Source organism: Eubalaena glacialis, chromosome 18, assembly GCF_028564815.1.
Source record: "Eubalaena glacialis isolate mEubGla1 chromosome 18, mEubGla1.1.hap2.+ XY, whole genome shotgun sequence".
In the NCBI taxonomy this organism is placed as follows: Eukaryota; Metazoa; Chordata; class Mammalia; order Artiodactyla; family Balaenidae; genus Eubalaena; species Eubalaena glacialis.
The window spans coordinates 37,461,169-37,533,257 of NC_083733.1; the positions used below are offsets into that span (position 1 = coordinate 37,461,169).

At 39.9% G+C, this 72,089-nt stretch overlaps 2 protein-coding genes and 1 pseudogene across 2 annotated transcripts; 1 reads left to right on the forward strand and 2 right to left on the reverse strand.

Moving 5' to 3' along the window:
* Positions 1-7,119: 7,119 nt before the first annotated feature.
* Positions 7,120-14,615, reverse strand: ORC6 (origin recognition complex subunit 6). The gene is made up of 7 exons (XM_061173292.1): positions 14,177-14,615; positions 12,191-12,320; positions 10,782-10,945; positions 10,478-10,567; positions 9,167-9,279; positions 8,651-8,719; positions 7,120-7,609 (listed from the first exon to the last, which is right to left on the reverse strand). The coding sequence occupies exons 1-7, from the start codon at positions 14,341-14,343 to the stop codon at positions 7,482-7,484; spliced, it is 861 nt and encodes a 286-aa protein (XP_061029275.1). The 5' UTR covers positions 14,344-14,615; the 3' UTR covers positions 7,120-7,481.
* A 118-nt stretch (positions 14,616-14,733) lies between these two features.
* Positions 14,734-48,397, forward strand: VPS35 (VPS35 retromer complex component). The gene is made up of 17 exons (XM_061172290.1): positions 14,734-14,793; positions 22,940-23,038; positions 24,357-24,453; positions 25,570-25,693; positions 26,188-26,370; positions 27,737-27,950; positions 29,265-29,348; positions 35,944-36,053; positions 38,274-38,370; positions 38,477-38,625; positions 40,074-40,281; positions 40,694-40,849; positions 42,726-42,848; positions 45,236-45,415; positions 45,925-46,164; positions 46,651-46,794; positions 47,440-48,397. The coding sequence occupies exons 1-17, from the start codon at positions 14,791-14,793 to the stop codon at positions 47,617-47,619; spliced, it is 2,391 nt and encodes a 796-aa protein (XP_061028273.1). The 5' UTR covers positions 14,734-14,790; the 3' UTR covers positions 47,620-48,397.
* A 1,611-nt stretch (positions 48,398-50,008) lies between these two features.
* LOC133077646 (histamine H3 receptor-like) lies at positions 50,009-56,919 on the reverse strand (annotated as a pseudogene).
* Between the last annotated feature and the right edge of the window lie 15,170 nt (positions 56,920-72,089).

A 72,089-nucleotide genomic window follows, 5' to 3' on the forward strand; every position in this document is an offset into this window, starting at 1 on the left:
CAGTGCAAAGAATTCCCAGCATTTTGACTTGCTCAAGTGTGAGCTGACATTTTGTACTACATTTGTTGCTCTAGTGTGAAGCAATGTGGATTTAGGGCAGAGATCCTCAAACTTGTTTTAACTTGTACTCCCTTTTGAGAATCAAAACATGCATCCTTTAATATTCTTTGAAATTTCAAAATGTACTGACTGTCATGGCTATATCAGAGCAATGATAGTTTTGAATATGCTTTTAAAATCTGTACATACCTCTACCCTCTCTTATTCTGCCCTGTCCTGACATTGGCAGTCTCCCTCCTGATCTCGCTTCCACAGTTATGAATCTATGGTCTAGTAAGTCTGGGAACTGATATGTAATATGTGAAAGAGAGATAAGAATGTAATGATGTTCAGCTTTCTGAGAGAAACACAGAAATGATGCATCAAGAGAAAACAAATGAAAACTGCTCTCCTACTGTTTTATCAGGTATATACCCATCACTTAACTAACTTCAAGAAATGATTAACAAGGAGTACTTTATTATTCAAAAGGAAACAATCCTTTTAATTTCCTTAGCTGTAAGGAAGTTTTTGTGCTGTTCTCATGACCTTCTTGGGTCAGAAGTTTTTAGTTACTTTTAATTTTTAATTAGCCATGCAACAGTTTCACAGCCTTTCAGGACTTTTGTCCCATAATAGACTTTTTTTATTGTGGGGAGAGAGGCAGAAGATGGGGAGATATTAATCCTCCTGCTGCATTTCTTCGGTTATAGCTTTTCTCTGGAACACTAACCCCTGTTGGGAAGCTAAGATTTTCAGTATCAGCACATCTAGGCCCGCTCCAAGCTTGTCGGCTTGTGGATGAATATCAGAAGAGATGGCTGCTGGAAACCTCCCTTTCATGGGCCAGTAACAGTGATTTGGTAAAATGCTTTATTTTTAAGGTGTTTTGAAGGCAGCCTCCAGAAGGAGCTACAGAGGATATCTATAGTTCTATCTATAGTATCGTGATTCTTCCCTTCCATGGGACTTCACATTCTTGGGGGAATGCTATGAATCTCTCCCCAGAAAAATGTACAGTTAATTATCCTGATCTAGAGCACCACTCCCTCATAGAAATATAATATGAGCCATATACAGTTTAAAATTTTCTGATAGCTTCTCTAAAAAAACCCGGTAAAATTAATTTTAATAATTTATTTAACATATCAAAACCTATTTCAATATAAAAATTATTGATTTTTTTTCATACTAGGTCTCCAAAATCTGGTGTGTATTTTACACTTAAAATACATGCCAGTTCAGATTCTAGGTTTTTATCAGACATACAATTTGTATTTAGATTTCATAAAATTTACTGTGGAAAAATATAGTCACATATTCAAGTTGTTCAAGCATCTTAAATATTTTCTAGTATTTTTACGTTTAATTAAAATGAAATAAAATTAGAAATACAGTTCTACTGTTGCATTAGCCACATTTTAAGTGCTTAATAGCCACATATGGTTAGTGGCTTCTATATAAGACAGGGCAGATCCAGAGAAAATCCGATAGCTATCAAATTTTAATTTTTCCCCCTATATGCTGTTATTCTCTACCTAGAGAAACTTTTCAACAAAGTTCCTTTGAGGGATTTGTTTAGGCCAGGCCCACACAAGTGAGAGGTACTGCATAAGTTAGCCTCCCTTATTTGAAAGGCGAGGGAGCTTTTATGAAACTTTAATTTGCTGGATATTTTTAGTTCTCTGCTGGTGTGTACTTGAAAATTTTTTAGATTGCAACTTTGCTAGTATTAACTATTTCAAATGGGACTTTTTAATTTGAATGAACAGTCATTGAAAACTTCTGGGAAATCAACGATACTCCAATATAAAATAAAAATTAAATTTAAAAAAATGAAAGAAAACTGCTGGGCAGAGGAACTCTGAAAGGTAGTCAGGACCCACTTTTTTCACCTATCAGATTTGGTGAGGGTGTGGGGAAAATGGAATTTTTCACTTTTGATGAATATGTATCCAAATAAAAGTCATGCCCATACTTTCACCCGGCAATTCCATTTCTAGAAATTTATCCCTCAGCAATACTTGAACAAGCGGGCAGAGGTGTATGCAAAATGACCTTTACTGTAGCAAAATGGCCCATATAGGTTGAAAACAACCTATATGTGCCTATTAGCAAGGGTTTAAATTTTGCCACATACATATGGGAGGTTACCTTGTAGCCAGTAAAGATAGATCTTGATGTACTGATTTTTATTATGAAAAAAATTATAGAACATATATATAGTATTATCCCATTTATGGAGAGACATGCTTATATGTGCATTAAAATTTTCTAGGTTATGCAAGAAAGTTAACAGTGCGGTGTAGAAAGTGGGTGATGGGGAGAGAGGGAATTCTACTTTTCACTTTATTACTTTCTAAATCATTTGAATTCTTTTTTTTTTTTAACAATGAGCATGTATTGCTTTTAAAATTAAAAATTAGCAACCCACTGTCAAGTGTGGACCTTGTCTTGACCCTGATTTGAGCAAATAAACAATAAAAAGATATTTCAGAGACATCCAGGGAAATTTAATTCTAAATTGCATATTTGGGCTTCTTTGGTGGTGCAGTGGTTAAGAATCTGCCTGACAATGCAGGGGACACGGGTTCGAGCCCTGGTCTGGGAAGATCCCACATGCCGCGGAGCAACTAAGCCCGTGCACCACAACTAACTGAGCCTGTGCTCTAGAGCCCGCGAGCCACAACTACTGAAGCCCGTGTGCCTAGAGCCCGTGCTCCGCAGCAAGAGAAGCCACCGCAATGAGAAGCCCGCGCACCGCAATGACGAGCAGCCCCCGCTTGCCACAACTAGAGAAAGCCCGCGCGCAGCAACAAAGACCCGATGCAGCCAAAAATAAATAAATAAAAATTTTAAAAAATTGCATATTTGATGATAGAATTTCTATTAATATTGTGACGTATGATAATGGTAATGTGGCTATAATGTGGGTTAAATGACTTCAAGAAAAAGGGAGATACAGTTAAGCACGTGTGGCAAAATCTTAACTGTTGGGCTTGGGTAGTCAGTATGGGGTATCATAATATTGTCCTCTAGTAAAGAGGTATATATTTGTTGTATACATTTGAAAACTTTCATGATAAAACATTTTTTAATCAGTTAAATAAGCCAAGAGGAGCTGTTAAAGAAATGAGCTTCCGAAAAGTCCTTACAACAGTACTGAAATATATGGACCCAGTAAGTAGTAAGCTTCCATCGCTGGGGTATGAATGTGTTGGAAAATTGTGAAAGATTCCTGACCTAGGAGGGCATTTGGACAAGATTGCTTTAAGGTAATTCCCCTACCCCACAACTAGTTTAAAAAAATAATGAAGTACCTACTACATTCCAGATAATCAAAATATATTACCATCACCTGCTTTCAGGGCATAGAAGACGAAGTCACAAACAGTACTTATATTTATTCTCATGAAATCAACAGTGAAAAGGCAACCTTAGGAATGGGAGAAAATATTTGCAATCATTTTTTAATAGGGGGTTAATAGTTACACTATATAAAGAACTTAACAACAAAAAACCTATTCAAAAATGGGTGAAGGACTTGAACAGACATTTCCCCAAATAGCCAACAAGCATATGAAAAAGTGCTCACTAATCATTAGATGAATGCAAATCAAAACCACAATGAGCTACCACCTCACACCCATTTAGGATGGCTACTAACAAAAAAAATATAAAATAAGTGTTGGCCAGGATGTGGAGAAATTGGAACCCTTGTGCACTGTTGGTGGGAATGTAATATGATGCAGTTATTATCGAAAACAGTATGGTGGTTCCTCAAAATTTAAAAACAGAATTATCAAATGTCACTTCCAGGTAAATGCCCTAAAGAATAGAAAGCAGGATCTCCAAGAGACACATAACTATACACGTCTATAGCAGCACTATTCACAACAGCCAAGAGGTAAAAGCAACCTAAATGTTCATTGACAGATGAATGGATAAAGTGTGGTATATCCACACAATGGAAAATTATTCAGACTTAAAAAGGAAAGAAATTCTGACACATGCCACAATATAGATGAACCTCAAGGACATTATGCTAAGTGAAAAAAAGTCAAAAAAAATACCATATGATTCCACTTAGATGAAGTATCTAGCTAGAATAGTTAAAATTCAGACAGAGGTAGAATGGTGGTTGCCAGAGGCTGGGGGAGGGAGGAATGGGAGTTGTTTAATGGGTTTCATGGGTAGAGTCAGCTTTGCGAGATGAAGAGTTCTGGAGATCACATAACAATGTGGATGTACTTAACACTACTGAACTGTACTCTTAAAAATTGTTAAGATAGTAAATTTTATATTTATTTTACCACAATTTTAAAAAAAAAGTGAATGTGCTTTAATTTTACCTGGTGATGAATAGATTGCTTTTGACCCAAAGCTAGAATCTAAATCTTGGTACCAAAATCAAATTATATACCTTCTTAAAATAAATGAGGAAAAGACTCACATCCATTTTAGATCAAAGTAATAATAGAAGCACTATTTAGTGAATGCCTTCTAAGTGTCACACACTTTACAAATATTACCTTTAATTCTCACAAGGTAGATAATATTTCCATTTTATAAACAAGGAAACTGAAGCTCATTAAGGTCGTAATATTTTCTCAGGGTATAAGTGGCAGAGCCAGAATTTAAATGCAAGTGCATGTGGTTTCAAATCTCACGTTCATTCCCCTCTACCACATGGCTGTGGGACATTATGCCTGTGTGGGATCATTTGATTACAGCATTTCTCTAACCTTAGCTTGCTAAGTGTCTAGAATTAAAAGGGGCAGGGAAAGAAAATCACTCCCTTAGTCATTCCTGTTCTATGCAGCAGGTATTATACCTTATTTACAGCAGATAGAAGGCAACCACTATCATTATTGATACCATTCTGATTAGGCTTTAAAAATTTGGATGCAATCAATCACTTTATTGCATTCTTCATGGAAATATTTAATTAGATCATGTATTCTTTTTTTTTGAAAGTTAATAAACTTTATTTTTTAGAGCAGTTTTTAGGTTCATAGCAAAATTCAGCAGGAAGGACAGAGATTTCCGCTATGCCCTCTGTACCTGCCCATACTGCCCCATCCACAACCTCTTCCACTATTGACATCACCCGCTACAGTGGGTGTATTTACTCCAGTTGATGAACCTACAATGACACATTGTTACCACCCAAAGTCCATTGCTAACATTAGGGTTCACTCTTGGTATTGCACATTCTGTGGGTTTTGATGAATGTATAATGATATATATCCACCATTGTAATGTCATACAGAATAGTTTCACTGCCCTAAAAATCCTTTATGCTCTGCCTATTCATCTCTGCCCCCACCCCAATCCCTGGTGACCACTGATCTTTTTACTGTCTCCACAGTTTTTTCCTTTTTCAGTGTCATATACTTGGAGCCATAAGGCCTTTTCATATTGGCTTCTTTCCCTTAGAAGTACACATTTAAATGTCCTCCATGTCTTTTCATGATATGATAGCTCATTTCCTTTTAGTGCTGAATAATATTCCATGGTCTGGATGTACTACAGTTTATGCATTCACCTACTGAAAGACATCTTGGTTGCTTCTAAATTTTGGCAACTATGAATAAAGGTGCAATAAATATCAATGTGTAGGTTTTTGCAGATGTAAGTTTTCAACTCATTTAAGCAAGTACCAAGGAGCATGATTACTGGATTACATGGTAAGAGTATGTTTAGTTTCGTAAGAAGCTCCCAAACCGTCTTCCAAGTAGCTGTAACATCATGCCTTCCCACGAGCAATGAATGAGAGTTCCTGTTGTTCCACATCCTCGCCAGCATTGTTCTTCTTCAATATTGAATTGTTGGTCTGGGTCTTTTAATTTTCATATAAACTTTTAGTCTGTTGATGTCCACAAAATGCTGGGACTTTGACTGGAATTGTGTTGAATCTATAGATCAAGTTGGGAAGAACTAACATCTCGACAATATTGAGCCTTTCTATCCATGAATGTGCAATCTCTCCATGCATTTTATTCTCCTTAGATATGTTGATATTTTATTGGAGTTTTGAAGTTTGCTTCATAGTAGATCATCTATTCTTAATTTTGGTTAAAATCATGGCTGGCATGATGCCTCAGAGCCCCTAGCAACATATCTTTCCAGGCCCTTTTCCACAGTTTTAAAGTAAGTATTTAGTAAGGTTACATTTTTCAGTATGTGGATAGCAAAGAAAATAAACCTTGGTCTCTCTTTTTTAAAGTATAATTGACTTACACTATTATATAAGTTTCAGGTGTACAATATAGTGATTTGATATTTCTCACATTATGAAATGATCACCAGTTATCATGTCATCATACAGTGATTACATACTATTGACCATATTCCCTATGCTGTACATTACATCCCCATGACATTTATTTTATAACTGGTAGTTTGTACTCCTTAATTTCCCTCACCTATTTCACTCATCCCCTCTACCCACCTCCCCTCTGGCAACCACCAATTTGTTCTCTGTATGTCTTGTCTATTCATGTTTTGTTTTTAGATTCCACATGTGAGATCATACAGTATTTGTATTTCTGTCTGACTTATTTCACTTAGCATAATACCCTCTAGGTCTATCCATGTTGTCGCACTTTAGTGTTTAATTTTTTAATATGATGCTAATAATATAACTAATTATGTGAGACCTCTATATGTGTTTCTTTCTGTATTTTAATACTTACTAAATACTTATGCCAGGAGCTGTACTAAATGCTTTACATGTATTAGCTCAGATACTCCTCCAAATTATTCTATGAGGTAGACATTATTTTTATTCCTACTTATTGATTTGGCATAAAGAAGATAATTAATTTGCTCAAGGTTTCACAGGTTGTAAACGGCTGAGCAGTGTTTTAAACCCAGAAAGTCTGATTCAAGAGTTTGTGCTCTGGGGAGCAGTATGGTTCAGTGTTCAGCAACATGGGCTTTTTTCCTGCTAGAGTAGACGGCTTTTGGCATACCACAGATTCTCCCAAACTGATAACAACTGCACCTTGAATGCATATAAAAATAATATTTATTAACTTAGGTTGTACTATATATTGATTTAGTCAAACCAAGAGATTAACACAAAAACTTAAGTAAAATCTTTAGACTCCATTCAGCTTGAATTTCATATTCTGGATAGGACAGGAGACTGTCTTTTGCTTAAAACAAAACAAGAAAGCAAAATAGCTTCAATGACATTTTGTAGGAGAGTGCAGACCTGTGGGGAGCCAAGACTGAGCCAACCAGGCACTGTGGCTAATCTAATGAATTTGCTGCCCATGTGAGAGCCACCCTGCTCAGCCCCAATGCTGGTTTCTTTGCTATTAAGGATAGGATCCTTGTTATAAAAGTTCAAACAAATTTCCAAAGCCCTCACATCTTCCTTGAGGTGGCAGATGCACTGCTGGTTTGCAGTACAGGTAGTCTGGAAGCTGAAATCACTCTGTTGTAGCCTTTTGTGCTTTGGCAGCATTTTCCAAAATTTTCCTTTTCCACTGTTCATAATCCTGTGTCAGATCTTCATCTTTTTGCGGTGTATGTGGGATCTCTACTACATTCTCTATTTCTGTGAGAGAAAAAAAATTTTTAATGTTTCAAAATCCTTATGTTTACAAATGAGTAAGAAAGAAGTAAGCTTGTTTACTTTAAAACATCTATCTTAATTAAGGTAATAGGGAATAAGATACCAAAATGAGAAGTGGGAACAGTAGTTAACACATCAGTTTTTCACTCTCCCTTACACTCCAAGCATTCCAAGACATCTTGATGATAGCTAACATTTATCAAGCCCTGAACCCAGCACTTTTAATTGTATTATCTCATTCAACCCTCACCACAATAATGTGAAATGGGTGCTAATATTAATCACATTTTATAGATTAGGAAATGGAGGCTCACAGAAATTGTCACTTTCCTAAAATCACATAGCCACGCGGTGGTAAAGCAGGATTTGAACCTAAGCAGTTTGCCTTCAGACGTATTCTTAATTACATGATACTTCTGTAAACTACTGCTTGGAAAACTGGTCTTATCAAATGATTAACTTCCAGGATTTAGTTAAAATCTGACTTTTTTTTTTTTAATTGAAGTATAGTTGATTTACAATGTCGTGTTAGTTTCTGGTGTACAGCAAAGTGATTCAGTTATACATATATATATTCTTTTTCATATTCTTTTCCATTATGGTTTATCACAGGATACTGAATAGTTCCCTGTGCTATACAGTAGGACCTTGTTGTTTATCCTTCGTATATATAATAGTTTGTGTCTGATAGTCCCAAACTCCCAATCGAACCCTCCTCCTTGGCAACCACAAGTCTGTTCTCTATGTCTGTGAGTCTGTTTCTGTTTCGTAGATAAGTTCATTTGTGTCATATTTTAGATTCCACATACAAGTGATATCACATGGCATTTGCCTTTCTCTTTCTGACTTATTTCACTTAGTATGATAATCTCTAGATCCATCCATGTTGCTGCAAATATAAAATCTGACTCTTGTCAAGGCAAGCTGCTAAAGCAGCAAAGGGCCGTTCACTGCGTTAAACCCACTGTATACTAATCCCATTGTACTAATTTCAATGTTTATCCGGTGTTAATAATGCTTCACCCTTTGCTGGAGGTTCAACTACTGTCTTCTTTTTCTTCCGTGGTGGAGTAGCTGAATCTCCAGGCTCTCCTTTAGGGGGAAAAAAAAAGTATTATCACAGTTAATTTTTCTCCTATTTTCAATTTTAGTTTTGGAGCATATTTTGGATCACAAATAAAAACCGGATACCTTGATTGACCAAATACTAGGATAAGGAGAAGGCAAATGATCTTGCCCTTCTCTTTTCTTTGGCTTTTCCTGTCAGACTTCAGAACAGAGAATCTATTTTCTAGGCATGAATTTACGGAATCACAGGGTTGGTTTTTTTTGTTTTTGTTTTTTAGTTATTAAGCTATTTTATTTGAAAAATAGAAAAGAACAGTAATTTTCTCAGTAAAAACCGATCTTGTCTACAGATAGACAAGAATATGTAATTCAGAAAGCAGCTAGTTTGCAAGTTTGAAAACACCTAACTTTTACCAGCAGGTTTACATTTTCAAATGACACGTTCCTGCAAAACATGGAATGAACACTCACTGTCAGTCTGCTGCCCAATCTTCTCTAACTGTTTACAGAGTCGATCAAACATGGCTTTTTTTACACCGGATGTGGCTGCCATTTTATTTTTGTCCACCTTTAGCTTTAGAATCCTAGAAAAGAATTTGATAAATTGCTGTTCTTAAGATCAGTATTGTTATTTTCTTTGGCCAACCAGTTATCAACTTATTTCCTTTCCACTCAGGCTTTATGAAGAGCCCCCAGCTGTTTAATTTTCCCTTTATTTCAAACATATATCATTAGCTAAAACCATGCAAACTTACCTTTTAAAGCTATTTATTTAGTTATTTAGTGTACTGTGAGAGTTAAAATGCACACGGGGTCTGTTACGTAACAAATGGGGCACATAAAAGACATCTGCTATGGTACTTCATGCTTTATAGAACTCTTTCTTATACATCTCAGATGTTAACTAACTTGCTAAATGACAATTACAGCATTTAAAAGTGTTTAACTCACTTTAAACACTTATGATGCTCATATTTATACGACTACAAGAATATAAACCACCCTCCCCTCCAAAAACCCCCTCCCTAATAACACTTCACAACCACCACTAATGAAAAATACAAAACAAACTTATTTAAAATAACAGATCCATTCAAACCTTTCTTTGTTCAGTGAAATGTGCTTTCAAAAGTGAGGTTGCCAATGTTGTTTTCTACCATAACAGCCATACTCCCTCCACACATACATATACCTTTATTGAAATAAAGGGACTATTTCTATTCACTAATAGTAGCTAATGGAGCCAAACACACCAAAATTAGTGGTTAAATAGTAAGAAACCTATTCTTCAAGCACCAGCTACAATTTGTTTTCTAAGGAGTTTTCCAGCAAGATAAAACAAGACAACTTTAGACAAAGATAACAATTACTAATATTTCCAGGGTAAAATTTCAGTATACACATAGATAACCCCAAAGATTCAAATTAAGAATTTATCATTGAAAAGTTTTATAAATGACTCGAAAAAGAGTTGCAATCAGTACTTAAAAAAAACGTGACTGGAGAATCACAACTAAGCACTGTTTTAATGATAGATCTCATGACTTAGCATACATGTACATATATGTGGCTGCCACTTGGCAAGTGGACTTCGGGCAACACTAGTTCCTAGTTGTCAGGTCCACTGTGGGATAAACTGAGAATCGGGTCACTTGGCCACTATTAAGGTCATTTAGGAAAATATGCTCTGAGTTGAAATCAACTAAATCAGAAGTATTCTTTGGCAACGAGAAATTTACTTATAAATTGTAGACTTTTCTGAATGTTAAGAGGAACACTTACTTGCATGCTGAAAGTAGTGCAGCAGTGGTGAAAAGCGGCCTGGATAAGTCAAGATCCACTTGCTGTGTTTGTGGAAGACTGGACTCATAGCTAAGTGAAAGCAGTGTTTGCAGAGTTATTTGTTAGAAAATATTATTTCAAAGAAACTGAAAATGCAAATCAGAACTTACCAACTATTTAAATGTATAAGATATGCATTCTGTCACTTCAGCATATTAGTTATTTTTTAAGACGGAAAATTACCAGGACATTGGATACTTCTGCTTTATGTATCAGTATCGATTTTCAATTATATGTCTCATACCTTTGCAGTATCTTTGAAGCCATGTTCACTGCTTCTGTACAGCTAAACTGTACAGCTAGGTCTCTTATTCCAATATTCGAGTTCAGGCCCAGTAAACACTCAAAAGATTTAAGACAACTCTGATACATCTTCTTGTTCAAACCAGAAAGTTTAATTAAATAAGCCTTTGAAAGGAAAAATAGATGAATCATGAAAATCATAAGTGCTGTATATTAGTGCCTTTAACACTTGTTTAATAAGTCAACTTTTCAAGATTAATTAATTCTGTGGCAAGTCACTCTACCTAAAGGTTTAGCTTCGTTTAGTCAAAAATCAGTACTCATGTCAGGCAAGTTAAGTACCGCTGGAAAGAAGCTCATACTATAGAAAGGCAGTCATGCATGTGTGCAGATAATTTTAAATACAACATAGTGTTACCACAGCCAAGCTGTGAATTAAAAAACATAGGAGATGGCATATATGGTTATTTACTTTAACAAAGGTGCCAATGTGCAATTCATTGGAAAAACAAAGGAGGGAAGTAGTGGGAGTGAGGTGGGGAGGGTGAGTGTGTGTGAAAGGGAGATAAGAGGGAAACTGGGAGAGAAACAGGAGGATCAGCAACTGAGGGATACCAACTCTGCTTGGGAAAGGAAAGCTTAATAAAGGATGTAACAGCAAGGCAGGGTCATTTTAAGACAAACAGGAGCTTGCTAGAAAAGCATTCCAGGTTAAAAAAAAAAAACCATTGCATTTACAAAGTCAGTCATTAAGGTGCATGGTCTGTTAAGTGAACAGTGTAGCTTGAGGTTAGTAGGGTTCAAGAAGGGCTGGAGAGTTTGATGGTAATGGGGAGCCAACCCATGGGAAGCCTATGGTGTTTTTAATGCCACCATTTTTATCAGTGTACCATTATGTGACAGGCACTGTGTTAAGAGTGTTACATATAGTACATTGTTTTCTCCTTACAATTATCCAGTGAAATGGATACCTTTACCCCCACTTGATGGATGAGGAAACTAGAGACCCACAGAGTTAGTAACCGGTGGTGTTGAGATTTGGTCTCAACATGTGAGTCTTGCCATAGCTTGGCTCTCAACCACTGTGACATTGGAAGAAAAATAATACATGGGTTTTAAAGTATGTGATTTAGGAGAATGATGCTAGTGGCAGTGTGGAAGACAGCCTTGCGTAAAGAAAGAGGTGCTCAGGAAAACTGGGTAGTAAAGAGTAAAGAGAATGTTGCAAAAAATATTTTTTCTCAAACTCTACAAAATGGTTCTAAAGTTCATCTAGAATAACACGTGAGAACAGCCAGGAAAATTCTAAAACACGGAGTTTTGATGGGGGCTAGTCCAACCAGAGATGAAAACATGATTAAACTTCAGTGTTGCACTGGATTATTCAGACATTCAGTGGGACCTACTTACCCTGTCCAAGGGGCACTTCATGCAGGAAGCTGCAAGGTCCAGGCACATGACTGCATTGCTGGTTTCTGTGGTTCGTGCAGACAGGCCACTACACTTCACATGGGACAGTCGCAAGTACTCCTCTGCTTTCCTGAGCAACACATTCACTAAAACTCTTTTCCAGAAGTTTGCCCAATACTTTGGTAAACAATGAATTCAGCCTGGCGGACTTCACTCCGACCCTAACTCCTATGCAAGTTTATTTGGGGCTGGGAATGAAACTCACATCTTTTGGGGGAGGACAGGGTTCTACAAAACAGAACAAACCCTCTGACTCCAGACATCACTGTGCTCAAGTACTTTCAAGCAAAGGTAAATTCCTGAAATCCTCCCAAAAAGGCCAACCCTTCTTTCAGCCTTCCATTACTGGAACAAGCATGAACTGTGACAGAGGCAGGCAAATGAGACGAGGGTTCCTCCTTCCTCTAAATCTGTGGTTCTCGGGACTTCCCTGGTGGCGCAGTGGTTAAGAATCCGCCTGCCAATGCAGGGTACACGGGTCCGATATGTGGTCCAGGAAGATCCCACATGCCGTGGAGCGACTAAGCCCCTGCGTCACAGCTACTGAGCCTGCGGTCTAGAGCCCAGGCGCCGAGAGGCCATGCTCTGCAACAAGAGAAGCCACTGCAATGAGAAGCCCGCGCACTGCAACTAAGAGTAGCCCCCGATCGCCGAAACTAGAGAAAGCCTGCGCACAGCAACGAAGACCCAACGCAGCCATACGTACATATATACATACGTACATACATAAATAAAAATAAATCTGTGGTTCTCAAACTTTAGTGTACATGACAGTCACTTTGGGGCTTGTGAAAAGATTGCTGGTCCCAGCCCGAGTTTCTGATCAGTAGGCCTATAGTGGGGCCCCAAAATGTGCATTTCTACCAAGTTCCAAGAAGATACTGATACTGCTGGTCCAGGCACCACACTTTGAGAACCACTGTTCTAAATGATTACGAGTCCAGGAGGTGTTCCTTTCCTTCCCTTCCCTCACCTAACTGACAGTCCAGGCACCCAGGCTAGCCCTGCCCTCCGAGTTTAACTACAATACTTTCTTTTTTTTTTTTTTTTTACATTTATTTATTTATCGGCTGTGCTGGGTCTTCGTTGCTGCGTGCGGGCTTTCTCTAGTTGCGACGAGCTGGGGCTACTCTTTGCGGTGCGCGGGCTTCTCATTGCGGTGGCTTCTCTTTGTTGCGGAGCACAGGCTCTAGGCACACGGGCTTCAGTAGTTGTGGCACGCGGGCTCTGTAGTTGTGGCTCATGGGCTCTAGAGTGCAGGCTCAGTAATTGCGGTGCACAGGCTTAGTTGCTCCGCGGCATGTGGGATCTTCCCGGACCAGGGCTCGACCTGTGTCGCCTGCATTGGCAGGCGGATTCTTCACCACTGCGCCACCAGAGAAGCCCCAATACTTTATTTCTAATCCTGGATCATGCAAAAGTCCTTCCCATCTCCGGGCTTTTGCACAGGTTGCTGTCCCTGCTTGGGCCCTCTTCGCACATCTTCCCGTGGCTGGCACCTTCTATAAATCCGGTCTCAGCGCCAATGGCACCCCCGCTGCGAGGCTTTCTCGCAAGTTTTTTTTTTTAATTAAAGGCTGCAGCCAGTCTGCGCTCCGCCCCATCCCCAGCGGCTCCGCACACCGCCCCATTCCGTTTCCTGCGTAGTCGTTGCCACCACAGACACTGCCCTCCATGAGGTCTCTTCCCCGTCTATCTGCCTCCGCCGTAAACGCAGTCAATAAGTTTCAGAGAAACGACGCAAGCTCTCCGCCTCTCGCCCTTTCCCACCACCGTGCATCCCACAGTGCTAGCTGTTCCCAGGGGCGTCTACACTCGCCCCTCCGGCCTGCTCACTAAGCCCACTGTCGGGAGGTTTTTCTTGAGGTAGGGCCTAAATCCCTTCTGAGGGCGCAGGGCCGCTGGGGTGCGCCCGACCGTACTCACCTCAGCACCTCCGGCTCGGCGATGCCCAGGCGCGGGGCTAAACGCCGGATCAGGCCAGGCTCCATGGCGCGGACAAAGACTACACCCGCAAACAGCTGCAACGCGACGAAACCCGCGGGCGGACGTCGCGCCCGCCAGTGAGGGCCGGGACCCACCCCCCGCTGCATCTGGATTGGTTGGGACAAGAAGTTGCGACTGCCCCGTAAACCAATCCTGGTCTTCCTTCTGAGCGTGCGCGCTGCGAGTACACGCGCCAAGGCAGAAAGTGAATGTGCGCCGGCAGCTCCCACTCCTTTTATTCCTCCCTTCTAGGCAGACTCAAATGCTCCTTAGGCTCCTGCTGTCTCCTTCCTGCCGCCGAGAGATTTCCCCCTACTCCACACTGTCCCGCCACACACTGTGGAGAGATTGGCTGGCGCCTAGGTTCTTCAGTCCAGCGTGAAGTGACAAGGACCAATAAATACGCGAGACTTGGGGGGCCAATCGAGGAGCTGCCTACGGGGTCCGAAGGCGGAGCTAGAGGGGGCGGGGCTTGGAGGGGCCGCAGAATCACCTGACCGCGGGAGGCTCAGCGAGGGGTGGGTTCTGCTTGCTGCAGGCTTAGGGGAGTCGCCATGGTGAGTGCTGAGGGGCCGCGGGCCCCGGGTCGACCCTTCTCCTAGCACCTGCTCACTCCCACCGCCTTGGAGCCTTGCAGGAGGAGTCGGGGCCCCGCAGCCGGGTCGGGGCTAATACCAGCCCGGCTTGGCCTGCGGGGTGGGCGACAGGCCGGGGAAGGCCGCAGGCGGGGCGATCCGGGCTCGGGTGGGCGGGGGTGCTTGGCCGCGGCCGTTACTCTTTGAGGAGGTGTCTCCGCTCATTAGCTCTGGGGGTCCGTCAGGGCCTGCGGCCCCTCTGAGTGGAGTCGGCCACCGCCCGCCTTGATGGGATCCCGAGTGCCGGCTCTGGGCGTCTGGCTGGAACGGGTGCGTGCGGAGGGCCTGAGGCTCAGAGGTGGCGTTGGGATCCGCCCAGAGGCTGCTCCCTTGCTGGCGGTTCCACCTTTGTGCCTGGTAGTGCTTTCTTGTCCCTTCCTTGTGCAAGAAATACCTTCCGGAGGGGCCTTAATGGTGCCCGGGCCTTCTTCGGCCTCATAGCCCCCTTCGATTGCAGTGTGTGTCAGAATTCTAGGGAATCGCTTACGTGAATTTCCTGGAAGGACTCATGCTCTCTGATATGTACTAATTCTGAGAGACGGAAAGGAGACTGCTTGTTTTCTTTAACACTTGTTCGTTGGGCGTCCTGGCTCTCTTACTGATCTCCCCATTGATGAAATCCAAGTGTTTTACTTCCTGGAAGTAGGCATACTCCTTAGCGCCTCTCCGTGCTGGCAGCAAATCGTGGTGTGGCTGTTGGCTGGTGAACTTGAACTTCCTCAAAATGTGAATCCTTGTGTCTAGTTTCCACAAAGGCAAGTTGTCACTTGCATTTTATTAGCGTTTGACATAGTCTGCACTGTATGAATAATGTTTTTGGATGTTGGTGTACAGTATGTCAGTTTTATCTCACTATTCACTTTACATAGACAGGCTTCTGAAAACCTGTAAGCCTGGAAACAGGGGTCGCTTTAAATGTGTTAATGCCAGAAAGCAGAATGTTTGACATATATTACTTTCATATAATATGCCATACAAGGTGATTTTGCTTATTTCTCAGAATTTTTAGTTGGGAATTGATATAAGAACGGTGCAAAAATTAAACTAGGATTTCTCTGTTTCTCAACATTTATGGATTGACATTTATAGTGTTTTGTAATCAAAGCAGTTACTTGAGGATCTACTATACATCCAGATTCTGTGCTTGATGAACCAATTTGGAGCAGTGAGCCAGGCACACAGTCCTGTCCTCATGAATTTTATTGGGAAAGAAAACTTGAGTAGCAGTCTTGTCACAGCCACTGTCTCTGTGACTTGGGCGAGTCACTCAATCTTCTTTGAGTCTCCTTTTTGCATCTGAAAACAAATGTTGCCTCTTTGGCCCTTCCCAATCCTAAAATTCTAGGATCCAATTCAATTCATCATGCATCTTGTGTGCCTTCTATGTCATGGACTTTGCTGGGCACTGGGAACATAGTCCTTGCTTTCAAAGAACTTAAGGGTCTATCAGGGAAGACGTGCTTGTGGAACTTAATGGAATACAGTCTGAGGACCGCTTTGCTAGCACTGTCAACTCAGTGTTGTGGGGCCCTGGAGGGAGAGACAGTTCTGCCTGGGGAGCTTGGGAAAGACTACAGGAAGTAACATGTTAACTGAGATTCTGAGGAAGGTGAGCAGAAATTCCCCAGGTGGAGAAGAAAGCATATTGCTAGTAGATAAAGCTGGGAGAAGTGAATGCTCATGGTGTGTGCCATCATAGGATTCCTGGGGAAATTTATTGGTAAATTAAGGTGGAGACACTTTGGTATTAAAATACATGTTGGGACGTTCCCATCCCTTCATCATCCTTAGTTCTCCCTACTTCAATTGCTATTTTGTGCCTTATCATCATTTTTTAAAATAGTACTTTCATTAACATAATGAAATTCTGTATCTTTGTGAGACTAGTTTTTTTCATTTTACAGTTGCTTTGCATTGCGTTGTTAGATTACATCTGTAGCGTGAGTGGAGAGATTGACAAATAAGTTTCTAGGATCGTTGGAGATAATTGCTGGATTCTAAGGGGGATATAATAATAATGGTAACACTTAGGTGAAGTGCTTATTACTAAGTGCTAAGCACTTTTCAGGCTTTATCTGTGTCACTTATTACTCATAACGGTGATGTAAGTACTCTTATTAACCTTGTTTGCTATAAGAGGAAGCGAAAGCACATTGTTTGAATGGAGAATAGTTTTATAAGTGATATGTTCGTAGTGACCTTTGTTTTCTCTGCACCTTTTTTAAAAAAAATAAATTTATTTATTTATTTTTGGCTGCGTTGGGTCTTCATTGCTGCACGCGGGCTTTTTCTAGTTGCAGTGAGCGGAGGCTACCCTTTGTTGTGGTGCACGGGCTTCTCGTTACGGTGGCTTCTCTTGTTGCAGAGCATGGGCTCTAGGCGCGCGGGCTTCAGTAGTTGTGGCGCATGGGCTTAGTTGCTCCGCGGCACGTGGGATCTTCCCGGACCAGGGCTCGAACCCGTCTCCCCTGCATTGGCAGGCAGCTTCTTAACCACTGTGCCACCTCTCTGCACCTTTTAACTGTGTAGACTTGGGAGGGCTGTTCGGCTTGAGTCTCAAGCTAAAATGGGCCTGATCACAAATGTTAATTTGATCTTGACTCTGTAGTGTTTGCATTTTTCTCTGATGCATGTAGCTGCTATGTACAGAGTCATTTGTAAACGGAGAACCACTTTCATGAGTGAGGAATCATTGTACCTGGCTTGTGTTTAATGAGAGCGTGTTCACATTATACCTGACACTACTCTCAATGTGACACTTCCCAGGAAGGGCATCGAGATGCTCCTTTAGAATAGCCATTTGGGGACTTCTCTGGTGGTGCAGTGGTGAAGAATCTGCCTGCCAATGCAGGGGACACGGGTTCAAGCCCTGGTCTGGGAAGATCCCACATGCTGCAGAGCAACTAAGCCCGTGTGCCACAACTACTGAGCCCACGTGCCACAACTACTGAAACCTGCGCACCTAGAGCCCGTGCTCCGCAACAAGAGAAGCCACCGCAATGAGAAGCCCGCGCACTGCAACGAAGAGTAGCCCCTGCTCGTCACAACTAGAGAAAGCCCGCGCACAGCAATGAAGACCCAACGCAGCCAAATAAATAAATAAATAAGTAGAATAGAATAGCCGTTTGTATAATAACTACATTGTCTTACAAGTAATGTGTAAAAATACATTAATATAGCTTTATCTCTTCATTTGTAGCCTACTGATAAGTCTGTAATTTTCTACATTGTGTGTATATATATATGTTTCTATTCATTTTAAACCCCATTGATACAAAATAGAAAAATTTTGCCAATTTGTTTACAGATTACTGAATCTGCTCATTTCTATACAAATATTTTTGAATTGCTTGTAATCTCTTTATAACCACAGTTTTATTTGCTATATAATTATACACAATAGCCAAAAGGTAGAAGCAACCCAAATATCTATCAACAGACGAACGGATAAACAGAATGGTATATACACATGATGAAGTATTATTTAGCCTTAAAAAGAAGGAAATTTTGACATATGCTACAGCATGGATGAGCCTTGAAGATATTATGCCAAGTGAAATAAGCTGGACACAGAAGGGCAAATATTGTATGATTCCACTTATATGAGGTCAGACTCCTAGAGAGAAGTCAAACTCCTAGAGAAAAAAAAGTAAAGTGGTGGTTGCCTGGAGTGCAAGTCGGGGGATGGGGAGTTACTGGTTAATGGGCACAGAATTTCCTTTTGGAAAGGTGAAAAAGTTCTGGAGATAGATGGTGGCAATGGCTGTAAAACGATGTAAATGTGCTTAATGCTACCGAACCGCACACTTAAAAATGGTTAAAATGGCAAATTTTATGTTATGTATGTTTTACCACACTAAAAATTATAAAAATTTTCTGATGTATCACTACTTATCTCTAAGTTGGCCATCTGAACCTAGTGAAATCCATTGATTCTAATAATTGTTAAATCTATTGCATCCAGAGTTAAGAGCCAAAAAACCCAAACCATAGCTTGGTCTCCCTGAAGTTTTCAGATGGCTAGACCGTGATGAACAGTGAATTTCATTAAGTCAGAATCCTTAAATGCTCATGTTCTCCTTGCCAACATTTTACACTAATAGTTCTGTTGTATAAATTAGTGTTCAGTTTAAAAGATACGTAACTTTTTCTTTGAAATTTATTTATGCTTATGAAGAAGTATGGTCATAGGGAAACTCAGTTTACTAGAGTTTGCCACAGGAAAAGATAGAAAGATGCTTGGCATTGCTTATTATTCAATTAATTTTTTGCTCTTTCCAAAATTAGACCAAGAAAGTATTCTATCTTTATAAATGATTCTAGTTCAGAAGTGGGTTTTATGTGCTTTTCGTTAATCTCGAAATTAAGTGTTATTTTGATTGTCTTTGATAATGGAGCAGACCAGATTTAACTTTCGTGTTTATAAGTAAGTGCTTGCCTTCCAGCTTCCTAGTTCATTGTGTAAGAGGCATTCTATCTCTAGTCATTTTTCTTTTTTATTAAGGTAGAATTCACATAAAATTGACCATTTTAAAGCAAACAATTCAGTGACATTTCGTACATTAACAATGTTGTATGACTACCATCTCTGTCTAGTTTCAAAACATTTTTATCACCCGAAAAGGAAACCCTGTACTCATTAAGCAGTTACTCATCCACTCTCCCTCCTGGTAACCACCAGTCTGCTTTTTGTTTCTATGGATGATTTACCTATTCTGGATGCAAGCTTACTTCGTTTTATTGTGCTTTTGCTTTACTGCATTTTTTTTTTTTTTTTTTTAACAAATTGAAGGTTTGTGGCAACCCTGCAGCTAGAAAGTCTTTTGGCGCCATTTTTCCAACAGCATTTGCTTACTTCATGTCTTTGTGTCACATTTTGGTAACTCATGCAATATTTCAAACTTTTTCATTATTATATTTGTTCTGGTGATTAGTGATCTTTGATATTACAATTGTAATTGTTGTGGGGTGACACGAACTGTGCCTATATAAGTGGGCAAACTTAATTGATAAATGTGTGTATTCTGACTGCCCCCCCGATCGGCTGTTCCCCATTACTCTCCCTCTCCTTGAGCCTCCCTATTCCCTGAGATACAGCAATATTGAAATTAGGCCAATTAATAACCCTACAATGGCCTCTAAGTGTTCAAGTGAAAGGAAGGGTTGCACGTTCTCACTGTAAATCAAAAGCTAGAAATGATTAAGCTCGGTGAGGAAGGCATCTCCAAAGCTCAGCCTCTTGCACCAGTTAGCCAAGCTGGGAATGGAAAGGAAAAGTTCTTGAAGGAAATTAAAAATTCTACTCCAGTGAACACATGAATGATAAGAAGGCACAACAGCCTTATGGTTGATATGCAGAAAGTTTTAGTGGTCTGGATAGATGATCAGACCAGCCACCACATTTCCTTAAGCCAAAGCCTAATCCATAGCAAGGCCCTCTCTTCAGTTCTTTGAAGGCTGAGAGAGGTTAAGGAAGCTGCAGAAGAAAAGTTTGAAGCTAGCAGAGGTTGGTTCATGAGGTTTATGGAAAGAAGCCATTTCTATACCATAAAAATGCAAGGTGAAGCTGCAAATGGTGATGTAGAAGCTGTAATAAGTTATCCAGAAGATCTAGATAAGACAATGATGGTGGCTACACTAAACAACAGATTTTCAATGTAGACAAAACTCTCACAGCTAGAGAGGAGAAGTCAACGTCTGGCTTCAAGAACAGGCTGACCCTCTTGTTAGGGGCTAATGCAGCTGATGGCTTTAAGTTGAAGCTGATACTCATTTACCACTCCTAAAATCCTAGGGTCCTTGTGAATTATGGGCCTGTGCCCATAAATGGAAAAACAAAGCTTGGATGACAGCACATCAGTTTACAACATAATTTACTTAATGTTTTAAGCTCACTGTTGAGGCCTAGTGCTCAGAAAAAAAGGATTCCTTCCAAATATTAATGCTCATTGACAATGCACCTGGTCACCCAAGAGCTCTGATGGAGATGTACAGTGAGATTAATACTGTTTTCACTCCAGCTAACACAACGTCCATTCTGTAGCCGACAGATCAAGGAGTTATTTTGAATTTCAAGTCTTGTTATTTAAGAAATATATTTCATAAGGCTATAGCTGCCATAGTTAGTGATTCCTTTGATGGATCTGGATAAAGTAAAGCTGTTAAGAATATTTGTGATTAATGGGAAGAGGTCAAAATATCAACATACACAGGAGTTTGGAGGAAGTTGATTCTAATCCTCATGGATGACCTTGATTGGTTTAAGACTTCAGTGGAGGAAGTAACTGAAGATGTGGTGGAAATAGCAAGAGAACTAGAATTAGAAGTAGAGCCTGAAGATGTGACTGAATTGCTGTAATCTCATGATCAAACTAACAGATGAGGAGTTGCTTCTTATGGATGAATAAAGAAAGTGGTTTCTGGAGATGGAATCTACTCCTGGCGAAGATACTGTGAAGATTGTTGAAATGACAATAAAGGATTTAGAATATTACATAAACTTAGTTGATAAAGCAGGGCAGGGTTTGAGAGAACTAACTCCAATTTTGAAAGAAGTTCTACTATGGGTAAAATGGTATCAAACAGCATCACATGCTACCGAGAAATCGTTCATGAAAGGAAGAGCCAGTCGATGCAGGCAGACTTCATTGTTGTCTTATTTTAAGAAGTTGCCACGACCACCCCAGCCTTCACCCTGATCAGTCAGCAGCATCAACATCAATGTAAGACCCTCCACCAGCATAAAGAGAATGACTGAAGGCTCAGATGATGGGTAGCAGTTTTTAGCAATAAGTTATTTTTAAATTAAGGTATATACATTGTTTACTTAGACATAACGCTGTTGCACACTTAATAGACGACAGTACAGTGTAAACATAACTTTTGTACATGATGTGAAACCAAAAAGTTTGTGTGACTCACTTTATTGCAATATTTGCTTTATTGCTGTGGTCTGGAACTGGATGTGCAATATCTCTGAGGTATGCCTGTATTTCATATCAGTGGAGTCATACAGTATGTGGTCTTCTGTGTCTGGTTTCTTTCACTTAGCATAATGTTTTCTAGGTTAGTTCACGTAGCATGTGTCAATACTTCACTCCTTATGATTGAGTAGTATTCCTTATATGTGTATAACACAATTTGTTTATCCACTCATCTGTTGATTCTTTAGTCATTTTTTATTAAAAACATAATCTAAAACCAGCTTATTCATTCATACAGTGAACATTTATGAAGCATCCATTATGTGTCAGGCAATGTGTTGAGTCCCAAGGATGTAAAAATGGCCATGATTTATAATTATAATGTGATACCTGCTGTAGTAGAGGTGTAAACACAGTGTTTATACAACATAAGGGATGGAGTGGTTAACACTGCTTGACAGGTGGATCTAATTCATCTTGCAAGCAGATTTTTCTGATGGCAAAGAGAAGACTATATAGATGTATTTCGTCCATTATAACTGTAGATCTCTATATTTGAAATGATAAGGTAGATTCTTGAGGAGAGTACTCTTTATGGTTCTACTACAGGTCACTGACAATAATTTTAGCTATTTTATTTCTAAGCTGTTTAGTCCCTTGTTATATATTGCCTAAGGGGATAAGTGTGCTCATAAACTAGTTCCTTGGTCTGCCTAAGAATAGACTAAGATGCAGTTGAGAGGCTTTTAGAGATTTGGGTTAGACTATGCTTATCACCACAGATTGGTTATGTTCCAGTTGAATTCAGAGTGTATTAGCAGAACATAGGCAGCCATAAACTACCACCTTATATTTCTTTGAAGCCAACCTGCTACAGGAATGTTGAGTCAGTTTCTGAGAAGAAGAAATTCTCTGTACATATTACTTTTCCCCTTCAGGAATCTTATGCTGTTAACTTCAGTGATGGCACAGCTCTCTGTTCAGTTGTCAAAAATTGATAAATTAGTTTGAGATGTAGAACTGGAATGAGTCTTACATGAAAGCCTTGGAAATACAAAGTATGGTGGGAACTATAGAAAGAACAGATTTACTAGAAGAGAGTGCTAATGAGACATTAATGGGAGGTTTTAAAAAAAATTTTTCAGCCTACAACACAGCAGTCACCTCAGGATGAGCAGGAAAAGCTCTTGGATGAAGCCATACAGGCTGTGAAGGTCCAGTCATTCCAGATGAAGAGATGCCTGGTAAGAAGGACAATTGCAGTCTGTGTATTCCTGAGAACACATATGCAGTGTTCTCTAAAGTTGTATAGCACTACTGCTTCTGGTAAATCTAATCTTCAGTCCCACTTCCCTCAAGCACTGCTTGGAGCAGTTTCAACAGATTGCCCTGTTGAAATATTTACTTACCATTATATTTATGTTTTGAGATTGTCTGTCTTCCCTACCAGGATGTAAGCTCCATGAGGATGAGAGACCCTGACTCCTATTTACACATCACTATATTATCACCATACCCTATCTCACCTGAATTACTAGCCTCATTAGTTCTGTACCTCAGAACTGAGGAGTACTTGACATATAATCGTTGCTTAATAAATATTGGTTGAACAAATGGATTTAAATGCTTTCAATTTGAATTATTCAGCTTTTTCCCCCTATCTTGAAGGCTTTTATTTCTGTCCTGAATAGGTACATTTTTTGCAGGAACTACCTTAAAAATTAGACCTATTTATATATTTTCATATTCTGAAAGGGTAGGAGATTATCTGTGTAGAAACTATAAATTCTCTGGATTAAAATTTAAGAAATGGAACCAAATAGGCTGGTACTTCAAGTTGTAAGTTGCTGTGTTGATGATGATAATAATATCTTGCCTTTGTAAAGTGTCTTAGAGTTTCTAAAGCTTAGTAATATGCTCTTTTAACCAATTGTATCTATTGTATTGCTTTTCTCGCAAACCAATTTGTAAAAACAAAACTCTTGGAATGAAGAAAATGGGTGAGCATGGAGCTTGCTATTGCTTGCTTCTGTCTCTTTCTGTGTATGAATAGTGTTTCCTGTATCTAAAGGAATTGTCTGCATTTATGTGTTAAGTGGGACACATGGACATTGTGAGGAGGAAAGCATACTTAAAGGAGTAGTTATTCCAGACATCTCTGAAGAGTATTTAACCTATGACCAAACCATTGTCAGAATAGTATCTTGCTTCAAAAGAATCAGTATGCCAGTTTTCTTGATTGCAGGTAAAATATGAATTGGTGGAGTTATAGTTTCAGAGTTGCTAGGGGTTGTAAAGACGAGTTATTGCCAGGAAGCTTGCGGCCCTAGATAAATTAGATTTGCTAAGCTTTGCAGCCCTGGTGAGGAATTATGTATCTTATTCTTTTCAGTAAAGAGAAGGCAAGGTGAAACTAAACTTGATTTTTATGTGATTGAAATAATTTAGGTGCTGTATACTTATAAAACTGTGTAACAGATCCTTGGTGAAAGAGTTTATATAACCAAGTTAAATGTTTATTTAAATTAAGCATTCTCACCAATTCTCTTGGTATTTCTGTAGGACAAAAACAAGCTTATGGATGCTCTGAAACATGCTTCTAATATGCTTGGTGAACTCCGGACTTCTATGTTATCACCAAAGAGCTACTATGAACTTTGTATCTTTTGAATGTTGAAGAATGAATATTTTGATCATACTTTTTTCTTGATAAGGCCATATTTTGTTTGTTCCTTAAGTTTTTCTGAAGTTGTGTTATTGTCTTAACCAAATAGTACTCCTTCTCCATGCAAATGTGCTCAGTGAGAAAAAGAAAAACTTAGTATCAGAAACCCTTTTTCTATGCTTAAATTTCAAGTGGGTTGTTGTTACATCTCAGTTTTCAGACTCTCATGAAGGTTATTGAAAGTATTAGACAATTGGTTCTTTTTTTTTTTTTTTTTAATTTGTTTTGGGCTGTGCTGGGTCTTTGTTGCTGTGCGCGGACTTTCTCTATTTGCGGCAAGCGGCGGCTACTCTTCGTTGCGGTGTGCAGGCTTCTCATTGCAGTGGCTTCTCTTGTTGCGGAGCACGGGCTCTAGGCTTGCGGGCTTCAGTAGTTGTAGCACGCTGGCTCAGTAGTTGTGGTTCGTGGGCTCTAGGGCATAGGCTCAGTAGTTGTGGCGCACGGGCTTAGTTCCTTCGCGGCATGTGGGATCTTCCCGGACCAGGGCTCGAAACCGTGTCCCCTGCATTGGCAGGCGGATTCTTAACTACTGCGCCACCAGAGAAGTCCCTAGGCAGTTGGTTCTTTAATGCTAAGATTTTGTCATGCAGGACTCCGAAATGGAAAGGAAATCAATGATTTGCCATTTCAAAACCCTTTAGTAGTCTGACAAGCAATCTTGTTTTTGTTGCCTTGCTTTACCAGACATCTTTTAAAACCCTCATTTTAAAGTAGGGAAAGCCCAGAAGAAATTCTGTCTTTACTTAATTTAAAAATACTCTCATACATGAGTAACATTTAAGAAATTTGCCCAATATGGTAGTTCCCTGGTGGCCTAGTGACTAGGATTCTAGGTTTTCACTGCCGTGGCCCAGGTTCAGTCCCTGGTTGGGGAACTAAGATCCCACAAGCTGCGTGGTGTGGCCAAAAAATAAAAAATAAATAAAATAAAGAAATGGCAATATCAAAAAAAAAAAAGAAAGAAATTTGCCCAATAATTTAATGACTCCAACAAGTTGCAGAGTATTGCTTAGGTTGACTTAGCTTTGAATCCTTAATGATAATTAAAAGATATGGCTATTTCTGATGAACTGCACTACTTGGAAGTTTACCTGACAGATGAGTTTGCTAAAGGAAGAAAAGTGGCAGATCTCTATGAACTTGTACAGTATGCTGGAAACATTATCCCAAGGCTGTAAGTTATTAAGACTCTGAGGGCTTTTATATCTGCATTTCCCACTTTATGTTCTATCCTTTAAAATCAGCAGCTTTTTTAAACCAAGTTTAAGGTTATTTAATTTCTTAATGAATAGAGGTTAACATTTAGATAGTGATTTTTTAAAGGTTTTAGAGTATAACTAGTTTTACTTTTTATAGATTATTGAGGAACTTTGGAAATAGAAAAAATGGACATATTTTGTTTAATTTCTTGCTACTAGAAAAATTGATATAATGACAATTATAAGAGACCTAATGTGTTTAAAGGGGATGATATATATATAAAAATGGAGGGTTGTCAGTACTAACAGTTATATTTTAAATCAAATGATATTTTCTTCATTGTGCAGGAGAAAACCTGCTCCCTGTCTTGTTTTTTTAATGTTTGTATATGCTATGTTTGAATATTATCAAATTCTTGACTTGAGTATTTTATATTTTTAATCTAATGTTGCCTCATAATTCTTCTAGTTATCTGTTGATCACAGTTGGAGTTGTATATGTCAAGTCATTTCCTCAGTCCAGGAAAGATATTTTGAAAGACTTAGTAGAAATGTGCCGAGGTGTGCAGCACCCCTTGAGAGGTCTATTTCTTCGAAATTATCTACTTCAGTGTACCAGAAACATCTTACCTGATGAAGGAGAGCCAACAGAGTAAGTGCTTTTATTTCTTGATTTAATTGTAGTATTTTTTTTTGTTGTAAAACATACAAAAAGTATATAGAAGAAAATAAATATCAATAATTCTCCTGCCCAGAGTCAGCCACTGGTAGCATTTTGTGTATAGATTTCCTTTGAGACACAGAACTCCTCAATATATATGGTGTGATACAAAATGTACTGTTATAAAAATTATGTGTGGATTATTAGTACCTGCTTTTTTCATGTAACATAATTGAGAGCATTTTTCCATTCCATCAGATATTCTTTGAAAATGTGACTTTTAAAATGAGTTACATTTTGAAAATGGTATTTGTGATAAAATAATGAAATATGCTTAACTTTTTCTATGAGCTAGCCAGTTTTCATATTGTTTCTTGAATGTCTGTCAGTTTTTATAATTTGTCAACTTCTAGTTACCCCAGAGTATTAGTGATTTTAATTATCTGTGCACACAAATTAGATATTAACTCCAAAACAGAAAACAAAAAGCCATTCAGAGAGAGCCCTATCTCTTATGTGACCAGTATTCCAGCATCCGAGTCCATTGTGCTTTTATCCCACAAAAAGGGCAAATGGTCAGCCTGCTGTGGTCTCATCCAGCTGGGTGAACTATTCATGAGACACGTTCCCTTGATTGAGGAACTTAATTCCCTTTTTCTAAAGTTTATTTATTCATTTATTTCTAATGTGTATATTTTAGTGGTTTTTAGTATATCTGCATCCTTTCCTTTTCAAAAGAAAAACTTTAATAAAAATTTAACCAATACACAAGACAAAAAGTTTAAATGGTATAGAAAAGATAAAAATTTAACGGTGTAGAGAAGATGGTGAGGTTATTTGCTTTATTATGATTTGACTCAGTTTTGAGCATTTAATTAGGTGATCAGCAAAAAATTTTGAAAACTACTAAGTTCCCCATCTTAAGAGATGTAAAAATAAGGAGGAAATACTTGGTATCTTCCCTTGCAGAGCTTACAAAGCTTATATTCCAATTGAAAACATAAAATATTCAACAATAAAATGATGAGATAACAGTGACACTTGTAAGTGTCAACTTTTTAGGCCTTTTGAATTAATGGAATACAATTCCAAGAACAAGTTTAGTTGGCCCAGGAAAGGGAGTGGGGGGGGAAGCGTTTTGTCCCTTTACACTTGAACTGTGTCCTCTCCCTGATATTTTTTTCTCTTGAGTGTGTTCCCTTGAAATTGAGCACTAAGCCAGTGAGGTTGAAAGTGTCTTTCATAAAGCATTTGGTGTATTAAAGAGGTAAGAAGGAAATGCACAAAGAAGAGGAACAGTAGTAATTTTTCCTATAATTTAAATACTGTATATAAAGATTTTTCCGTTTCTTTGCAGTGAAGAAACAACTGGTGATATCAGTGATTCCATGGATTTTGTACTACTCAACTTTGCAGAAATGAACAAGCTCTGGGTTCGAATGCAGCATCAGGGACATAGCCGAGATAGAGAAAAAAGAGAACGAGAAAGACAAGAACTAAGAATTTTAGTGGGAACAAATTTGGTGCGCCTCAGTCAGTTGGAAGGTGTAAATGTGGAACGTTACAAACAGGTTTATATCTTTTTACCTCTCATCTTTTCTTATGTCGTGAGATGTAAATTGAAGTCTGATTTTTTTTTTTTAAAATTAATTAATTAATTTATTTTTATTTTTGGCTGTTTTGGGTCTTCGTTTCTGTGCGAGGGCTTTCTCTAGTTGCGGCAAGTGGGGGCCACTCTTCATCGCGGTGCGCGGGCCTCTCACTATCGTGGCCTCTCTTATTGCGGAGCACGGGCTCCAGACGCGCAGGCTCAGTAGTTGTGGCTCACGGGCCTAGTTGCTCCGTGGCATGTGGGATCTTCCCAGACCAGGGCTCGAACCCGTGTCCCCTGCATTAGCAGGCAGATTCTCAACCACTGCGCCACCAGGGAAGCCCTGAAGTCTGATTTTTAAAATTGAAATATTTTTAAAAATAATATTACACTGAAAACCATTGACAATCAAAGAAGACTTAAATAAACTAAAAGATATATTTTGAGTCAGTGCTTGTGGATTGGAAGACTCAGTGTTATCAAGATACCAATTTTCTTTAAATTGAGATTTAGTTTGTTTTATAGATTTACTCTAAAGCTACAATAAGATAATGTGGTATTGGTGAAAGGGATAAACACATACATCAGTGGAGAATAAATCAGGAATTAGCAAACCTTTTCTGTAAAGGACCAGATAGTACATATTATTTGGTTTTGCAAGCCATATAGTTTGCAGCTACTAAATTCTGCCAATGTAGTGCAAAAGCAGGGAAATACAATGTGGAAACAATTTACAAAATTGGGCATTAAACTAGATGTGCTGACCCCTAGAAGAGATGATCCAGAATAGACCCACATGCATATAATCAACTATTGTTGATAAGGGTGCAAAGGCAACCTTTTCAACAAGTGATTCTGCAACAATTGGACATCTGTATGCAAACAAAGCCTCTGAACTGCAACCCATTCTCATATTATGTAGAGAAGCTAAAAAAAATTGATCAAAGTCATAAGTGTGAAATTTGCAACTATGAAACTTTTAGAAGAAAACATGAAGGAAATCTTTGTAACCTTGAATTACATGAAGCGTTCCTAGGACACAAAAAGGACAAACCATAAAAGAAAAAAAACTGATGACATGGACTTTGGCTTTTATGAAATAGAAACCCAGAATTTTTTATTTAAAAATTCTTCTGTAAAATTTCAAAGTTTAGTCTAGAAATGAAGTATAGGTCAGAAAAATCTAAAATATGATTTTTAAACTAATAGTTCAAACGTATTTGAACGTAGAGGAGTGACTTAGGATTTTGAAAATAATTTTTTAACTACTAAAAATTTTTTTTTCTCTTTTCAGATTGTTTTAACTGGCATATTGGAGCAAGTTGTGAATTGCAGGGATGCTTTGGCTCAAGAATATCTCATGGAGTGTATTATTCAGGTAGGTGAGAACATTTCAGGGTATTAAAGAACTCATTTTATATTTCATTAATTTTCATTGTTTTGGAAAAAAATCTTGATTGAAGAGAAATTAAGCTTTCCTGAATAAATCCCTTTCTCCTATTAATGTAACAACTTGGTCTTTGTATTGATGTGTTTTTCTGCCCAAAATGTAGGAAAGACTAACCTCCAAGTTTTCTAGGTATCGTTAGTTTTAGTTTAATTGTAGGTGTACTTTGGAATTGGTTCAAGATGGCGGAGTAGAAGGACTTGCGCTCACTCCTTTTTGCGAGAGCACCAGAATCACAACTCACTGCTGAACGATCATTGACAGGAAGCCACTGGAACTCACCAAAAAACATACCCCACATCCAGAGACTCCTACCGCAATGAGACAGTAGGAGGGGCACAATCACGATAAAATCAGTCCCATAACCACTGGGTGGGTGACTCACAAACTGGAGAACAATTATACCACAAAAGTCCACCCACTGGAGTGAAGGTTCTGAGCCCCACCTCAGGCTTCCCAACCTGGGGGTCCGGCAAAGTGAGGAGAAATCCCCAGAGAATCAGACTTTGAAGGCCAGTGGGGTTTGACTGCAGGACTTTGACAGGAACGGGGGGAACAGAGACTCTGCTCTTGGAGGGCGCACACAAAGTAGTGTGTGCACCAGGACCAAGGGGGAAGGAACAGTGACACCACAGGAGACTGAACCAGACCTACCTGATAGTGTTGGAGGGTCTCCTACAGAGGCAGGGGGCAGCTGTGGCTCACTGCGGGGACAAGGACACTGGCAGCAGAAGTTCTGGGAAGTACTCCTTGGCATGAGTCCTCCCAGAGTCCGCCATTAGCCCCACCAGAGTCTTGTAGGCTCCAGTGTTGGATCGCCTCAGGCAAAACAACCAACAGGGAGGGAACTCAGCCTCACCCATCAGCAGACAAGCGGATTAAACTTTTCCTGAGCTCTGCCTACCAGAGCAACACCCAGCTCTACCCACCACCAGTTCCTCCCAGCAGGAAACTTGCACAAGCCTCTTAGATAGCCTCATCCACCAGAGGGCAGACAGCAGAAGCAAGAACTACAGGCTTGCAGGCTGCCAAATGAAAACCACAATCACAGAAAGATAGACAAAATGAAAAGGCAGAGGACTATGTCCCAGATGAAGCAACAAGATAAAACCCCAGAAAAACAACTAAATGAAGTGGAGATAAGCAACCTTCCAGAAAAAGAATTCAGGATAATGATAGTGAAGGTGATCCAGGACCTCAGAAAAAGAATGGAGGCAAAGATTGAGAAGATGCAAGAAATGTTTAACAAAGACCTAGAAGAATTAACGAACAAACAAACAGATGAACAATACAATAACTGAAATGAAAAATACACTAGAAGAAATCAATAGCAGAATAACTGAGGCAGAGAAGAACGGGTAAGTGACCTGGAAGACAGAATGGTAGAAATCATTGCGGCGAAACAGAATAAAGAAAAAAGAATGAAAAGAAATGAAGACAGCCTAAGAGACCTCTGGGACAACATTAAACGCACAAACATTCGCATTATAAGGGTCCCAGAAGGAGAAGAGAGAAAGAAAGGACCCGAGAAAATATTTGAAGAGATTATAGTCGAAAGCTTCCCTAACATGGGAGAGAAAATAGCCACCCAAGTCCAGGAAGCACAGAGAGTCCCAGGCAAGATAAACCCAAGGAGAAACACGCTGAGACGCATAGTAATCAAATTGACAAAGATTAAAGACAAAGAAAAATTATTAAAAGCAACAAGGGAAAAATGACAAATAACATACAAGGGAACTCCCATAAAGTTAACAGCTGATTTCTCAGCAGAAACTCTGCAAGCCAGAAGGGAGTGGCATGATATATTTAAAGTGATGAAAGGGAAGAACCTACAACAAATAATACTCTACCCAGCAAGGATCTCATTCAGATTCGACGGAGAAATCAAAAGCTTTACAAACAAGCAAAAGCTAAGAGAACTCAGCACCACCAAACCAGCTCTACAACAAATGCTAAAGAAACTTCTCTAAGTGGGAAACACAAGAGTAGAAAAGGACCTACAAAAACAAACCCAAAACAATTAAGAAAATGGTTATAGGAACATGCATATCAATAATAATAACCTTAAATGTGAATGGATTAAATGCTCCAACCAAAAGACACAGACTGGCTGAATGGATACAAAAACAAGACCCTTATATATGCTGTCTACGAAAAACCCACTTCAGACCTAGGGACACATACAGACTGAAAGGAGGGGATGGAAAAAGATATTCCATGCAAATGGAAATCAAAAGAAAGCTGGAGTAGCAATACTCATATCAGATAAAGTAGACTTTAAAATAAAGACTGTTACAAGAGATAAGGAAGGACACTACATTAATGATCAAAGGATCAATCCAAGAAGAAAACATAACAATTATAAATATTTATGCACCCAACATAGGAGCACCTCGATACATAAGGCAAATGCTAACAGTGATAAAAGGGGAAATCAACAGAAACACAGTAATACTGGTGGACTTTAACAGCCCACTTACACCAATAGAGAGATCATCCAGACAGAAAATAAATAATAAACACAAGCTTTAAATGACACAATAGACCAGATAGACTTAATTGATTTTTATAGGACATTCTACCCAAAAGTGGAAGAATACACTTTTTTCTCAAGTGCACACAGAACATTCTCCAGAATAGATCACATCTTGGGTCAAAAATCAAGCCTTGGAAAACTTAAGAAAACTGAAATTGTATCAAGCATCTTTACTGACCACAAGGCTATGAGATTAGAAATCAATTACAGGAAAAAAAAACTATAAAACACACAAACACATGGAGGCTAAACAGTGCACTGTTAAATAACCAAGAGATCACTGAAGAAATCAAAGAAAAATTTAAAAATACCTAGAAACAACTGACAATGAAAACACAATGATCCAAAACCTATGGGACACAGCAAAAGGAGTTCTAAGAGGGAATTTTATAGCAATTCAAGCCCACCTCAAGAAACAAGAAAATTCTCAAATAAACAATCTAACCTTACACCTAAAGCAACTAGAAAAAGAAGAACAAACAAAACCCAAAGTTAGTAGAAGGAAAGAAATCATAAAGATCAGAGCAGAAATAAATGAAATAGAAAAAAAACAATAGCAAAGATCAATAAAACTAAAAGCTGGTTCTTTGAGAAGATAAACAAAATTGATAAACCTTTAGCCAGGCTCATCAAGAAAAAGAGGGAGAGGACTCAAATCAATAGAATTAGAAGTGAAAAGGAGATGTTAACAATGGACACCACAGAAATACAAAGCATCGTAAGAGACTAGTACAAGCAACTCTATGCCAATAAAATAGACAACCTGGAAGAAATGAACAAATTCTTAGAAAGATATAACCTTCCAAGGCTGAACCAGGAAGAAATAGAAATTATGAACAGACCAATCACAAGTAATGAAATTGAAACTGATTAAAATCTTCCAACAAACAAAAGTCCAGGACCATATGGCTTCACAGGTGAATTCTGTCAAACATTTAGAGAAGAGCTAACACCCAGTCTTCTCAAACTCTTAATATTGCAGAGGAAGGAACACTCCCAAACTCATTCTACGAGGCCACCCTCACCCTGATACCAAAACCAGACAAAGATACTACAAAAAAAGAAAATTACAGACCAGTATCACTGATGAATATAGATGCAAAAATCCTCAACAAAATACTAGCAAACAGAATCCAACAACACATTAAAAGGCTTATACACCATGATCAACTGGGATTTATCCCAGGGATGCAAGGATTCTACAATACATGCAAATCAATCAATGTGATACACCATATTAACAAATTGAAGGATAAAAACGATATAATTATCTCAATAGATGCCGCAAAAGCTTTTGACACAAGTCAACACCCATTTATGATAAAAACTCTCCAGAAAGTGGGCATAGAGGGAACCTACCTCAACATAATAAAGGCCATATATGACAAGCCCACAGCAAACATCATTCTCAATGGTGAAAAACTGAAAGCATTTCCTCTAAGATCAGGAACAAGATAAGGATGTCCACTCTCGCCACTGTTATTCAACATAGTTTTGGAAGTCCTAGCCATGGCAATCCGAGAAGAAAAATAAATAAAAGGAATACAAATTGGAAAGGAAAAAGTAAAACTGTCTCGGTTTGCAGGTGACATGATACTATATGTAGAAAATCCTAAAGATGCCACCAGGAAACTACTAGAGCTAATCAATGAATTTGGTAAAGTTGCCGGATACAAAATTAATACACAGAAATCTCTTGCATTCCTATACACTAACAACGAAAGATCAGAAAAAGAAATTAAGGAAATAATCCCATTCACCATTGCAACAAGAAGAATAAAATACCTAGGAATAAACCTACCTAAGGAGGTAAAAGACTGTAAGACACTGATGAAAGAAATCAAAGCTGACACAAACAGATGGAGAGATATACCATGTTCTTGAATTGGAAGAATCAATATTGTGAAAATGACTGTACTACTTAAAGCAATCTACAGATTTAATGCAATCCCTATCAAATTACCAATGGCATTTTTTACAGAACTAGAACAAAAAGTCTTAAAATTTGTATGGATATACAAAAGACCCCGAATAGCCAAAGCAATCTTGAGAAAAAAAAAATGGAGCTGGAGGAATCAGACTCCCTGACTTCAGACTGTACTACAAAGCTACAGTAGTCAAGACAATTTGGTACTGGCACAAAAATAAAAATATCAATGGAACAGGATAGAAAGCCCAGAGGTAAACCCATGCACATATGGTTACCTTATCTTTGATAAAGGAGGCAAAAATATACAATGGAGAAAAGACAGTCTCTTCAATAAGTGGTGCTGGGAAAACTGGACAGCTACATGTAAAAGAATGAAATTAGAACACTTCCTAACACCATACACAAAAATAAACTCAATGGATTAAAGACCTACATGTAGGACTGGACACTATAAAACTCTTAGAGAAAAACACAGGAAGAACACTCTTTGACATAAATCACAGCAAGATCCTTTTTGACCCACCTCCTAGAGTAATGGAAATAAAAACAAATAAACAAATGGGACCTAATGAAACTTAGCAGCTTTTGCACAACAAAGGAAACTATAAACAAGACAAAAAGACAACCCTTGGAATGGGAGAAAATATTTGCAAACAAATCAGCAAACAAGGATTAATCTCCCAAATACATAAACAGCTCGTGCAGCTCAATATCAAAAACACAACCCAATCAGAAAATGGACGGAAGACCTAAATAGACATTTCTCCAAAGAAGACTACAGATGGCCAAGAGGCACATGAAAAGCTGCTCAACATTACTAATTATTAGAGAAATGCAAATCAAAAGCACAATGAGATATCACCTCACACCGGTTAGAATGACCATCATCAGAAAATCTACAAACAATAAATGCTGGAGAGGGTGTGGAGAAAAGGGAACCCTCTTGCACTGTTGGTGGGAATGTAAATTGATACAGCCACTATGGAGAACAGTATGGAGGTTCCTTAAAAAGCTAAAAATAGAATTACCATATGACCCAGCAATTCCACTACTGGGCATATACCCAGAGAAAACCATAATTCAAAAAGACACATGCGCCCAAATGTTCATTGCACACTATTTACAATAGCCAGGTCATGGAAGCAACCTAAATGCCCATCGACAGATGAGTGGATAAAGAAGATGTGGTACATATATACAATGAAATATTACTCAGCTGTAAAAAGGAATGAAATTGGGTCATTTGTAGAGACGTGGATGGACCTAGAGACTGTCATACAGAATGAAGTAAGTCAGAAAGAGAAAAACAAATATCGTATATTAGCGCATATATTTGTAATCTAGAAAAATGGTACAGGTGAACTGGTTTGCAAGGCAGAAACAGAGACACAGATGTAGAGAACAAACGTATGGACACCAAGTGGGGGAAGCGGGGGTGTGGGGTTGTGGTGGTGGGATGAATTGGGAGATTGGGATTGACATACATACACTAATGTGTATAAAATAGATAACTAATAAGAACCTGCTGTATAGCACCGGGAGCTCTACTTCGCTGTACAGTAGAAACTAACACAACATTGTAAAACAACTATACCTCAATTAAAAAAAGAAAAAAGGGAAATAAAGACAGAGTTGTTAACAGTGCCAGATGGGGCCATATTGGAAGCTGAGGCAAAGGAAAAATACCGATCTTCCTTAACTTAAAATTTTGATATTTTGGTTTGTCATTTTTGACATTACTGAGTCTCATTTTTCTTACCTGTGAAATGGGACTAACAGAAATCCTTGTAAAATTGTCAGGAGCATTAAATAGATAAATAAATATAAACCTGGGGAAAAAAATCGTAGCTGTACTTTGGTTAATAGAATATTTCTTTCTGGGGTTATGTTTTGAGAGGCTTAAAAGTGATGTATTTGAATTTGGTTGTATAAGATTAAAATGATGTTTTTCCCACAATATGAACTTTAAATACTAAGTCCAGAATATTGTGTGAAATGCTTTTTCTAATTGATTTTTACTATTTGGTTTTAGTAATAATTTAGTATTATTTGATTTTCAGGTTTTCCCTGATGAATTCCACCTTCAAACTTTGAATCCTTTTCTTCGGGCCTGTGCTGAGTTACACCAAAATGTAAATGTGAAAAACATAATCATTGCTTTAATTGATAGGTAAGAATTTCCAACACTGGAGGGCAGATGTTCTGACTTGGGAATAATGAATTTAAAACATTTTTGTGAATTCTTTTTTTCTGTTCCATCTTTATTAATATTTTTGATGTAGTTACACTAGTTCTGTAAGTCTGAGTACTTACTAAGTGCTTGTCTAGCTTACGCATGAAATAAGTTTAGCTCTTAATTGTACAGGGGTCATGGAGGTAATATATTTTAATCTATGCATTTAATTGGCATTTAAAGACATTATACAGACCTAAGATGTTATAAATCCAAATTTTATAACCCCAAAGATCACTGAAGAGCAAAGCTTGTTTTTTACCATGATGAAAGTATCTTGGGCTTCCCTGGTGGCACAGTGGTTAAGAATCCGCCTGCCAATGCAGGGGACACAGGTTTGATCACTGGTCCAGGAAGATCCCACGTGCCATGGAGCAACTAAGCCTGTGCGCCACAACTACTGAGCCTGTGCTCTAGAGCCTGTGAGACACAACTACTGGGCCCACGTGCCACAGCTACTGAATCCCGCGTGCCTAGAGCCTGTGCTCCGCAACAAGAGAAGCCACCACAATAAGAAGCCGGCACACCACAATGAAGAATAGCCCCTGCTCGCCGCAACTAAAGAAAGCCCGTGCGCAGCAATGAAGACCCAACACAGCCAAAAATAAATAAATTAATTAATTAAAAAAAAAAAAGAAAGTTATCTTTTAGTGGGAACCAGTTTGATCTGGAGTCTTCTTTATCAAGTAGCCATAAATATAGATTATTAAGAATGTTCAGGTAATCACTGTGTCATCACATGTTTTTAAAGAAGAATTTTCAAGTATTAAAAATGTTAGTAAATCCTCTTTATGTTTAAGTTTGACTTCTTTAGCCCTTGGTCTTTGTTAAAAGTATAAAACTTGGCCTTCAATGATAGCTTTAATGAGTGCCTGCTGGGTGCTAGTACATAGTATGTGTCCTGCTTGTGAGCATACACTCATTGACATTATGAAACCAGAAACCCAAGGGAAGATTTATTTCTGCAAATACTTTTTATTATATTTTAAATATCTAAGTTATTAGTTTTAAAGTCTGAGAATTTATATAGCAGAATTCTCCAAATTATCTTGTCAGTCCTGGACATTAAGAATTATAAGTTACTTGGGCATGCTCTTTTTTTTTTTTTTTAAGCATTTCTCTTTTTTTATTAATTTATTTTATTTTTTGGCTGCACTATGTGTTAGTTGCGGCATGTGGGATTTTCGTTGAGGCATGCGGGATCTTTTGTTGTGGCGTGTGGGCATCTTTCTAGTTGTGGTATGCGGGTTTTCTCTCTCTTGTTGTGGTGCGTGGGCTTCTTTCTAGTTGTGGTATGCGGGTTTTCTCTCTCTTGTGGCATGCGGGCTCCAAGGCGCATGGGCTCTGTAGTTTGCGGTACACAGGCTCTCTAGCTGAGGGGTGCGAGTTCAGTAGTTGTGGCCTGCCGGCTTAATTCCCCCGCGGCATTTGGGATCTTAGTTCCCCAACCAGGGATCCCACCTGCGTCCCCTGCACTGGTAGGCGGATTCTTTACCACTGGACCACCAGGGAAGTCCTCTATTTGGGAATACTCTTAATGGAAGCTAATAACTGAATTGTCCTATGTTGGGTGTAATGTCACTTAACCGTTTCTGTCAGTAGTGGTTCTTCTGTGCATAACAAAATGTGGGTCTAGTTGTAACCATGATAAACACTTAGTGATAATGGAACAGACGTTATTTTGTATAGTTTAAGATGTGGTAAATAGAAGTTAACTTTACTACTTTTAGAATTAGTTGTGTTTTAAACTTTTCAGTAGTAAAAATGCAGTGTCTTAAAAGAGTCTAGGTACTTTTTATATTTTAAAGATTATTTTTTATAATCATGCTGTTGAATACATTTGTCACATATAATACATTTCTATCCATATCTACTTAATTAATTTGGCAGAATTGGCCTGTTGAAAATTTGTTGTGTATGGTATAAAGTAAGAATGCAGTGAAATAAGGCATCATTGGTAAAACTGTTCCATTAAAAATGAATTGAGGGAATGGTCAGCTACGTTCCATGTCCTTTTTAAAAATCTTTTTAGGAGAAAGGTTCTAGGAGAAATACACTTGGAGAAAATACAGAACAGCATAAAGAATAAAATGTCATCCATGATCCGACTACCCAGATCCCTATATCCTTTTAAATAAAGATTATTTTCTTTTTTAGATTAGCTTTATTTGCTCACCGTGAAGATGGACCTGGAATTCCAACAGATATTAAACTTTTTGACATATTTTCACAGCAGGTGGCTACAGTAATACAGGTTTGTATGGCTTTGTTCCTAAGTTCTCAAAACTTTCAAACTTCTCAGGTGGTAGATCCTTTTCTAATTGTTTAAAATAAATTCCATGGTTTTCTGAACATTCCAGTCTAGACAAGACATGCCTTCGGAGGACGTTGTATCTTTACAAGTCTCTCTCATTAATCTCGCTATGAAGTGTTATCCTGATCGTGTGGACTACGTTGATAAAGTTCTAGAAACAACAGTGGAGATATTTAATAAGCTCAACCTTGAACAGTAAGTCAAAGTTAAACATTTTTGTAAAAACCTTTGTAAAGCACTTTTTTGTCCCAGATTTATTTTTCTTTTGCAATTCCTTTTTGAAATGTTAGCATTCATCTTGTTTTAAGTATTTGTTAGATCGACATGCTTGGTACTAATCAGGGCAGAAAGTGGCAACCAACTGCTGGCTGTGTACATTGATCAAGTAGTGGCACTCATAGACCATAGCAGTCTTCAGGGACCAGTGTCTTCAATTCAGACCCCTTTGTATATATGGGTGAGTTAGTTTTTAAACTGGTAAGGAAGCTATTTATATCAAGCAGTATTTCCATGAGAAGTGGTTTTCTACAGATGAGTAAGTTGTGAAAAAATTAGGGAGGCATGTATGTATTTAAGGTGTGGAAATTAATTGGTTTAAATTTTTCTCTATTTTGAGCTTTGATTTTGATACCATCAAGGATAGTATAATATTCTGTTATCTTCTTGCATCGTCTTCAACTATGCTGTCCTGGACCTGTTGCATCCTCTAGTGGCCACTGTGGACAGTTCTGATCCCGTTATGTTTTCCCAGCAGTCCTCTTACTGTCCCATCCTCCACTGCTTCTGAACATGCGGTCAATTTAGGCCCCTCCTTGCCCTGTACCCCTCCTTGCCCAATCTAGGCCCCTCCTTGCCCCTCCTTGCCCTATATATATAGGCCCCTGTATATACTCATGTAATCTTTCTGCTTTCCATCTCTCCTCCAGTGGTTTAGTTAACATCTGGAAGATTTCTTCTTTTTCTTTTACTTCTTTTTATTCCCCCTTTTTCTTTTTGTCACTCCCATTTTTTGTGAACTGAAAAACATTCCAGATCTTGAATAAGTGATGTATCTATATCTTTCCCCACTAAGTGAGTTTTAAAGTAAAATTAGACAAAATAAAAAATTAGAAATCCCAACCTCTAAAGGTCTTATAAATGCCTGGATATTCCTCAGCCCCCATGGAATGTTCCTAATTTCATCCTGCTTTTCCTTAGTCATCAACATCTGATGCAGAAGAAATAATTTATGTGTTTTTCTATTTTGTTGAATTGCTATTTTTGCATGGCTTTGTCACCCTGAATATACCGTACTTATTGGCTGCCCTAGAAACCTAACTACGACTTAAAATACTTCCCTTAGAAATACCACATTCTAGACAGGCATTTTAACTCCAGGTATACAACCTGTTTATGAATTGGAGACTAGCAAAACTTATTGTATCAATAGGACATTAATAGATGAATAAACGTTTGTGTTTAGACAGACATCTGATAGACCTCTCTTGGAAGTCATTGGGGTGTTTTGGGGTGGTGTGATTCACTTGACCCATTTCCTTTAATATTATAAATGAAAAATTTCAAATTTTTGTGAATCAAGTGCTGTTTGTGTATATAAGAAGTTAATTTCATTCACTAAAGGGCTGCTGTTTTTCTTTTTGCAGTATTGCTACCAGTAGTGCAGTTTCAAAGGAGCTCACCAGACTTTTGAAGATACCTGTTGACACTTACAACAATATTTTAACAGTCTTGAAATTAAAACATTTTCACCCACTCTTTGAGTACTTTGACTACGAGTCCAGAAAAAGCATGAGTTGTTACGTGCTTAGTAATGTTCTGGATTTTAACACAGAAATTGTCTCTCAAGACCAGGTAAGAGAATACCCACATGCTTTATTAGAAAAACAGAGACAATGTAGTTATGGTTTTAGACCTTGAGACAAACACATGAGATAGGCGGGGAGGGTAATTTGCTACTAAAAAAAGTTACAGGTAGCTTATTCATTATATAAATGAGAAAACTGGAGATGTATAAAGAAGAAATTATAAAATAACTATAATCCCACCAGGAAGAGAGGTCCATTGATTAACTATTGATTAACATTTGGTACGTCTCTTTCTAGATGTTTATATGTGTACCAACATGCATATACTTTCACACAGAAGAAGGAATTATGTTGTTGATACTGTTTCATAACTACTTTACACAACTAGAAACGCTTTTGTCAGTGGCATTATATGCTGATTGTTTCACCCCAGTGGGTTTCTGTCTCCCATGATACAGGTGGATTCCATAATGAATTTGGTATCCACGTTGATTCAGGATCAGCCAGATCAACCTGTAGAAGACCCTGACCCAGAGGACTTTGCTGATGAGCAGAGCCTTGTGGGCAGATTCATTCATCTTCTGCGGTCTGAGGACCCTGATCAGCAGTACTTGGTATGAGTTAACTCTTACTATACCCCTTCAACAACTTCTAGTGAAGTCATGTGTAGATGTGTCTCAAATGGTCTAATCCAGTTTGTGGTATTAAAAGGTTTTGAAAGAATTGAAACTGAATAAGAGATTAACTGAACTTTATGATTAAATGCATAATTGTTTGTAAACTTCTGGAGCTTATGAAGAACAAGTAGGTTGCTGTCATTTCTTTGATGACTTCTTAAGAATTGTAGAAAAACCTATCTTCCTTTAGTTGGGTGTCCAATAATCAGTCCATGTTCATTTTCTTTTTGAACTGTGTGTTGCTTTTAGAATTGTTCATTTGTTTTTCATAATAAACTTTTAAAGTATGAGTAAAATCCTTATATTCAACTGTGTATATGTTTCCAAGGTTTGCAAATAGAAGTTGTTTGTGTTTGCCACATGGAAAATGTGTGAAGACTTTAAAATTAAAATTGCCTTTTTCTTAACCCCCTTTTCCTGGCAAAGAACAATCACATGAGATTCTCCCTTTCTTTTTCCTTAGTCCTCAATAAACCTTTGTGAAATGAATAAAACATGTTGCCTGAGTAGGAGTATTGGTGACTGATACTGGACAATTTATGTTTATGAAAGGTAGCACATATGGCTGCCTAATTATCGTTTGGGCAAAGTAGTTTAACCATTGTTGGATGCATGAGGCTAAGTGTTAGTAATGAAGAACACCTTTATTTGAGGATGAGTCCTGACTTTCTTCCTGTGTTGACTTTGTCATAGTTGACACTCTCGTACTCCTTCATAGCAATTGTGAAAAAGAAGCTGATTTCTGTTGGTAGTGCGATAGTCTTCGACTTGGCATAGTGTCAGATAATCTGTGCACTGTGTGTGATCTATACCTAGTGGCTGGCCCCGTTGTTCAGATGTTTTAACTGTTTTAACTGTGTCACATACACACATGGCCTATGTGTGTTTTCATTTTTTGTTGTATACCAAATGTAGTAGTTAGGAAGTATGCTTTCCACCTGTGGCCAGTTGGTTATGCCATGTACAGAAACACCTTTAAGGTGAGGACCATTAGCTGTGACTTACCCAAGGGGGAATGCATTCTCTTCCTATCCATCTATGATTGTCAGAGAAATTTACAAAACCTGAATATGTCACACACTGTGACACACATATTAAGTTATTTCATGAATTCTTGTGGTTTTTTTCTGAAACAACCAGACATTTGTTTCCTCATGGCTCTTTTTTAAAGTGTATTACCATTTCCCTTGACTTACATGGTCTTAATATTTTTCTGAAGTAGGAGGTGTGATATACCAGCAATATGCATATTTTTTGTATCATAATAATAGCCAATATTTTGAGTACATGCCTTGTGTTAGTACTGGTAACACTTTACATCTGTTACTTGATCTTCCCAGCAACCCTAAGAGAAATATACTACCCCATTTTTCAAATGAAACTTACAGCTAAGAGAAGGTAAATATTAATGTGCCTAGGGTCACACAGATAGTAAGTGTTAGAATCTACTTTTAAATGTATCTGTCTTCAGAGCCTGTGCTCTTTATCAATACAGTATACTTCTTACATGTGTATATGAACATGTATTTATATCTGCCCCTGACTAGCTGTGTAACTTTGGGCAAGTTATACAACCTCTTTGAACCTCAGTCTTCCCCATTTGTGAAATGGGGTTAGTATTTGTCTCTAGGGTGATTGTGATGACTCGGCAAGATAAGAAATGTAAAAGTATACCATGAAGTCTAGTATATCATATATATTCAAAAAATGGTAGCAATCATGATGATTAGAGCTCCCATTTAATTTTATAAATGATTAATTATAGTTTCTATAATTACAGAAAAGATTAATGGGTTTTGTTTGTTTTGGTCAGATTTTAAACACAGCACGAAAACATTTTGGAGCTGGTGGAAATCAACGGATTCGTTTTACACTGCCACCTTTGGTATTTGCAGCTTACCAGCTGGCTTTTCGCTACAAAGAGAATTCTAAAGTGGTGGGTTTACTTTTAAGTATGTCACTAATTTTTTCCCTTTTTCCTCTGTGTATGTGTTTTAGTTTATCATTATAGAAAATTTCAAACATATACAAATAGATAATGGTGTAATAAAATCCCAGTTTCAATAACTCTCCATTCATTACTCATCCTGTGTAATACTTAAGTATCACTATTGACAATAGTGATGTTGGTAGATTACATACTAGTTGAGGAATCACATAAAAAACACTTAGAAATGAAAGATTAAAACAGTTTAAATTTATGTTAGAAGTTTTTCCTGTGTCTAAAGATCACTTGTGAGACATCTATAAGTTTATTACAAAATGGCTCAGAATGCTTTAGTTTCTCAAGAACGATTTTATTTTCTTGGGAGTCTTTATGAAGTACTAGTTCTGAAGTGATACAGTAATCTTATTCAGAGGTTGCAGTACATAACAAGTAAGGTCTAATTCACGTTAGCTTTGTCTAATGAAAGGGCCCAGCATTGCATAATTGCTGCTCTCTAAAAGCCTGTAATTGAGTAATTTTATGAGTTGTGTACATTTTTTAATGAGCTTAGTCCTTTTACAAGCAGGATTATGGCTAAGTCTTCAGTGGTGTACTTTTGTAGAAAATATCCTAATCTGGGAGTTCCCTGGCGGTCCAGTGGTTAGGACTCTGTGCTTTCACTGCCGAGGGCCCAGGTTGCATCCCTGATTGGGGAACTAAAATCCCACAAGCCTCACGGTGCAGCCAAAAAAAAAAAACCCTAATCTAATGTACCTGAAAGTTGGACAGTCAGGTTTATATTACGGAACAAACACCATAAACTTAATTTTCTAATAATGGAGAAACAAGGTATATTCAGTAGACTTACCAGTATGACATAGCATGCCTTTGGCCAGTTTTTATGAGGCCAGCCTCTCATGTAGTTCCTTTTTCCCAGTATTTTATGGATAGATGTTTGTGAATGTAACAATAAAAAAAGCAACGAGCATTTACTTACTATGTGCCGTACACTGTGCCAAGGAGTATAAACTTGGATTATTGCATTTAGTCCTTGTAAAAGTCTGTGACTATTATCCTCTCTTAAAAGTGAAAAGAATCAATTGCATTAATAAGAAATTTGGATGGTCAAACATGGATAAAATATTTAACCTCACTACTAATTATAACAGTGAACCTTTTTAGAAATCAAACTGGTAAAGAAAGAAAAATAAGGTTCAGCAATGGCAGTGGTGTGATGAGAATTCATTCTCATCTAGTAATGGTGGGAATGTGAATTACTACAGTCTTTCTAGAAAACTCTGGCAGTGTGTAACTAGAGCCTTAAAAAATCCAGTATTTCCACTTCTAAGAATTTATACTAAAGAAAAAATTAGGGATTCAATAAAGCTTTGTGTTTATAGACCATTCGTTATGTTACATTTATTTCCAAAAGGAAGTAGTTAAGTAAATTATGCTATATCCAGTTTGTGGAATATTTTCTAGTGATTAAAATGATTTTAAGGGCTTCCCTGGTGGCGCAGTGGTTGAGAATCTGCCTGCCAATGCAGGGGACACGGGCTCGAACCCTGGTCTGGGAAGATCCCACATGCCACGGAGCAGCTGGGCCCGTGAGCCACAATTACTGAGCCTGCGCATCTGGAGCCTGTGCTCCGCAACAAGAGAGGCTGCGATAATGAGAGGCCCGCGCACCGCGATGAAGAGTGGCCCCCGCTTGCCACAACTAGAGAAAGCCCTCGCACAGAAACGAAGACCCAACACAGCCATAAATAATAAATAAATAAAAATTAAAACAAAACAAAAAAACTCTTCCAACACTGGAAGTTTCTCTTAAAAAAAAAATGATTTTAAATAACTTTAGTATCATGAGGAAAATTATGACAAAATAAGTGAAAGAAAAGAAGTTGAATACAAATTACATGCAGCATGAGCCCAATTTAACTCTTCAGTAAGTACTTTAAAGTAGAAAACCATACACAAAGGATCCCAGTTACATTATATTTGCATAGAAAAAAGAAAGGAAGACATTAACATTAGAATGTTATCAGTGATTATTGCTGGGTGGTAGATTTAGGGATGGTTTTAATTTTTTAAAAATTCTTTTGTGTATTTTCCTAATTTTGTCCTATTTGGGAATATGTTGCTTTTTCTGATGCAAAAAAACAAATACCAAGTATATAAAAATTGCAAAGCCAGTGACCTCAAATGGATGTTTTGAGAAGACATCCTGCTTGATTTCCTCGTGTACTCCACAGATGAGACAGAAGATAGCAGGAAAACTGTGAACTCAACTTTATCACTTTTCCTGTTTGTTCTATAGACATTTTATATAAAATGAATATTCTTACGCAAGTTAATCTTGAACTTAAGGTAATTTAAACTATTTTTTCTTGTTTTAGGATGACAAATGGGAAAAGAAATGCCAGAAGATTTTTTCATTTGCTCACCAGACGATCAGTGCTTTGATCAAAGCAGAGCTGGCAGAATTACCCTTAAGACTTTTTCTTCAGGGGGCTCTAGCTGCTGGAGAAATTGGTTTTGAAAATCATGAAACAGTAGCATATGAATTTATGTCCCAGGTGTGATCTGCTCTCTTCCTGGGATGTTTAATCCGTTTGCTCTGTTCAGTCACCTGTCTGTAGTTAATGGTGGTGGTGCACATGGATTTACTCTTCACTGAATTTATAACTACCCCTTTCTCACCATCTTGATGGGAAATACTATGCTTCTTAACACTATAGTTACACTGACTGGTTTGGAGCAGGAAAATTGATCAGTTACTGGGTGCTAATGAGGTTGAAGATTTTCCAGTGGGTCATGGTAAAAACTGTTTCATGGGGGGAAAAAAATTCCATTGTTAATTCATTTTGGGAACCCTGGATTAAACAAAAGTTAAAACAAGTTTCTTTGTTGCAACTTGTCAGCATCTTTGTCTTGTGCCTCTCCAAGCGAGGGCACTGCATATTCTGATCTGAACCATATTCTGATCTGAATGACTCACAGGATGGGGCTTTGATGGGAAATACTTTGGAAAATGCTCTAGTAGATGGTTGGTCCCTAAAGGTCACTTCTGCTTTGTGTGTACCAGGCATTTTCTTTGTATGAAGATGAAATCAGCGATTCCAAAGCACAGCTGGCTGCCATCACCTTGATCATTGGTACTTTTGAGAGGATGAAGTGCTTCAGTGAAGAAAATCATGAACCCTTGAGGACTCAGTGTGCTCTTGCTGCATCCAAACTTCTGAAGAAACCTGATCAGGGCCGAGCTGTGAGCACCTGTGCACATCTCTTCTGGTCTGGCAGAAACACAGACAAAAATGGGGAGGAGGTAAGGTGGGAGGTCATTCCTAACCAACAGTGTTAGAGGAGAGGGGATCATTGATAGGGAACGGCTGCTGGGGCCTTTTGCCTTGGAGGTAAGACATGTGCAGTGCTTGGAAACCTGACAAAGAATATTGCTTTGTTTTGTTAAAAGAACCGAAATGGACAGTAACATATAGAGAGTTACATCCTGTGGTGAAGCCTCCACTTTGAGGATTTTGTAACATAGCAAGTTTGTACCACCATCTTTAAAAAATATACAAAATACATAAATATAAAACATTTAACATATATATAAAACAAATAATATATTTGTTTTAAAATATAGCTGTGTACTTTAAAAAATGAAGAGGATTTAAATTGGTTTTGTCCTTTTAAAATATGAAAGAGCCACTGTAGTGTGTTTATTTCTTTGTGTGAAATGGGACATTTGTGATTCATTAATCTCTTTAATACTCCCTCTTTAATACTCCCCTCACTCCCTTTATTCTAGCTTCACGGAGGCAAGAGGGTAATGGAATGCCTAAAGAAAGCTCTAAAAATAGCAAATCAGTGCATGGACCCCTCTCTACAAGTGCAACTTTTTATAGAAATTCTGAACAGATATATCTATTTTTATGAAAAGGAAAATGATGCGGTAAGTGAATAATAAATTGTTGTTAGTGAACTAATTATTTTCCTTTCCTACTCTTAGATTTGATATATACAATAGTTTATCATCCTCATACTTTTCTTTTTTGTTTACAAGGGTCAGAGTTTGGAGAATCTACCTAGTGGTCTCTTTGATTCTCCAAAATTCTTCTCTGTCTATACAGATGCATCTTACAGAAGAGCTCATTATGTGCAAGAAAATTCTTATCTCTTTTGTTTATGAATATTTTATAAAATAGTCACTCTCTGTTTAAAAAATAAAAAATAATTTATAAATGCTGAATAGTAGGCTGATTTGTCATCCCATACAAGTGTAGAATAATTCCCAAATAAAGGATGGATCAATATTTGTAGGTTAAATAAAATTTTGCTTTTGTTCTTTTACTGGTTTATGATTTTCTGTATTTTCATTAAGTTTTTTTTTTTTTGGTTGTCGTTGTTGTTTTGGATGAATGGCCAATAGTTGTTGCTCAAACCAGGAATCATGTTCTCATCTTTTTTTTTTTTTTTTTCTCTTTTTTCATAATCTGATAACTGCTGAGAGTAACAGGCTCCTCAAAACATTTTGATTAAATTACGTTATTTTTTTTTTTTGTGGTACATGCTTGATGGTGAAATTATTCTTTTGTAGGTCACGATTCAGGTTTTGAATCAGCTTATCCAAAAGATTCGAGAAGACCTCCCAAATCTTGAGTCCAGTGAAGAAACAGAGCAGATTAACAAACATTTTCATAACACACTGGAGCATTTGCGCTTGAGGCGGGAATCACCGGAATCTGAGGGGCCAATTTACGAGGGTCTCATCCTTTAGAAAGGAGCCAGGCTCACCATCCTCCTTTCCATGTACATCCAGTAAGGGTTTTATTATACTAGGCTTCCCTTCCATAGATTGTGCCTTTCAGAAATGCTGAGGTAGGTTTCCCATTTCTTACCTGTGGTGTGTTTTACCCAGTACCTCCAGACACTCACCTTCAAGACCTTAATAAAATTATTCATTTCATAAGTGTTCAGGTCTGTCTGATCACCCTAAGTAGCATGATTGATCTGCTATTTTAAATTCCTGCGATCTGTTTAAAAAAAACAAACAAAAAAAGCCAAAAAAACCCCACTTATCTCTGTGACTAATGAAGCTCTCCTTCCTTTTTTTCTGTTTTGTTTCATTGTTGAGTGTGTAATTTCCTTCATTACTTGGGAGTACTAATCAGAAAGTGTCTGTCTCTCTGTTCTGAGATTAATTTAGAGGAAAGGAATACTGTTTGTGAAATTCAGCTTGGGCTTCTCCTGAAATGCAAGATAAGGCCATGTGTAATATTTTCCCTAAAATTAGAGTATATTAATGCATGTTTGAGAATTTTAAAGCACCATGGTCTAAACCAGAAGCTATATTTTGCATATTTGGACTCAGCCATCCATTAAGAACTTAGGTTGTCCTCTGGACATATTTATCAAAATAATTTTGTTCTAAATAGTATAAAATAGAAAATTTGTGATCTATATAATTTATGTATAACCTTCATTGTTGTAAATTTAGGGGGAAATGCATCATACAATTATGATTTTTTTTTTTTTCCACCAGTGAAACAATAAAAGTTGCTATTAACAGTTTTGGACCTTTTTCCTTTCATACTACCTTGATTCATAAAAGGAACTAGTAGAATGTGTATGGAGTTTATTGTACATTCTCACATTCACAACACTCACTTGTTCAACTGTTCACTTGTTTTAAACACTTATTGAGCAAGGCACCATCTACTCTTTTAGTCGTATTTACTCATTTGCTTTCTTCAGCCTTACTCTGCTTTCCTAGGCATGATACCTCCACATAAACTCCCAAAAGGCTCCCACCTATATTAGTTATCTATTGTGTGACAAATTATCCCAAAACTTAGTGTCTTAAAACAAACATTTATCTCACAGTTCTCTGGATCAGCAATTTGGGAGCAGTTTAGCTGGGAGTAAAATGGATTGATAGGATAGTGTGTGCAAATTTGGTAAAATTACATAAGCTTGAGCCACAATGATTTTAAGCCTTAAATAGGATACATTCACAGGAGATGGGTGTCACAAAACCCTTTTTGTCAACTATTTTTACCTTCCTACACATCCCCTGGACCAATGATTTTCAAGCTTTATCAAGCATACAAATCACATGGGAGTCTTGGTAAAATGCAGAGTCTGGAATTCACCAGGTCTGGGGTGGGGCCCAAGAGTGTACATTTTGAATAAACCCCCAGGTACCCCTCCCCCCCCATATTGCCAGTCCAGGGACCACACTTTGAATAACAAAGCCCTAGATGGAAATTCCATAGACATTTTTTAAAAAATAAATTTTATTTATTTATTTATTTATTTTTGGCTGCGTTGGGTCCTTGCTGCTGCGCATGGGCCCTCCCTAGTTGCTGTGAGCGGGGGCCGTTCCTCGCTGTGGTGCGCGGGCTCCTCGTTGCGGTGGCCTCTTTTTGTTGCGGAGCACAGGCTCCAGGCACGCAGGCCTCAGTATTTGCGGCACTTGGGCTCAGTTGTGGCACACGGGCTTAGTTGCTCTGTGGCATGTGGGAATCTTCCCGGACCAGGGATGGAACCTATGTCCCCTGCATTGGCAGCCAGATTCCCAACCACTATGCTACCAGGGAAGTCCCCATAGACAACATTTTAACAGTACTTGGAATAACTTATTTCACTTGTTTCTTAGATGGTTCTCACGTTTCCTTGTGGCAAACACTAAGAAGGGGGTGACAGTGGCCTAGAGAAGTGTTTGTGACTGTCTATCCTTTGTGGAGTATAAGGGGCTTAGGCAATCCAGTACAGGAGGCATTTCTGTCATGTGTACTATATGACAGTGGATCTTGGCTTTTCCAGGGCACAGCAATTTGATGAACGCTTTTTGGAAACTCAAGTGTTACAGCGAGTCAGTACAGAATAGAGTTAGCTGAAATCAGCTAGAGGAGCCAGAAGGACATCTCATAGAGTAGTGGACATCAATCCCATGACAGGCAGCTCAGAGGATCATGAGCAAAATGTAGGGGGCCCAGCACAGGCCAAACACACACACACACACACACACACACACACACACATAATGATGGCCAGCGACTTGGCCACTCACCCTGGGAGAGCTGCAGATGGCTAGCCACAGCGCTGGAGAGGTCTAGCTGCCTCCGGGCACTGCAGATCCTCTCACTGGCCCTGTAGTGGTTCTGTCACCAGCGTGCTTGCAGAGGCAGTAAATCTTGAATCCCAGGGACATCCAAGGAAAGACTTTGGTCTCTCCTCCTGCTGCCCCTCCTCTCAGCTGGCTTGAGAAATATGTGTTCTTTTTTTCTCCCCTGGAAGATCATCTCCACGTTGTCTTGGCTGGGGGCAGTGTTGTCACTCCGCAGGTAGGTACACTTCTGAATGTTGACGCTGAAGGGGGTGAAGAATTTGATGACGGAGGTCATCATCAGGAAGTACCAGTTATTGAAGAACTCAGCATAGCACTCCCCATGAGGCAGGCTGCTCCCTTGGCTGCGTCCTCCCAGCTGATGATGGCAGGCCCACAGAGGAGGAACGCTGCTACCCATGCCGGCATCATCTTGAAGATGGTCTTCCTAGTCATGCCTTTCTGAGCCCTGTTAAGTAACCTATAGGGAAACAGCAGGGGCCACCAAGAGGGATGGTTGAGGCACCTTCACCCACTCAGGCTGATATGGCATGGTGTCAACAATGAGGCTGAGTATTAGTTGTTAAGATAGCCAGTGAGTGGGCACTGGGTGGGTTCTATTTCCATATCAGCCAACTCTTCCCCAGGTGTACTATGCCACTCTAGGTAGCCTCCTTGCAGTGGGTGAAGTGCTCCCTTCCTGTGAAGAAAGCTAATGGTCTGTCCCTTTGGATGTTAGTGGTATTCTTTCATGTATGAAAGCAAACTTCTTCAACACCTCCCAGAACGTATATGCATTATACACATAATTCACTCAACAATCACGTGTGGAACAGCACTGTGTTATACCAAGCTTCCTCTTCCAACTTTAAGTACATCCTGTAACTTTATGTGCTCATTCAGTATTTTTACTCTTGACCAATTCAGTCCCCACTATAGTTCCTATAGTTGGCACTAAGTCACAGTGGCTAAGAGCAGAGGCTCTGTCAACTCAGGTGGCTTGGATTCAAGTGCCCGGTACCACTTAGCTAGCTGTTTGTCCTAGGCAACGAACTTAACCTCTGTGTCCTCGGTTTCTTCATGTGTAAACTGGGATGCTTTAACCACAGGGTTGGCATGACCTGACGTATATCTAGCTCATGTAAAGTTCTTAGAACAGTGTCTGACTTAAAATAAGCCCTCAAATGTTGGCTATCATTATTACTGGGTATAAAAATATCTGTATGAAAGAATGAAATAAAACTTCTTGCTCTTTTTTCCACCTGTATCTTTGGTGTGTGGAAAAAGTTCTGAGATGGTGAGATAACTAGAGAAATTAAAGGCTCTCTGAAGATTTGGGAGATGGACATTTCCCCCCAGCTGGGCTGCCATTCTGTAGACCCTTTCAGAGTATGTCACTGGAAGAAAACACCTGCTCTTCACCCGGGCCAATGCAGAATATTTAATACTGGTAATCAGGTGATTTCACCCATACACCTGCAATGTACTCAAAGCCTTTAATTCTGAGCAAAGGAAACCTAATTGCCAAGGGAGAATCCAAGCAATGCTTACTCTGAGCTCCTAGAAATTTAGAAAGTGCCACTTTAGGCCACGTTGGTACTGAGGAAATGATTTTGGTTAAATACTGTAGGAATATAAGAAACAGTATTAGGGACGGGAGACAAGGATGAGCAGGGCTGGAGCTGTGATGAAAGGCAATGGGTCTCGCCCACAGCTGTACCTCAATAACTTGAAGACATTAAAAAAAAAAAAAAAAAAGCCAAACCTGGGTTCCTCTCCACACCAATTAAATCTCAATAGATATTTTTAAAAAAAGCTTCCCAAGTGGGTTCAGAACTGCAGCTGAAACTGAAACAAATTGTGTGGAGTCCCACAGAGTTTACTTCTGAGAAGAGCCCAAACCTTGTTGCTATTTTCTAATTTTTCAATAGTGAACATAGGTTACTTGTACAAAAGATGAAAGGAATTTTTTATATCAAAGGAAAGTTACTCTTTTCACTTCTGGTTTTTTCCTCTGTCTCATTTAAGGCTTGTCTCTGCCCCTGCTGATTAATTTCTTTGGGTCTTATTATCCCCAACTACACAACGGGGGTAAGAAACTTTAGTTTCTACTTATCTTAGGAAGAGGTGAGGGCCAAACGAACTAGTTATCATAGAGGTTAGAGCCATAGGGCTTTCGACCCCCCACTTTTCTCATATGAGAAATGACTCACAGAGGTGCTGTGGTCACACAATGTGTGAGTGGCTAAATCAAGGCTGGAACCCAGGTCTCCTGACTCCCTGAGCCAGCATAAAAGGACCCCTGTGAGTGATCCGTCCCTTGTGATCGCTTGGGCAAACCCTGCCCACTGCTGTCAGCCCTGGAAATGCAGAGGTAGTCCCCTGTTCAGAAGCAGGGACCCTTCCCACCCTGCACTGTCCTGGGGGAGGCAGCCATGAACTCTTACCAGGGAAGGCAAGAAGCCACTGGCACCCACATCACCTTTCCACTGGGCTGGAACTGTTACCAGGTCCAAGCTCGCTCTGCTCTTTGCACGACAGGCCAATAAATCGGAGACAAGGTGTTGAGGCAAGGAGCACAACTTTATTCAGAAAGCCAGCAGACCAAGAAGAGGGTAGACTAGTGTCTCAAAATAACCATGTTATCAGACACTGGATGCCAGTTTCTTTTATAGAATCAGAGAGGGAAGTAAAGTAAAAATGCAGAATAGAGAGGGAGAGGTGGGGAGGAAGTAAAGTAAAAAGGGCCATCAGTCTTGCAGAACATCTCCAGGAATGACCAGCCTCTGGGAGGGGATGTGTTAATTTCTTCTTTCTTGGAGCCATTCACAGGTGGGTAGGGTTCCCTGAGGCAGGCCATTATGTATGATTATAACAAAAACAACAAAAAGCAAAGGCTAAAGTCAAAGAAGCAGATCCAACATGGAGTCAAAACTGGCTCTTCCCTGTTTCAGAATATGGATCTTATTTCCAGTTGAGGTTATGTTTACATTAATCAGCAAATAGGTCTAGCACCATTCCAGACACTGGGAATACATCACCGAACAAGACAGGCCTCTGCCGCCTTAGAACTTGGGTTCTAGGAGGAGACAGACACAGACCCAGAATATAGTGTCAGGTGGTAAGCATGAGTATAGCAGGGAAGGGGGACTGGAGAGGGCCAGAGCTGCTCTGTCATGGGTGACCCAAGGAAGGCCTCTCCGAGGGGGGTGACCGTTGAGCAGAGGCCTGGAGGAACTCAGGGTGAGCCTACGCACAGAGTGAGAACACTGGGTGGAAAGATAAAGGTGCCTTAATAGGACTTTAGATTTGCATCCCATTCCGGACCCTATCACGAACAACCACAACACCTATGGTATACTGTATAATGATAAAAATCCTGTGAAAGGCACAATTTATATTGCATTGTAACTGTTTTATTTGTTAAATGTAAGTATTTAAAACAGATCACAATATTTGTAACCTGGTTTTGGCATTTCTCTTTTTCTTTCCCTTTTGAATATGTGAGGTCCTGAAAACGTACGGAAGTGGCGCGGTGGCTTCTCTCCAGCACTAGCCGGCAACTCCAAACCAAACCCAGCTGTGTTCCCCGCCGCCCCCCACGCCCAGGGGTTTGTGTCGTCCCTCTGCCCTCTTTACCGCCTGGTGACTGAGATGAACCTGTTGTAGCTGATAAGGACTGCGTCGAAGGCCGAGGCGGTGCACACCAGGTAATCCGTCACCAGCCACAATTAACGGGCTCCTCCCGAACCTCCGCTCCAGGGTCAGGACTTAGGGGATGTGCAGCGGGATTCAGAAGCCGCCTGCGGACGCAGGGGGCTGCGGAGGGGGCCCGCCCGGCTGCCCGCTCCTGCCGGGACGCGGATGCTCCACGCGCCCCAACTCCCACGGGAGACCTCCGAGCGCAGGAACCCCTCTCCAGGGCTGCTCCGGGGCCGCACTCACCCACCAGCAGGTCGGCCACGGCCAAGTTGAGGAAGAAGTTGCGGCGGGAGTGCAGGCTGCGGTCCTCGGCCAAGGCCGCCACGACCTGCGTGTTGCCCAGCAGCACGGCCACCGACGCCGAGAAGTGGCCAGCGTGCAGCCTGGGGCGCACACGTTGCTCGAAGCGCTGGGCTCCGTGAGGTCCGTGGCAGGGAGGCCGCGGGGCCGGAGATGGGAGCCTGTGAAAGGATGCACTGACCCTCGGTGAGCTAGGGGAGCAGAGGAGAAAGTACGGCGGAGGGGCGGGCCGGGAGGCGGCGGGGCGGCCCGACTCCAGGCTCCCAGGGCTGGCTCCCCGCTGCGCTGGCGGGAGAAAGAGGTCTGGGTGCTCTGCTACCACTCAGCTGTCCTGGAGTCTTCGGAGCAAATCGTTATTATTTTTCCGAAGAGGAATAGTTTTGTTTTATTTCCATCATAAAAGTAATACGTGCACTTGTTAAAAAAATAGAGAGAGAAGGGCATAAAGTAGAAGTAAAATTTCCTACCATAGCTCCTCCCAGAGATACTGTGGACTTAAAAAATATTCACAACCCTAAAGATGAGAGTTATGTTTTACTCAGCAGAAATTTTTAGGACTTCAAGCCCGGGAGGCAGCATCTCAAGAAAGCCTGAGAGAATTGCTCCGAGGAGGCGAGGGGGAAGCCAGGTTATATAGAAGTTTTGCAACAAAGGGCAGGTAGTTGGGAACATCAAAAGATTATTTTAAATTAAAAAAAACCCAGATACCCAAAGTTAAGGAATTTAGCGCTTTTCTGTGTATGGGAAGATGCTACAGTCTGGGCTCACTGAAATCATCCCTTTGATATGCACCTCACATATCTGGGGCCAGTATCCTGTATTTTCCCGTCCTAAGTTTCCTCAGGGCTCACAGTAGGGAGTAGTTGCAGTCTGGTGCCTGCTAGATGGCAGGTATTCTTTCCTTCGTGAGTTCCCTCAGGACTCAAATTGGAGGGCTGCAACTGCTGACTACGCTGACATCCTTTGTTTATTGATAAGGCAGGAAATACTCCATTTCTCAATACCACTTTGAATATTTTGGTTAAATCCTTCTGAAACCGTGCACCTCAGATTGGGACTTGAACCCACGTGCCAGGACTCAAACCCAGCCTAAACCCAGATTGGGACTTGAATCCACGGCGGCCGGGACCTGAAACTGGCCAAAACTCAGATTGGGACTTAAAACCCATGCGGCTGGGACTTGAACCCGGTCAAAACCCAGTCTTCCCCTGGTTTCAGGACTTAATGAAGCTCAGGTTCTTGATGTTCTTCTCATTGCAGAAAGAGACAAAGTGATAGGTAAGAAGTGGATTTATTTAGAGAGAAAAACACTCCACAGACAGAGTGTGAACCATCTCAGAAGGTGAGAAAGGCACCAGGGTATGGGGTTGTCAGTTTTTATAGGGGTGGGTAATTTCATTGGCTAATGAGTGGGAGGAGTATTCCAGCTATTTCAGGAAGGGGCGGGGATTTCAGGAATTGGGCCACCGCCCACTTTTTGATCCTTATGGTCGGTCTTGGAAGTGTCATGGTGCCTGCAGGTGTGTCATTTAGCTTGCTGATGTGTTACAGTGAGCCTATACTGAGACTCAAGGTTTAGTGGAAGTTGACTTTTCTGCCATCTTGGACCCATTTGGTTTTAATCAGTTTATGTCATGTGCGCAGGCTATGTCATTCTTTCAAAGGTTGTGCCCTGCCTCCTTCCCTCCTGTTTCACTTCCAGACTTCAGACCCTTCCCCGCCAACTCTTCTCTCCCCTACGGAACTAGACAGACAGGAAAAAAAAAAAGCACATTAGATCTAAAAAAACACAAATGGGGTTCAGCTGTCCTAAAGTTGTATAACCTGCTTTTCTCCCTGAGAAAATCTGGACATTTTGCCACATCCGTATGAAATACGGATCACCATCATCATCTTTAATGCCTCCATCATTTTTCCATTGTATGGAAGAACATATTTGACCGATCTGTTGATGGACAACTAACAGCTGTTTCTGAGTTTTGTTTGGTTTTGTTTGTGTACCTTTGCTCACCTGTCTGAAAAGTTCTTCATGAGAAATTAATGGAAGTAGGATTGTTGGGACAAAGGGAACACACAGTTACTATTTTATGACATGCCGCCAGGTTGCCATCCAGAAAAGTTGTTCTAATTTACAATTGAACTAGCCACTTAAATTTTCACAGTGGGTAGTGATGGTGTGGGGTGTTAGTTGGTTTCCCAGAGCCCCTTACCTCCCAGCCTGGCCCTTTGTTTCTCTAGCATAGGAAGTCCTTCCCTGTGGGGAACTGGCTCAGAGTGAACCACCTGTCAGGACCACAGAATTGGATGGGGGAGAGATAGCCTTTTCCCCAGACGGAGGGGGAGGAGGTTACACTGGTGGGAGGTTGCACCTTAACATGCTTGTCTCCTAGGTTGTGGCAGAATCTTCCAGGTAGCTCCACTGTGGTTTGGAGTATATGGGGCGGGGGGAGGGAGCCATGTGAATTACACAGATGTATATAGCTGCTTTATCTGTCCTGTTATTTGTCTTTTTCAGACCAGTTTGCTCCAGTGATGGGAAAAGTGACCCAGTGTCATGGATGCATATTCTTGGAACACAGAGCAGGACCTGCCCGGCCTTTGGAGATCATTTTGCACAGTGACTCTCAAACTTTTTGAACCACAACTCACCTAGGAAATACTTTTTACATTATAACCCAGTGTATATACACACACACACACGCCCGCTGCACACATGTACGTGTACACATATATCAGTGAAGAAAAAGTGTGATGAAAACAGTAATTGCCCTTAGTATGCTGCATTCTGATACTTTTGGTTCTAGCCTATGTTTTATTATTAGTTTTTAATGCTGATCTTGACCCACTACATTTATTTCATGATCCTCAACTGACTCTTAGCCTGCATTTGAGAAGCAGTTATCTAGTTGAACCCACTCATTTTACATGTGGGGAAACAGGTCAGAATGAGAACTCACCTGAGGGCATCCAGGGAGTCAGGGTAGAACAGAGCTAGAACTGGGATCTCCTGGCTACATGCTGATGCTGACAGACATGGCCAGTCAGGAGATGACTGTCTTTTTCTTGCTGACAATGATGCTTTTAGGGCTGGAAATAAAACTCTGATAATTGAGGAAGGAAGAAGCAAGCCAGTGTTTATCTCCTTTCTTGTCCACTGGTTGCCTCTCCATTTGCTGAAAAGATACTTTGGAGCTAACGGAAATGACACTTGCATCTGGTTGGTGGGCCCCTCTCCCACCAACCAGGAGCTGAGGGTGTCCCATCTAGGCCAGCCTCACCGGGAAAGGTGATGGCAGGTCAGGTAGAGGATGCAGGCAGTTCTGTTGTCTGTGTGTAGGAAGACAGGAGAATGGGTCTGGCAGACATACACCTCTCCCTCCCCATCAGCTATTGAGTGGCTGGGGACCAAGCTTAAGAGTCAGTTCCTGTTTGTTATGTATGTATGCTGTGTTTGTTTCAGCACCCAGAGCCTCAGGGATGAAGCTGATGCAAAGAGCCCCTGGTTGACACAGTTGCTCCAGTGGGCCTGGAAGGTAGAGTATCCAGCCAGAAGATAATTCTTGAGCTTTGTCTTAGTCAGTTCAGTCTACTATAACAGAATACCATAGGTTGGGCAGTTTAAACAACAAACAATTTTTCACATTTCTGGAGGCTGGGAAGTACAACATTAAGGGGCTGGTGAGGGCACACTTCCTGGTTTGCGGATGGTAGTCTTCTTCTTGTATCTTCACATGATGGAGAGAGAAAGATATCCTGTGTCTTCCTCTTTTTTTTTTTTTTAATCATCCTTAATTTCTTTTATCAGTGTCTTATAGTTTTCTGCATACAGGTCTTTTGTCTCCCTAGGTAGGTTTATTCCTAGGTATTTTATTCTTTTTGTTGCAATGGTAAATGGGAGTGTTTCCTTAATTTCTCTTTCAGATTTTTCGTCATTAGTGTATAGGAATGCAAGAGACTTCTGTGCATTAATTTTGTATCCTGTAACTTTACCAAATTCATTGATTAGTTCTAGTAGTTTTCTGGTGGCATCTTTAGGATTCTCTATGTATAGTATCATGTCATATGCAAACAGTGACAGTTTTACTTCTCCTTTTCCAATTTGTATTCCTTTTATTTCTTTTTCTTCTCTGATTGCTGTGACTAGGACTTCCAAAACTATGTTGAACAGTAGTGGTGAGAGTGGATATCTTTGTCTTGTTCCTGATCTTAGAGGAAGTGCTTTCAGTTTTTCACCATTGAGAATGATGTTTGCTCTGGGTTTGTCATATATGACCTTTATTATGTTGAGGTATGTTCCCTCTATGCCCACTTTCTGGAGAGTTTTCATTATAAACGGGTGTTGAATTTTGTCAAAAGCTTTTTCTGCATCTATTGAGATGATTATATGGTTTTTATTCTTCAATTTGTTAATATGGTGTATCACATTGATTGATTTGCATATGTTGAAGAATCCTTGCATCCCTGGGATAAATCCCACTTGATCATGGTGTATGATCCTTTTAATGTGTTGTTGGATTCTGTTTGCTAGTATTTTGTTGAGGATTTTTGCATCTATATTCATCAGTGGTATTAGTCTGTAATTTTCTTTTTTTGTAGTATCTTTCTCTGGTTTTGGTATCAGGGTGATGGTGGCCTCATAGAATGAGTTTGGGAGTGTTCCTTCCTCTGCAATTTTTGGGAAGACTTTGAGAAGGATGGGTGTTACCTCTTCTCTAAATGTTTGATAGAATTCACCTGTGAAGCCAACTAGTCCTGAACTTTTGTTTGTTGGAAGATTTTTAATCACAGTTTCAATTTCATTACTTGTGATTGGTCTGTTCGTATTTTCTATTTCTTCCTGGTTCAGTCTTGGAAGGTTATACCTCTCTAAGAACTTGTCCATTTCTTCCAGGTTGTCCATTTTAGTGGCATAGAGTTGCTTGTAGTAGTCTCTTAGGATGCTTTGTATTTCTGCAGTGTCTGTTGTAACTTCACCTTTTCCATTTCTAATTTTATTGATTTGGGTCCTCTCCCTCTTTTTCTTGATGAGTCTGGCTAATGGTTTATCAATTTTGTTTGTCTTCTCAAAGAACCAGCTTTTAGTTTTATTGATCTTTGCTATTGTTTTCTTTGTTTCTATTTCATTTATGTCTGCTCTGATCTTTATGATTTCCTTCCTTCTGCTAACTTTGGGTTTTGTTTGTTCTTCTTTCTCTAGTTCCTTTAGGTGTAACGTTAGATTGTTTATTTGAGATGTTTCTTGTTTCTTGAGGTAGGCTTGTATAGCTATAAACTTCCCTCTTAGAACTGCTTTTGCTGCATCCCATAGGTTTTGGATCATCATGTTTTCATTGTCATTTGTCTCTAGGTATTTTTTGATTTCCTCTTTGATTTCTTCAGTGATCTCTTTGTCATTTAGTAATGTATTGTTTAGCCTCCATGTGTTTCTGTTTTTTATGGCTTTTTTTCCCTGTAATTGATTTGTAATCTCATAGTGTTGTGGTCAGAAAAGATGCTTGATATGATTTCAATTTTCTTAAATTTACTGAGCCTTGATTTGTGACCCAAGATGTGATCTATCCTGGAGAATGTTCCATCCACACTTGAGAAGAAAGTGTAATCTGCTGGTTTTGGATGGAATGTCCTATAAATATCAATTAAATCTATCTGGTCTATTGTGTCATTTAAAGCTTGTGTTTCCTATTAATTTTATGTTTGGATGATCTGTCCATTGCTGTAAGTGAGGTGTTAAAGTTGCCCACTATTGTTGTGTTACTGTCGATTTCCTCTTTTATAGCTGTTAGCAGTTGCCTTATGTATTGAGGTGCTCCTATGTTGGGTGCATATATATTTATAATTATTATATATTCTTCTTGGATTGATCCCTTGATCATTATGTAGTGTCCTTCCTGTCTCTTGTAACATTCTTTATTTTAAAGTCTATTTTATCTGATATGAGTATAGCTACTCCAGCTTTCTTTTGATTTCCATTTGCATGGAATATCTTTTTCCATCCCCTCACTTTCAGTCTGTGTGTGTCCCTAGGTCTGAAGTGGGTCTCCTGTAGACAGCATATATATGGGTCTTGTTTTTGTATCCATTCAGCGAGCCTGTGTCTTTTGGTTGGAGCATTTAATCCATTCACGTTTAAGGTAATTATCTATATGTATGTTCCTATTACCATTTTCTTAATCGTTTTGGATTGTTTTTGTAGGTTCTTTTCTCCTCTTGTGTTTCCCACTTAGAGAAGTTCCTTTAGCATTTGTTGTAGAGCTGGTTTGGTGGTGCTGAATTCTCTTAGCTTTTGCTTGTCTGTAAAGCTTTTGATTTCTCCATCGAATCTGAATGAGATCCTTGCTGGGTAGAGTATTCTTGGTTTTAGATTCTTCCCTTTCATCACTTTAAGTATATCATGCCACTCCCTTCTGGCTTGCAGAGTTTCTGCTGAGAAATCAGCTATTAACCTTATGGGAGTTCCCTTGTATGTTATTTTTCAGTTTTCCCTTGCTGCTTTCAATAATTTTTCTTTGTCTTTACTTTTTGTCAATTTGATTACTGTGTGTCTCAGCGTGTTTCTCCTTGGGTTTATCCTGTATGGGACTCTCTGCGCTTCCTGGACTTGGGTGGCTATTTCCTTTCCCATGTTAGGGAAGTTTTTGACTATAATCTCTTCAAATATTTTCTTGGGTTCTTTCTCTCTGTCTTCTCCTTCTGCGACCTCTATAATGCGAATATTGTTGCGTTTAATGTTGTCCCAGAGGTCTCTTAGGCTGTCTCATTTCTTTTCATTCTTTTTTCTTTATTTTGTTTGACAGCGGTGAATTCCACCATTCTGTCTTCGAGGTCACTTATCCGTTCTTCTGCCTCAGTTATTCTGCTATTGGTTCCTTCTAGTGTATTTTTCATTTCAGTTATTGTATTGTTCATCTCTGTTTGTGTGTTCTTTAATTCTTCTAGATCTTTGTTAAACATTTCTTGCATCTTCTCGATCTTTGCCTCCATTCTTTTTCCGAGGTGCTGGATCATCTTCAGTATCATTATTCTGAATTCTTTTTCTGGAAGGTTGCCTATGTCCACTTCATTTAGTTGTTTTTCTGGGGTTTCATCTTGTTCCTTCATCTGGTACATAGCCCTCTGCCTTTTCATCTTGTCTATCTTTCTGTGGATGTGGTTTCTGTTCCCTTCCTCTTTTATAAGGACATTATTCCTTTATGAGGGCCCCACCATCATGACCTAATCTAACCCTAAGTACCTCCCAAAGATGCCATTTCCAAATACGCTCACACTGGGGTTAGTGTTATGAATTTTGGCATTGAGGGAGGGGGGGACCCAACATTCAGTCCATAGCAAGCCTTAAGGTCCAGTGGAATTTGCCTTGCTAGGTTCTGGACTTGCTTGGAACCCGTCATCCCTTTCTTATTTCCAGTTTCCCCCTTTTGGAATGGGAATCTCTATGCTATGCCTGTCACATCATTGTAGTTTAGAATCAGATAACTTGTCTGGTCTCACAGTTTCACAGCTGGAGAGCAATTTTGCCTCAGGATGAATCACACATTGAGTCCCACCCATACCTGGTTTAGATGATATTTAGATGACACTTTGGACTCTAGAGTTGATGCTGGAATGGGGGTGACTCCTGGGGCTCTTGGGATGGGGTGAATGTATCTTGCATGCAAGAAGGACATGAATTTTGGGAGACCAGAGGGTGGAATGTTATGGATTGAATTGTGTCCCCTTAAATTCATATACTTAGGACCCTAACCCACAATGTGACTAAATTTGAAGATTGGACCATTAAAGAGATAATTAAGGTTAAATGGGATCATCAGGGTGGGGCCCTGATCTGATAGGACTGGTATCCTTTTAAGAAGAGAAAGGGAGACCAGAGATCTCCACCTACCCTGCCCCCCTACCCCCCCAGCAGAACAGAGGAAAGGTCATGTGTGGACACAGTGAGAAGGTAGCCATCTATAAGTCAGGAAGAAAATCTTCACCAGAAACCAACCCTGACAGCACCTTGATCTTGGACCTCCAGGCTCCAGAACTGTGAAGATTTCTGCTGTTTAAGTCACCCAGTCTGTGGTGTTCTTTTATGGCAGTCCAAGCCAACTAATATACTGTTACACCACTTACCACGTGGATGGAGACCTTGGCCAAGTTTTAGCTTCTCTGGGCTTCCGTTTCCTCATATATAAAAGGGGATAGTAGTAGTGCCTCTGTTACAGGGTTGCGGTGAGGAGTCGATGAATATGTAGAAAGCATATGTGGCACGTATAGGTAAGTGTTCAATAAATGGGAACTGTGATGATTACTATTATCCATTTGGAGCATTATCACCAGGACACTTGAAATCCTTGGCCTGTTCTCTCCTACTCAGCACATCTCAGCAGCACCCCCCATGCTGGGTGTTCCCAGGAACACAGATATTTCAAATTTGCCCCAGGGAGGCATAACTGAGAAACCAAATCTGGTACAAAAAAAAAAAAAAAAAGAAATTATTAACTGTTTCTTAAAGTGGAAGTAAAAATGATCTTTACCATTGTCATTGTTGCTATTTTGGTGTCTGGGCTTCTTACTCTGCAGTGTGGAAGGAGCTGACTTCATTTCCCTGCCAGGCTGTGTGTGGCATTTGCATGTAGAAACAGAAGAGGGAATGGAACGTGACCCCTGCGCAGAGCTGCCTTCTCTTGTACATGGGCTTCCACAGGACTCTGTCCACCATCTCAGCCCTCAGACTGATTCCTCCTTCTGTGTCCTCTGTCTTGGGAGTTGAATAAGACCATGGCTTTAGTAACCAGACAGATGTGAGTTTGAATCCTGGTTTCACCACTTGTTGGGTGATCCTGAGCAAACTTCAGAACCTCTGAGTCTTCATTTGATCAGCTGTCAAATGGTGATAATAATAACTGGCAGCATTGTTGTAAAGATTATTGGACAATAGGTACATATTGCATGGCACAGAGCAAGTACCAAATAAATAGTAGCTCTTGAAGCCAAGATGTCAGCTGAGGCCTCCAGGCCTCTTGAGTTGGAAATAAGCTCTCTTGAATCTTAGCACACCTGATGGGGGTGGGAGTGGGGGAGGGGGGTGGGGGGTCTAAGACTTCCCCAAGATTCCTGCAAATTCACAGAACGCTTTCATTCCAAGGGTCAATCAGTTTGGCTTGGAATTCAGCTTCCTCTTGACTGTGGGCTCTCTCACATGTGTGCCCTCTCTCATGGGTCATATCAATTCAAAAATGTAAGTCAGTCCCTTCCTTGATTTCCCCAAAAACCCCACTCCATAAGATTTGGGGATGAGATCTAGGGAGAGTTTACATCTCAGAAATACAAGCTTAGCAGCTTCAAATGGAAACTAGACATTCCTATTCTTAAAATGCCTCCAGCCACTCCCACCAGGGTATCTTTGTGGACTACTTCACCCCCACAGTGTCCCAGCATCACACTATCCCCCTAGCTCCTCCCTCTCTACTTCCTTCTCTCAGAGCAAAGTATATCTTTCCTTTTCTCATGACTACCAGTCTAGCCATCTCTCTCCATTTTCTAGCCTTCTGTTGACACTTCTACCTCAAGCAGCTTATCAAACTATTTTCTGGATCAAAGATCATCTCTTCCTAAGAGAAATTCCTGTGGTAACTGGAATTTTTACTCCCCTCTTCTGCATTTTTATTGTTTTTTACTTTATTACAGGATAAAGCACAAAATTCTTTTTAGCTACCCAGAAAATCCAAGTGACTCAATTAAAACCTATTGATACTAATACGAACTCAGTCAAGTGGACGGATTCAAATGTATATATGGAAATCAATAGCTGTTACATACCAGCAAAAACCAAACAGATTTTTTTTGCAAAAAAATACCATTTATGATGGCAAAAAAGCCACAAATACAAAAGAATAAACCTAAAAAGAAACGTGTAAGAATAGTATGAAGAAAAAATGTTAACTTTATGAAGATTTAGAAGAAGCACTGATTAAATGTAGAGAAAAATGTTTCCTCATTTGTAAGACCAAACAGTATAAATACATCAATGCTCTCCAATGAATCTCTACTTTCAATTTAATCCCAACTAAAATCCAACAAGATTGTCAAGCAAAGTTCACATGGAAAATAAAAGGCTCAAAAATAGCCAAGACCTTTTTGAAGAAGGATCAAAGGGACTTGCCCTACTGTGTATCAAAATATTGTAACCCTACAGTGATTAAGATGGTTCAGGAATTAACAAATACAATAATGAAGCAAAATGCAGGATCCAGAAACATGTAATAAATGGTACAGATGAACCTGTTTGCAAGGCAGAAATAGAGACACAGAAGTAGAGAACAAATGTATGGACACCAAGGGGGGAAGGGGGTGTGGGATGAACTGGGAGATTGGGATTGACATATATACACTACTATGTATAAAATAGATAACTAATGAGAACCTGCTGTATAGCACAGGGAACTCTACTCAGTGCTCTGTGGTGACCTAAATGGGAAGGAAATCCAAAAAAGAGGGGATACATGTATACAAATGGCTGATTCACTTCGCTGTACAGTAGAAACTAACAGAACATTATAAAACAACCATACCCCAATAAAAATTAAAAAAAAAAAAAAAGCTAAAGCAGAAGCATGTAATTATGGATGTAGTTTATGATAAAGAAGACATTTCTTAGTGGGGAGAAAAGACAGATTATACAACAGTTTTTAAACAAAGGGCTGAAATTTAGGTAAAAGTATTAAACTCCTATCTTTTATACAAGGCAGAAAATTATTCCAGATGAATTTAGAAACTAAATGTAAAAATGAATAAAACTTTAAAAAGTATTTTAGTGTAAATAATCTTGGGGTGGGGGAGACCTTGCTTAATCCAGAAACTATAGGGAAAAAACTACAGAAACTATAGAAAACTATAAAGAAAAAAATTTGACTATAGTCAAAACTTTATAGTTTAAAACTTCTGTAAAATGACAGATGCTATCAGCAAAGTTAAAAGATAAGTGACACCAGATATAGAAAACAAACTAATGGCTACCAAAGGGGAAAGGGGCGGGGGGAAGGGATAATTTAGGAGTTTGGAATTAGCAGATACAAACTACTATATATAAAATAGATAAACAACAAGTTCCTACTGTATAGCACAGGGAACTATATTCAATATCTTGTAATAAACTATAATGGAACAGAATCTGAAAAAGAATATATATCTATATCTGAATCCCTTTGCTATACACCAGAAACTATCACAACACTATAAATCAACTATACTTCAATTTTTTAAAAAGTGACACATATCATAGAAGTTATTTACAAAGAATTAGTATCTAGAATATAAAGAGCAATCTTACAAATCAGTAAGAGGCAAACAAACAAAAATATCCAAGGAATATTAGCAAATTATAGAAGACCTACATATGACTTGTAAACATGTAAAATGATGTCATCATCGCTAGTAATCAAATTAAATGCAAATGCAAATGAAAACAAGACAGCTTCTATAGTCCATGATTACTGGAATAATTTAAAATGGTTGATAATAGCTGTGACTGACAAACATACAGGAAAATGGATACTCTCTAATGGGTGGCAGTATAAACCAGTATCAAAATGTAAAATTCTCATACTTTTTGACCCAGCAATTTCAGTTCCAGAATCTATCAAGATAATCACGTGTATAAAAATGTATGTAAAAAAATGTTCATTTCAACATTTCTTATAATTATGAAGTGTGTTGGGACTAACCTAAATATCCATCAATATGGTAGTGAATGAATAAAATATGATCTATCCTACGGTAGATTGTAAATCTGGTCACGAATTCTTCCTCTTCTTGCATCTGTGCCTTTACTATGTGATGTTGCAAATAGCCCTGATAAAAGTTGGAGTCTCTTTATCCACTCTTTGAATCTGGCTTGGCAATGTGACTTCTTTTGGCGCGATACACTCAGAGGCTTGAAAAGCTCTTTCATATTGGGGCCTGTCCTTTTGCTGCACTTGGAACCCTGACACTGCCATGTGAATGAGCCTGAGCCAGCCTGCTGGAGAATGAGAGGTCACAGGGAGACTGAGGCACACTGACCGCCAACCTCCAGAATATGGACGAGGCCATCCTACACCATCCTAGACCATCTGCCTCCAGCTGACCTTCCTGCTGACCACAGATGCATAAGAAAGTTCATTGGCAACCATTCAAACTGGATCTGACCAGAAAAACTGTGCAGATGACCTCTTTAAGCCACTAAGTTTTGGGGTAGTTTGTTTCACAGCAATAGACATTGATACCCATCCATACAATAAAATATCATGGAGCAATTCAAAAGAATGAGGGGAATATATGCAGGTTGGTATAATGACATGGAAAGCTTGCTGACACAAATTAATAACTAAAAAAACAAAGACCTTGTAATTCTGTAAGCTATCCTATAGCCTTACAACAAATTTCCCCTTTTTCCTAATTTAGCCATTGTTGATTTCTATTGTTTGTAGGCAGATAACTTTATTCATAGATGTCCCTGGTAAAATAAGTTTGGAAAACCCCATGTTAAATTGGTTTCTTTTTTTAAAAATAAATTTATTTATTTATTTATTTTTGGCTGTCTTGGTCTTCGTTGCTGTGTGCGAGCTTTCTCTAGTTGCGACGAGTGGGGGCTACTCTTCATTGTGGTGTGCAGGCTTCTCATTGTGGTGGCTTCTCTTGTTGCGGAGCATGGACTCTAAGCACGTGGGCTTCAGTAGTTGTGGCACGCAGGCTCAGTAATTGTGGCTTGCTGGCTCTAGAGCACAGGCTCGGTAGTTGTGGTGCACGGGCTTAGTTGCTCCACAGCATGTGGGATCTTCAGGGACCTGGGCTTGAACCCATGTCCCCTGCATTGGCAGGCAGATTCTTAACCCCTGAGCCACCAGGGAAGGCCCAAAATAAGTTTCTTTATTTCAAGATTTGTCAGTGAATCCTTCAGAAGGGGTAGTGTATGCAGCTGCCCCATTGTTATTTGACATTAATACCTCCTTCCCACCTTGCCTTAATATCCCTAGAGATTAATGGGTCATACAACACACTTTGGGAAATGCTGTACTATTTATTCTTGTGACAAATAGCTCTACGGATTCTGCCATATCTCTCTGCCACTTTGCTGGAAGGCTTTCTCATTTGTGTGTTATGTTATGTCACCTGTCCTATTCTCCTCAAAGTCATTGCCCAGAACCCATTACAATAAAAGTAAATAGAACATAGTCTCTGCTTTAAAAAAATTCCCCCGATTTTTCCCATTAATATTATTCCTTATGTAGGCACATAATTATTACTTTGTCCAGTGTGCACATATCAGGGCAAGGTGATCTATTTCAGAAAATTGAACTGACTTACACTATCTTGATGAAAGGATTGTATTTGAGGCAAGTTGTTTTTTGGCTGGCATGGCATTGGAAGAGAAGTGACCATGGAGAGATGGGGACTCAGAACACTGGGCTTGTTGTTAGAAGTCCTGGATTGAAACCCAGGCCCTGGTATGGAGCCACTGGACTCTGGGGGCATTGTTGAGCCCCAGTTTGTTTAGTTTATGCATATAAGGATGGTATTATAGGAACATTACAGGGACATTCTGTTGCTCAGAGAAACTAGTAAGGGTGAAAGTGTGTGGTGAAGGATAAAGAGCTGGACCTGGGCATGTCAGCCCAGGCCCTCGCAGTTCTGCACAGCAGAAACCCAATCTGATGTAGCCAAACAGAAAAGGAAGGTATCGACTTGCGTGACTGAAATATCTGTAAATATCCAGCAGAGCTGGATCCAGGGACTCCAGCAATACCATCAAGAACTGCTTTTCTCAGTTTTTCAACAGATTTTCTGTCTTGACTCTTACTAGAAGAGGGGGTATGAATAACAAATGCTCACTAAAATGAGGGAAAGATCCACAGTCCTCACCACTCACTGTTGACTTATGTCAGAACTTTGCTTACCGATGTCACTTGTCAGGACCCTGGCCTGTAACTTTGAGACCTGTAATTACTCCCAGAGTCAGGAAGAAAGGAGCTGTCAGCCCAACCTCTGCCTGGTTCCCTGAACACTGGTTTTTAGCCAATTCCTTTTCTTCTGGTACCAGGAGATGAGGGTGATGGGCACTTGAAGACAAACTCATTTGGAGAGGTAGATAAGAGACATACAGCATGGTCATACTTAGTAAACATGGATGGAACTGGATTGGACACCCCTTTCCAGTCACTGGCTCAAGTTGGTGGTGTTCATGAATCCTCATTTGTAAATGAAAACTTCTGGCTTTTCCATTTGGTGGAAAAGACAATCCTACTGCTGGAGAGTGGAAGGAAGGGAGGGAGGGAGGGAAGAAGGGAAGAAGGGAGGAAGGAAGGAAGGAGAGGAAGAGGAAGAAGAAGAAGAAGGAGAAGGAGGAGAAAAAGAAGAAAAAGAAGGAGGAGGAGGAAAAGAAGAGGGAGAAGAAAGAGAATGAGAACGAAAAGAAGAAGAAGACTTTGACTGTCTTGCATCCATGAGGGGAACATTATCATTATCATGGTGAGGACAGCAGGGTGAAGAGATAGAGAGAGCCTGGACCTCAATGACCTCACTGAGCCTCTGAACCAAACCTTGAGACTTCCTCTGGACATCTTGGAAAATAGGTGAATAAATGTCCCTTTTGTTTAATGCATTTTTGGTTGAGTGTTCTCTGCCAAACTTGAAACAGCCAAAAAAGTATCCTAAAATTTTTCTGATTTAGTCTCAGAGAGTCCTGCATACAAATTGCTGTGCTATTAAAATGGAAACTGGGTTTTCCCAGACCTTATCCGACTGTGTACAGGTAGATGTCCTACTAATGGTAATAACCATTACCTTCCACCAGTTCTTGTCCCCACCAGCCTGGAGAGAACCTCTTGTAGTCACATCCCCCTTTCATCCACCACAAAGCCTCACCCAGTTATTTCTCCGTCTTTGGACTGCTCAAATGAGCTCAAGAAACAGTCCTATGTTTTTCTGCTTTCTCTAAAGCCTCTTAATGGTATATCTTCATGTTGTCACCCTTCTGTGTTAATATGGGAAGAGCACTGAAGTGGGAGTGAAGAGATTGGCTTCTTAGCTGGACTCTGCCATTGACCCATGAAATGGCCCTGGACGAACTCCAACCCCCATCAGGGCTCCAGTCACCATTTGGACTACGATGAGGTAGGTGGACAGTCTCATCCATGATGTGTGTCAGCAGCGAAGGGCTGGGATCCCAAGCTCCTGTACTCAGAACTTGGGTCTGCAGTGTGTACCAGCTGGGAGCACCGTCCCTGTGTCACCTTCCAGGGCTTATGCTCTGCCTCCATCTGCCAGGCCAGTAGGTGGAGCCAGGGCCTGCCAGGAGCCTGCTGAAGGTGGGTGTAGGCAACAAAGAGCTTTGCTGGTGCTGGGGGGCCTGGGAGGTGGTGGACAGGGAGGTGTGTGGGCAGGTAGCTCCTCCTCTGCAGCAAAATCCAGAACAAGGCCATCTGTCTGTGCTAGGAATGCATACACTCAGGTTTTACCTTGTCAAAGTTTTGTTCTTGCCAAGACCTGCAGATGGAGTAGGCATTTACTGGGGCTGGAGGGTGATGACAGAAGAGAACACACCAGGCAGAGAGAATAGCATGTACAATGGCCCTGACGTGGGGAGAATGTGATGTTTGAGCACCTGAGAGAAGTGAGGGAGAGAATCATGGACACAGGCTGGAAGAGGCAGAAGGTAGGCTGCTCAAGGTCCAGGTGGCCATGGTGAGTATGCTGAACCTGATTGTGAGACCAGGGTGAAGGCTCTGAAAGGCTTGAGGGGGACATGACTGGAGCTGTACTTTGCTGCACTGAGGAGAAAGGGTAGAGCAGACCCCAGGTGGATGTGTGGTGATGGGTGGGAGGCTAACACAGCCACCTTGGCCAGAGGCGATGGTGCCTTGAGACTAGACTGGTGGGCAGAGATGGAGAGAAGAGGATAGCTTTGAAATATATTTAGGAGGAAAAACCATTTGGCACTGACTTGGCTACAAAGGGTGAAGGAAAAGACGTTATCAGAAGTAACTCCTTGATTTTGGATTCTGCAGCTTGTGAAAGGTGGTGTCATTGGCAAGATGGGGAACTCTGGAGGAGGACGGGTTTACAGGGATGCTCAAGTTCAACTTGGACATAATGAGATCAAGGTCTGTTTGGACATATAAGTGGGGTTTTGTTTGTAGGTTAAGTGGATCAATCAGCCATACAAGTTTTGCTGGCTGTGGTAAGACCATTGCACCTGATTCTGAGAGTAATGAAAAGCCTTTGGAAGGTTTTAAGCAGAGGAAGACCTGCTTTTTTTTTTTTTAAGTATTTATTTATTTATTTATGGCTGTATTGTGTCTTCGTTTCTGTGCGAGGGCTTTCTCTAGTTGTGGCAAGTGGGGGCCACTCTTCACCGCGGTGCGCGGGCCTCTCACTATCGTGGCCTCTCTTGTTGCGGAGCACAGGCTCCAGACGCGCAAGCTCAGTAATCGTGGCTCACGGGCCCAGCTGCTCCGCGGCATGTGGGATCTTCCCAGACCAGGGCTCGAACCCGTGTCCCCTGCATTGGCAGGCAGACTCTCAACCACTGCACCACCAGGGAAGCCCGAGACCTGCTTTTGACTTTGGTGTGAGAATCGATTGAAAGGGAGCCAGAGAGGAGGTGGGGGATCCTTATGGGATGTGAAGGCAGCTTTGAGAACATGGCAATCACAGCAGGAATGTTAAAGAGACAACTGAGAAGAGAAGAGCGCAGAGGGGCTCCTGGCTCCTCACTCTCCCGTGGGACGTGGGCAGCCTTACACTCTCTTGACTTGGGTCTCCCCATTGAAAACAAGCCCCTTGGTCTGCACTGTTAGACTCCCTCAGGCTCAGGCACCCAAGCTCGTGATGGCTGCATCTGCTGCCCTCCAGGCCTCTCTCAAGAACAGATCAGTGTTTCCACTGCAGGGGAGGCTGGAGAAAGTTCTCTACAGGACCAGGGAGAGGCCCTCAGGCTACCAGGAGCCAGAGGACAGCAGAGCCCCCTTGCTCTGAAGGAGAGAGTTAGGATTTGTAAGAGAGAGGCAGGCAGCAGTGTGCAGATGACAGCTCTATAATTGCATTTCTGTGCCTCACAACTCCCAGAGCATTGCATCTGGGGGGCTGCTAGGTCCCTGCCAACTTACCACAGAGGGAAATTAGCTCCAAAACTGATACAGGCTTCACACTCAGTTCCAAGGAGACCAGGGCTGGGAAGGGGTGACTTGTTGATGGCTCCCTCCTGCACCCATGTGGAAGAGCTGTGAAGCCAAGCCCTGCTCAGGGATGCAGCCTGAGGTGGGGATGGGGTGGTGTGCAATGGGTCCCCGCACTGATGGTTTATGTCAGTGCCCACCAACTCTTACTGGTCCAAGACAAGATAAATATAGAAATTAAGTTAGCCTTTAGAAATATTATAGAAATTTGACAGAACAGTTTTACTACTGTTGAATCTAATAATAACAAATGTGGGCTCATATTTTGTAGGTCTTTGTGTTTTTATTTCATTGTTATAGTAATTCATTTTTATTGTATATTAAAAAGTATCAGTCTGCAACAAATTGGAAATAAAAATGAACCCTGGTACTTCAGCCCATATAGCATGGGAAGCGCTGATCTAGGTTATCTTGGGCAATCACTCTCCCTCTCGAGGCCTCATTTTCTCCACATGTAAATAAATGATGAACATTTTTAGAGGTTTAGGAGGGCTTTTGGCTTTGAATTCTTATCCATTTACTTGTTCATTCAAGAAATATTTATTGGGCGCTTACTTTGTGCCGGGCACAGTATGAGATGCTCAGAATACAATGGTGAGATATATAGGAAGTGGCCTCTGCACCCCTACAACTTACACTCTGGAGGGAGAAGGCAGACATGGACAAACAGGCACACATACAGTTACAGACTAGTGAGTGCAAGGAAAGGAAGGACTGGATCAACAGCAGACTTGTCCTATCCTGAGGGTCCAGGTGAAATTTCCTGGAGAAGGGATGTTTGAGCTGGAACCTGAGAGTCTTGTAGGAGATGATTAGGTGAGGATAGTGGAGGAAGAAGAGTCCTCATGTTTGCCCCTCAGGATTCACTTTCTATTCTTCTCCATCTCTGTGCCCCAGAGGGATGACCTCCAGGGACTGACTCTCCAGGCTCTCGCTTCCAAG

Bases quoted from the DNA above. Each gene is read 5' to 3' on its own strand.
- ORC6 (XM_061173292.1), bottom strand. From the start codon at position 14,343: ATGCAGCGGGGGGTGGGTCCCGGCCCTCACTGGCGGGCGCGACGTCCG. The intron at 10,568-10,781 runs GTATGAGACATA...GCTTTCACTTAG, and splicing joins GCTTCAAAGATACTGCAAAG to CTATGAGTCCAGTCTTCCAC. The intron at 9,280-10,477 runs GTAAGTGTTCCT...ATTCTTTTCTAG, and splicing joins GCACTACTTTCAGCATGCAA to GATTCTAAAGCTAAAGGTGG.
- VPS35 (XM_061172290.1), top strand. The intron at 40,282-40,693 runs GTAAGAGAATAC...CCCATGATACAG, and splicing joins AAATTGTCTCTCAAGACCAG to GTGGATTCCATAATGAATTT. The intron at 45,416-45,924 runs GTGTGATCTGCT...TGTGTGTACCAG, and splicing joins CATATGAATTTATGTCCCAG to GCATTTTCTTTGTATGAAGA.